This window comes from Rhinolophus ferrumequinum, chromosome 6 (assembly GCF_004115265.2).
Source record: "Rhinolophus ferrumequinum isolate MPI-CBG mRhiFer1 chromosome 6, mRhiFer1_v1.p, whole genome shotgun sequence".
Taxonomy (NCBI): Eukaryota; Metazoa; Chordata; class Mammalia; order Chiroptera; family Rhinolophidae; genus Rhinolophus; species Rhinolophus ferrumequinum.
Window position 1 is genome coordinate 18,544,512 of NC_046289.1, and position 63,902 is coordinate 18,608,413.

Genomic DNA, 63,902 nt, shown 5'->3' on the forward strand with positions numbered 1-63,902 from the left:
TGACAGCATATAATTATTATATTTACATACAAAAGTGGTGTACTCAGCCCTAGAGGTATCCAATCTTGTGGATAATCACAGATCATTGGCCTCATTATTAAAATCTAATGGTATTGTTTTACAAAGTGAGTTTAAAAGAGCTTTCCCCTGTTTTGATGTTGTTGATGTAGCTATTATATGTTTACCATAAATAATAAAAACATCCACCAAATACTTATTAAAGCACTTTCCATCTACTTATCAAAGTACCTTTGATCTTCCCAACAATCATATGTGGTTTTTACTTCATCTTATTAACACAGAGAGGTTTAGTTACCGCAGAAGGTCACAAAGTAAAGTAATGGCAGAGTCAAGCCTGATTCCACTAAGACTGCACTCTATATATGAGTACACTAACTTATTTTTTGTAAGCCACCAGAAACTGGTTTATATTTTGGTATACAGAAAATAATTGCAAGTGAGCTGATGTTTTAAGACACGTAGTAACAATTTCAAATTACAAGTTAGAAGGGAGAAAGAGAACATTAAAAAAGGATTTTAAAAACTCTCATATGTATAGAAGTAATTTCTGTGGTCAGCAAATTCTTCTTATACACTGCATCAAAAATTACTGTATGTGGAAATCAACAGTTTTTCTTTTTTTGGTAAAGACCCAAAATTAGGTGAAATGTGAATATAGCACTTTTTTTGTAGAATTAAAATACATCAGTGCTTTTAGTATCTTGAATGAATGCTGTAAGTATGTACTACACTTTACAAGGGACTTTCCTTAGGATTAGTAAGTTTGATATATAAGATCTTTCCTCTTTACTTTTGTATCTTCCAAAAGTAACCACTATTTCTTAGCATACAAAGGCTGCATGATGCCTAAATATGCTAATTAGCTTTGTTTATTCATTCATTCATTTATTAAGAATATGGAGGCTGAAGGGAAGTCATATAATGAGATTTTAGTTTAAGTCACTTTCCTTGAGCAGTCCTTTTAGATTTTCTTCTTTCTTAGCATTGTTGCTTAAATAGTCACTTGGACAGTAAAATATTTAAATGTTTGGACATACAAGGTTTGATGTTTGTTTATGGTATATTAAAATTTATGCATTGATTTTTTTTCCTCCCTTTTCTTCTTTTGTCTGCAGTTCAGTGTTTAGGTGGAATATTAATATTAAAAGAAAGAAGTAACTTTTTATCCTCCAATATGAAACATTTTGAAGTAAAAAAAAAGAATTCATCACAGAGAGTACTATTATGTATCAATCTCTCTAAGTAAATGGTTGTCACAAAATATGAGTTCACAAATTGAAAACCTAGTATAAATATTTCACATAGTACAAAGAATTGCTAAAATTAGAAGTTATTCAAGCTTTAGGGCAGAAAGAAAAAAAAGCTCAGATAAAAACAATTTAAGTATAATGCTAAATCCAGTCTTACATGGGAGTTTTCTCACAATTCTCAGTTTTGTGAATTAAAGAGCTGTAGCCTCCAAATTATTCAGACCCACTATTTTGGTGCAAAATCAGAAAATTTCTCCTTTTGAAACGAAACTGGCTGGCACATATTTATTATGATTGAAGGCGTATTATAGCTAAATGTGATTGGAAAACGGTAAATTGGAATGGAATCCATCATAGTTACTTAGTTGCCAGGCACACAAAGGGGACAAGGGAAGAGATCTAGGTAAAAATATTAATCAAGTGCTTAAGCAATGTTGCAATTTAGAGTGTGTAAAGAGAAAGGCGGACTCAGAGCCTCCAGAGTCAGAAGGTCTTCAGACCAGGCTTGGGTTTTCTGCTTTTTAAATCCCTTACTTACATTCCATTATTTCTGAGGTCAGACCCAATCAGGGCATTCCTGTCATCAATCCCTTTATGAATAATTCGGCGGAGAGTAAATCTCATAGATTCTTCCCATGTCCTGTCTACAGTGGTCTTAACCTTAACTAATGGCAAAACACTAGGTAATTTAGCTAAGAGTACCACGTGGTAGGGGAGAAAACAAGGTGGAAGGTGAAGAATTCCATGTGCAAACAGTTGGTAGTACGGTATATAACGAAGTAACACGAAATCCTCTTAAAATAATGCAGTGAAATTTACCAGGAAAGGTACTGTTTAGTGTAACTTTCCAGGCTGATGGTCACCTACATATTAAATGAATTACAAATGTTGACAGAATCATTTTATGTATCAAGAACACTATGATACACCGTTAATTCTTTAAAAGTGCCCCCAAACAGCCAGCTGTGCAGGGAACAGAGGCAACTGAGGGTAAAGAGTTGAATGGGGGATCAGATGGAGTTAAAAGAAATCTGAAGGTTAATACATATTCTCTATACCTATTCACAAATCATCCACAACTTCGCATTTTCTGAGCATTAATGGCCTGTTTTCTCTAATCTCTTTCTTCACATCCTGGCAGGTTGCATCTGTTCCACTCTCTAGGAGGATGTCAAGTATTCTTCAAATCTGGTTTCAGCGGCATAGAACTTTTGGCATTTTGTTTTGCTTCGTCTTTTGAGGATAAACTCCCTCGTTCGTTCAGACTACAGTCTGTGTCTCGAAATTCCTAGGGACAAGAAAATTAGGTACTGTGAGTTCTGCCTTCTAAACAGAGCATTCTCTGTTCTGCGTGAAGTGTTGATATAAAGGCGGGATTTGCTTGGGCAAAGTAGGTCAAACACACTCCAACTCATGGATATTTACTGCCAGCTCTCGCAGCGAGAGTCCAGGTGAGTTGGTCGGTCAAGAGCAAGTATTTCAGACATTACAACACGTTGGCCATGTGGAGTCACAGAATGTTGGCAATATTTAAAGAAAACCGAAAAACAGGGAAAGTTACCCTGCTGTCACAATCCGGGGGTCGGTGTTTTGGTTTGTTTTCTTGGCATTCCCACCACGGCGACAAGTCATTTAAAAGGAGAGGTCGGACCTTTGAGGAATTTAAACCCAGAGACATTTAAGTTGTTTTGGTAGGGACAAAACAACTCAGCAGATTTCAGGAGTTATTAATTCTGGAATGTTAACCGTGGGCCCAAATCAGCTTTCGTCCCTTTTAGGAACATGACAATTTCGCGAGTGAAAGGCCCACCCTGGGCGACAGCCGCAGACGCCTTGAAGCGCTAAATCCCAAACAAACTCGAACCCCTGGGCGATGACTCCGCATTTAAAACTCTGCCCTCAGTCCGCGCGCGCCTGGGGCCGGAAGTGAGCCACGTGACCGGTCATACTCCGCGGCCACTCTTAATGAGGCAGCTGTCGCCGCCCCTTCCACATTTCCCAACTCTTCCAGCGGGACGGCGCAGAAACGCCTGACAGGAGGCGGTCCCAGCTAGCATTGGACTCGAGTATCACCAGAATTCACGCCTTTTCCAGGGATTTGCAGGCTCTTCATTCCAAAGGCGCTGCGGGAGACTTCCGCCTGGGTACCAACCACGTGATCACAGGAGATTGGGGGAGGCTGCGATCTGACTTCACTACTCCAGTCCCGGGACTCCGCCCGCCAACCTCCAGAGCGCGTGACGACGCGGCTCTCGCGGTGTCTCGCGCTCAGCCCCGCCCACCTCTGCCCCCGCCCTTTCCGTCCCTCCCTCCCCCTCCGCCCTGTCTCTCGGCGGCGGCGGCGGCGGTGGCGGCTCGCGCAGCTCGTTGGCTCGCTATATAAAGGGGAGAAGCGGGCGGACCGGACGGCTGGAGCTGCAGCCGGTGGCGGCAGCGGCGGCGCGGGGAGCGGAGACGTGGTGGTTTCCCTGCTTGGCACGGGGTGGGGAGCGGGCAACGCCCCCCGGACCCCCTAAGGGTCGTGGCTTTTTTTTTTTTTTTTAAGGGCGATTCTCGAGGTTTTTTAGCTCCGGGAGGACTGCCCCCCTCCTCCTCTCACCGCTCCCCTCTACTTCAGGATCCGATTTTGTTTCAAAAATTTTCCCCCAATCTTGCGGTGGCTTGGGTCACCCTCCGGTGTTTTTTTTTTCTGTTTTTTTTTGTTTTTCGTTTTTTGGTTTCGATTTCATCTTGTTTTCTCGGGGTTGCCCCCCTCTTATTTGTGTTGTGTGTGGAAATGGCGAACTCGGCAAATTCAAACACCGTGGTAAGGACGTGGTTCGGTGGCCGGCGGGGGCTTCGTTCAGGCGGCAGCAACGGCCGGACCGGGCGGGGGCGGGGACGGCGGCGACTCCCGGCCTCGACTCTTCTTAGCCGCCCGCGCGGCCGCCGCCGCCGCTTCCCGCCTCGGGCGGAGCGGGCCGGGGCGCCGGGCGCGGGGGGGGCGGGCATCGAGGGCTCAAGGCGGCGGGGAGGGCGGGGGCGCCGGCGGGGCCTGGGGCCGCCGCGGGGCGGTCGGGGCCGCGGAGGCCGTTGGGCCGTGGCGAACGCGCGGCCCCGGTTCCAGACCCCGGCCGCCGGGACGGAGGGAGGGGAGCCGCCGCTTGCTCCCGAAGTGGGTCCGGCCGCCCTGGCTGGAGGGCTCCCCGAGCAGCCTCAAAACAAAAACCGCCTGGGGAATTGGGCGAATCCCCAAAACCACCGTGATCCACTTTAATGCAGTGGAAGGCTCATGGCTACTTGGGGGTTACTTGGGGTGTTTCTGGCGATTGTGCTTAGGGAGCCTTCCCTGGGGCCATTTTATGTTTAAAAAAAGAGGACGAAGGTTGAAAAGCACTTATCTCGGTTCCTTCCGAATTGGTAAAATGGCGAAGGGGAAGCAAAACCCCCATCGTATCTTCAACTAGCAAAAGCACCAAAGCAAACAAAAAAAGCCTACAGTGGCCAAAGTGTCACCGCTTTGCCTTGAAATTTGCCTACTTCTTCCCGTTTGTCCCTTTTTGGTTACTTGCGATCACGTAGGTTTGCAAAAAGCAGTCACATAAATAACCTTTTCAGTCACCAACGCAATGTGATCACTAGTCCACCCCACTCTTATTTTTATTGTGACAATAAAACACGTTTTTGCCCGGTCCCAAATGCCGCAGACCAGCCCGCGGCCGCCCGACTCCGTACCGTTGGCGACTCGGGTCGATCCATCATGGCTGCGGCCGCTTACCCTGCTTTTCAGTCCCTGAGCCTTGTGGTCCTCCTCCCTTTGGCTGCCCTGTTTATATAGAGCCATTGCCGCTCTCTAATATAGACTCTGCCAGGATGGGAAGGTGCTTTTCAGGCCTACGTCACCGCCTCTCCATTTAAACACCAGATCCGGCTTTAAATAGTGAGAGCTGCTGAGAGCGGGGCTGGGAGGTGCGTGCTCCCTAGGCGAGAGGCAGGCGCGTGCAGAGCTCAGTTTATTTCTAGATCTTATACTGGAATTTCGCATCCAACCGAGGCTGCTTTCAGAGCCCCAAGTTTTTGTTTTGGTGCAGCATTTGGGATTTGCCGTCCTTGCTAGGGGGAAGTAGAATTGCTGTCCCTTTTTTTATACTTTATATTTATTTTTGTTTTTAAAGAGAATTTTAGTTCAAATGTGTGTTCTTGTATTAGAAAATGTGTGCATTATTGTCGGGAATTTAAAAAAATGCCTTCTATATTAACTGTTAGTCGCAGAGGACTTTTGATAGTATTTGTTCAAGTATTCAGGAAATAATGTTAGAAATATAGCTCCTAGTATTTCATTATGCTTTCCTATAATAAATATCAATGACACGAAGCTTTTCAAAGAAATTAATGCTTAAGTTTCAAGGTACGACCTTATGTCCACAGTACATTTATGTATAGAATTGTGAGGAATGAGAGGGCTTAGTGGATTTAAACAAAAATTAAAATTCTAAGTAGTGTTTTTATTGCATTGGGTATTAATATATGCAATATAGAAATTCAACTTTCAAATATTGCACCAATATAACATTTTTGAAAGGAATCTTCTAATTAAACATTAGATAATGCCACTGTGGTCCTTTAATTTACCAGTTTTTAAGTTTGGAAATACGTCCTCTTTTTTGAAAACCAGGGCAAACTTCCTGGTTTGTATTTCATAAAAGGCAAAAACTTCAGCTCAAATAAAGTTTAGCATTTTAAATAATAATTTGGAAATCGGTTATTTCAAAAAGTGTCTGTACCCACATACTTTTAAAAACATCAGCATTTTGAGGGCTTTTCAACTTAATTCCGCTAAATTATTCTTTAGGCGTATGGTTCACGAAGAAGACACATTTTCCTTCAATTATACTGCTTATGAATTCATTAAGTGGTCAAGTTGTGGATTAATTAAGGCACAGAAGCAAGATCTTAAAGCAAAGTTGATTCATCAAATTGGGAGTGTCAAAAGAAAGCCACATTTGTACCAGTAAATGTCTGGATCTCCAAGCAGGAGATTATTAGGAGTGACTGACTTCAGAAACATCAAAACATTTAGTTAGATGAAAAAACTGTATCATCAATTTAAGACTGATACTACCAGTTTAAAATTATGCTGCCTCTTTATAATGCCATTTATAAATACATTTTTGTAATTAAGTAGTTAAATCATTATGGATAAGATAATACCCATAGATACAGTTGCCTTATATATGGTAATAGAATATTAAAATAAGGAGACACTAAAAAAATAAATAAAAATAAGGAGCGCTGTAGAGATGCACATTTTATACTTGAAGTTCGCAGAGGCAGATGCGGCAATATAAAAAAGCAAGTTAATGGAGCAGCAAAGGGAGAATCCAGATGTGTGAATTGTTTTTCTGGTTATAATGAAAAGGAACAAGTAGTTATTAATGGCTGAGGTAAGTTGTACAAAGGAACTCATTTGTATTTTTGGCGAGGCGGGACACATTTCCTTAGAGGGTTCCCCTGTGATAGCAGTGTTGCTGATAGTGATGCTAATGAAACATTTGCTTCTATATTGGATTTGCTTATGAGAGCAAACCCTTGATTTTATTGGATAACCAGCAACTTGAACCTTAAGCAAGATACAGAACACAAATAATGACAAAGCCTTAAAAGAAGACTTGACTTTAACTCTGTATGGTAATGGATAGGATTTATACTGAGCAGCTCTAGTCTTATCACTCTGACATGCAAACTGCTTTTTGTCTAACATGTTAACAATAGGATGTGGGTTGGGCAAATTGTTTTCCAACTTTAGGTTTTTAAAAAATGCAGTAGTCCCCCCCCCAGTCTTTCCCCCCTCCCCGATCTGTGGTTTTGGTTACCCATGGTCAACCAAGGTCTGAAAATATTACATGGAAAATTCTAGAAATAAACAATTCATAAATTTGAAATCTGTTATTCTGCACTGCGGAGACATGAATCATTCCTTTGTCCAGTATCCATGCTGTATATGCTTCCCTCTCATTACGGACTGTGGCAGTATTGCAGTGCTTGTGTTCAAGTAGCACTCATTTTACTTAATAAGGGCCCCAAAGTGAAACAGTGCTACTGCCAATTGGATATGCCCAAACAGAAGCTAAAGGTACTTCCATTAAGTGAAAAGATGAGGGTATGACTTAATAAGGAACGAAAAAAAAATTGTAAAAATCAAATGCTGAGGTTGCTAAGATCTGTGGTAAGAACAAATCTATCCCGGAAATTGTGGAGAAGGGCAAAGAAATGTGTGCTAGTTTTGCTGTCACACTTCACACTGCAAAAGTTATGGTCACAGTGCATGAAAATTCTTAGTGAAGATGGAAAAGGTACTAAATTTGTCGGAATCTCCTTGGAAATTTTTCAAAAAATTTTGAGAGAAACCACATTTACTTATTACAGTATATTGTAGTTGTATTCTATTGTTAGTTATTAACCTCTTACTATGCCTAATTTATAAATTAAACTTTATCATGGGTATGTATGTATAGAAGAAAAACTAGTATATATAATGTTCAGTGCAATCCAGTTTCAGGCATCCACTGGGGGTCTTGGAACATACCCTCGCGGATAAGGGGGGGACTCCTGTACATTATACTTTTCAAAGTGTTTTCACATCTATTCTCATTTTATCCTTCTGGCAACCTTCAAGATGCCAGTTTCCCCCTCCACCTCCAAGTAATACCAATAATGATAGTAATGTCGAGGTTGTTCATAATTCTGTTCCATTGCATCAGCTGAGCAGTAGTAGTAGGAGAGAAATCCTGGGAAAGAGATCAGTGCCTTGTTCCTCTGGGATTCTGAGGCCTGTTGTTATGGGTATATGAACAGTTTAATGGGATAACTTAAAGGTACGGACTGGGTAACAAAAACAGAAATTAGGTGATTTTTAAAATTTGAATAGTTATTGGGTTCAGATTATATCCAGGCAAATAACAGTAGTACATAAAGTTCTCTAAAATCTAAGACTTAGTGACAAGGTGATGAGATATAATAGGGGTCAAACCAAGTAAGGAATAATGGGAACCAGACATAGCAACCAAGAAAGCTATTTTTGGATCACGTTAGGTGTTTTGACTACAACACCACAGGAAATGATAACTGGCAATTGTGTGAACTCTGTATCACAAGGCTCTTGTGTATATGAACTGCGTGAGATAGTGTTAAAACTTCTATTAAAATATGCAGTTATCAGGTAATTCACTCTAAAACAAAGGCAAATGATGTTCACTAGGATAGCCATATCTTTAAAATGATATCTTCTAAAATAAGTTTTAGATTGGTGGAAAAATTACTATTGTATAACATTGAATTTGTGAAAATGTGTTACACATTTTAATATGTGCAAAATATTTTTCAACGGTCTTTTTTTTTTTTCATTTAAAGCCTAAATTGTATCGATCTGTGATTGAAGATGTTATTAATGACGTGAGAGACATCTTTCTGGATGATGGAGTCGATGAACAAGTTCTGATGGAACTGAAAACTGTGAGTTTGTACCCCCCTCCCCCCCTTTAACATTATCTTCAGCCAGAGACTAATCCACAATTTTTCCGTAGGATGAACATTTGACTATTGCAGGAAGCAGTATAGTTAAGTGACGGGTGCTCGCATTAAATCCCAACTCTCATCCACTCTTCCTCTAACCTTAGGCAAACCACTTATATTTCAGATTCCTTATATGTGAGATGGGAATTAGGAGTAATTATGTTACAGGTTTGTTTTGAGGATTGAATGTAATAACCATATAAAGTGCTTAGCACGGTGCCTAGCAATAGCATTAGCTATTGTAACGGACAGTTAACATTCTACTTTTATGTTCTAATTGCTTGACATACTTATAAGGTGTTTTTTGTTTGTTTGTTTTTGTTTTTTTACTTTCTTATAGTCTTAATGTACCTGTATTCTAAAATGTGTTTGTGTTGTGGAGATTGAGTAAGTGCTTGATGAAAGAAGTTCATGTTCTTGACTCTGATACTTTAAATGGGCCAAATGTGGGTCTTATCATGTGTTTTACTTTGGGGACTGGTTTTTTGTCTCTTTAAGCAGAAATATTTAGATAGTTTTATATAACATTTGTGTTTTCCTGAAGTTTATGGTGACTCAGGAAATTGTGGAATATTTTTGCCTTATTGTTCAGGACAGTGTTTCTTAAAGTATGGTCCGTGGACACCTTGGGTTTCCCCACAGGACACCTTGGGTTTCCCCACAGGCTCTTTCAGGGGGTCCATGACCAACATGCCCAAGTTGACCACATGCCCAAGTTGAATAATCATAGTTTGTCACATTTTTAGTAGAAGTTGTGTTCGTGAAAAAAAGTGATTCAGTTGTCACCTCAAAGGCACAAGTGCTTTTCCTTGAGATAATTATTCCATATGCAGTAGAAGTGCTTTATGAATTCTTCCCATTTTGATGCACTGATTATTAGAAAGGTGTTTATTTAAGGGTCAAGGTGAGATCAGTGGTGATATTAAGAAATGCAATTGTTTGATATTCTATGAAAAAATGTGTTAACATTTGGATTACCTGCATTATGCACTGAACTCATATTTTCCAAGTGACTAATGCAGGATGTTGCAGAATCCCTTCAAAGTGAAAGATAAATTAATGGATTTTAATATAAGAGTATCTCAAGTTCATTGGTGTATGGTTTCAGATTCTGTATTTCAGCTAACTTTTAAGAAACCATCACTTAAAATGCTTTGTCCTTTTCTAACTACTTAGCTGTGGGAAGGCAGATTTTCTTCATATACTTAGACCAAAATGACAAATTGAGTGCAGAAGCAGATATGAGACATCAGCTCTTTTCCTTTAAGCCACTTTTTCACTAAATTTTATTAGGCACGTATGGTTATTTTCATTAAAAATGTTATTTATGTTAACATGTAATGGATGTATTATTTTTAAATAACTTAGCAAACATTAAAAAAAATCTTACAGTTTCATAAAAGCTCTTTGAGGTCCTCAGTAATTTTTGAAACTGATAAAGGATCAAGAGACCAAAGAGTTTTAAAACTGCTGGCTTAGAAATTGGGTATTGAGATGCTTTAGAGCTGTGTCCAAATAAGTTATCACAGTTAATAAATGCTAAGAAACATCTTGTGGTCTTATTTATCCATTCAGTAGAAGTGTGGAGGCCGTAATTTAGTAACTTACTATTTATAAGCAAATTTGTTGTGGTGATGAAATATGTCTTAGCGTGTTTTGGCGTTGTGGGTAACTTCTGTTGCGTTTTCAGTAAAAATCTACCCATATGAGAAAGGAAAACTATATATTTAAGTGAGATGAGATATTTATTTACCTTGCGAAAAATGTAATGGTTACTAAAACTGAAAAGTAGGGATCTAAAAATACGAGTGAAAGAGTGCCAACTCTGAGACATAAGTTGTAAGAAGAGCCACATAAACTGTTCAAACAGCATAAAGTATCTTGGGGAAATGGATAAGAAGAGAATAAGCTTCTTTTTCTTTTTCTTTTTTTTTGTGTTACGCGGAGTGAATATTTTACAATTTATATTATAATCTTATAATTGTCCTTGTTCTGCGACCTTATGTAGAAGCTACAACATTCGTAGGTGTAGAAAATCAGTCCCAAAGACTTTAGTTTACCATAGGTCAAACTGGTGGTTAGTCCAGGTTGCTTGTTACCTACTCTTGCTTTAGGGAATCGATTTTTAGTCTAGGGAATTGATTTTTTCCTACTGGTCCCATTAGAATCAAGGCATTCTCTCCAAAGAGAATGGAATAGCTGTCTTTGAGACCAAATAGCTCCACCTGTATTTTATTACATTTAAGTTTTTAAATATATATATATATAATATATAATATAAATAATACATTTATATGTTTTATAGGTGATAGGCTGATTTTTTTGTTTAATAGTTTTTAATGACAAAAATGGTGACTTTTCAACTTCGAATCCCTAGGTTCTACCACAGTGCTTGGCATATGTGGTTGGCATTCACTAAATATTTAATTTAACTGGTTAATAACAGATTTGACTGTAGAATCTCACTGAGCAAAGAAGTTTAATATTTTTGTTATTTTTAAATGGGGCATACTTTTTTATTCTGGGTTGTAACTGGATTAAAAATAAAACTGTTAAAACTAAAATGAGTTCATTATTTTAATTCTTTGCACTCAATTTCTTCAGGATCTCATTAGAATTTCCAGAACGTGCCCTAGTTTTAACATTTTGACAGCCAGCACTATAATAGAACTTTCTGTGGTGATGGAAATGTTCTATATTTGTGCTCTTTAGTATGGTAGCCATGTGTGGCTTGTAAGCACTTGAAATGTGGTTAGTGGAACTGAAGTGAATTTTCATTTAATTATAATTAATTTCAATTTCAATTGCCATGTGTGGCTAGTGGCTGTTACACTGGATCCCTCAGGTTTAGACGTTCTTGCTAATTAGAAATTAACATTAATTTCGTATTTTATACGAAATTTATAGAGGACTTTGTCATTAGCTCTAGCCCCTTCTTCCCCCCTTTTTGGCCATTTCACACTTATCTAAAGTTTCCATATGGCTGTGAAGGGTACAATGGTGAATTAGACTATGAATTAAGATGAGTAATGAGAGTAGATGTAGTTCGCGGTTTATCTGGATAATGCAGGAAGGGAGGTTATTAAAAAAAAAATTCAACCCAATTTTTGAGGTTATCTCTTGAAACACTAGGAGCCTACTTTAATGTGTGAATGAACTATGGGAGATAGGAAAGACATAAAACATAGTCTTGATTTTCAGAAAACCTATACTTCAATGTAAACTGTAATTTGGATTTGTGAGTGACGTGGGTGAGAATGACAGTCTACAAAATCCTCTTTAAAGTGAGTGATAAAATCATCCTGATTTCTAGAATGTCAGACCTACCCATATCCAAGCAGCAAGTACTATGGGAGCATAAAACATAGCCTTTCTTCTCAATGAAACAAAGTGAGAAGAATTTCTTCAATTGAAGACTAATCTGATACTCATTTTATCTGCCTCTAGGTCAGGTTTCTCACCCTTGGCACTAACTGACATTTTGGACCTGTTAATTTTTTGTTGTGCATGGGTGTCCTATTCATTGTAAGATGCTAGCAGCATAATTGGCCTGTGCCCACTAGATGCCAGTAACACCCCTCAGTTCTGGCCACCAAAAATATCTCTAGACATTGCCAATAGCCCTGGGGGGCAAAACCAACCAGGTTGAGAACCGCTATTCTAAATATACTCTAGTTATAAATACTTGGTCCATAAGTTAAATAATAATATATTATTCTACTTCATTTGCCCTTGGGGAAAGCTCTGTTCCCAGACATCATTTCTAGGGAGCCCAGAAATGCAGTTCTCTTACGTTTTATCCAGAAGCTAGATGTTTTATGAAATTAGAAGAATCCTTCAGAATTTTTAGCCCAGCATACTTCCAGGAAGCAATAAATCTTATCTCTAGGTCAAAAAACACTCAGAAGGAATGTGCTTTGCCAAGGTCATTTAGCAAGTAGTAGACATGAACCTAGGCCTTTTGTCACCAAATGACATATACAATACTTATCAGTAAAAAAAGAAGGTACCAGAGTTGTGACTAGACGTTTTCTGATACTAGCAACAGTAGAATTTAGAGAACAGAGACTTAGACTAGAGCTGGGATTAGGGTGAGGCAAGTGAGCTGCCTAAGGTACAAAATTTAAAGGACATTCACTCTTCACTCTTATGGTCTGTCCTGGACTGCAGATACTGGAGTTAGACTGCCTGGATGATACCCCAGTTTGGCATGTTATTAACGGATGATGGTGGTGGATAAGTTGCCTAACTTCTTGTTCCTTGGGTTCTTTTTCTGTAAAAAGGAGATAATAATAATGCCGATCTTATAGATGATTTTGTGTGTGTGTGTGTGAAAAATGAGTGTGTGCACGTAAAGTATTTATAGAGTGCACAGTAAGAATTCACTGTTGATCTAGTTACCATGATATACAACAGATGTACATCTGAATCATTTGGTGAATAGAAAATGAGTTTCTCCATGTCTAATTTTAGAGACCTGGCAGAGATTGCTGAAGTAGGGCTGCCAGAAACAATAGCTACTGTGTTGGGGAAAAGAGTACTATAAATGAAGAGGAAAAACGGTTTTTCCTATTTTCTGAGCAAAATAAATAAATAACAATTCAGTATTCTTGGTTGTCTTCAGTAGTGTAAAGGATGACTGCTGCCTAAACAGTATTACATTGTTTATTTTAAACAGTTAATATGTTAAAATTAGAACATTTTGATAGATAAAATTATGTAAAAAGTGAAATTGAAGAGAAACAAAACATCAACTAATTTGAACTTGAAATTATAAGCTTACTGCTAAATATTTGTATGGTACTATTTTGGTATTTTCCACATTACCTAGAGCAGTATTTGGTACTTATTAAATATAGATTCTCAGTGGACTACTCCAACATCCCTTTCCCTTGCCTCCCCGTTAAAGCAGTTGAAAATGTATGGGGCCATATTTGCTTATCATAATGACTAGCGGGCACCTTTGGCATTTAACTAGGCTAGAGCCAGGTATGTTACATTTTCTGTACACTTCCCTGCAATACTACCCCGTACAATAAAGAATTGTCCTGCCCAAAATATCAGTAGCATCTTATAGAGAATAACTATTTTAGAAAACAGCAGTTTGTTTTCCCTTCTCTTCTTTGAATTAATATTGAATGTCTGGTAAATTCTTAGTCATTTTGTTAGCTCTTGAATAAGATATAGTCTCTACCCTGAAGGAGTTCATTAATAGTGTGAAAAGTATAACAATATTTCTAACAATAAGAAATATCTCTTAAGATGTGACCTTGGCAAGTGAGCGATTTCTTTGAGACTATGTAACTTTGACATTTGCATTGTTTTGGGAATTATGAGGGGAGCCTGTCAATCATAAAGAGTAGTTTACTAAGCTTCAGACAGGAGGTATGTATTCTATATTCAGGCAACTAGACTAATCGGGGGGATCACTGCTTAAATTATATAAATGTCTAACCATTGTACTATACACCTGAAACTAATATAAAATATTATTGAACATCAACTGTAACTGAAAAAAAATTTTTTTAAAGCCGAAACACAAAAATAGAGAGAGATTTAGGTGTGTGTGACTCATGGATCCCCTTAGCCATCTCAGCAGAAGCCAGGATAGAGATGGGATTATCCAGGAAATATCCAGGAGGACCATCTGTCTAATGGAGTGAATCCCGTGACATGCACAGGAGACCCACAAGATTTTTGAGAATGCTATTTTAGCAGAAACACTACCAAGTTGAATTGAAAGGGGTAGAGAGAGATGGGACAAAATGAAAGAGGGACATTGGATTCCCCTCAACCCCCCCAAAAGGAAATAGAATACAATATATGGTAACAATTGAGTAGGTAACATATATGGTATTGAGGAGCTTGGTCTTTAGAGTGAGGAGGAGTGCTAGTTATGCAGATTTTTAAACTTCTGTTCCAGAAAGTCTAACTTGATTTGATTGCATTTGCCCTCCGCCCCCCCCAAAAAAACCCCACCAAATTGACTGACTTTCTTTCTTCCTTTCTCCCTTTCTCTTTCTCCCTTCCTCCCTTCCTTCCTCCCTTCCTTCCTTTATAAATCAAAATTTATTGGGGTGATAATGGTTAGTACATACTGACTTTCAACAACCCATTAAAAGGTTGCAATCTGCAGCTTGAAAGCATTGGTTTGGACTTTTAAAGCTGTGGTTCTCACTTGAGCGCACATCAGAATAACCTGGACAGGTTATTAAAACATATTCCTGGTTTCACCCCCAGAGCTGCTGATTCCGTGATTCCGTAGGTCTGGGGTGGCGCCTGAGAATTAGTATGCCTACTAAGTTCTCAGGTGATGCTGGCGCTGTCTGGGCCCCTGACTGCATTTTGAGGATCACTGATTTATAGAGGGTAGATCGGAAGGACAAATTTCCACTAGAATGTAGGCTCTGTGAGGACAAGGATTTTTGTCAGACTTGCTCACTCTATTCTCAATGCCACTAATGGTGTCTGGCATATAGGAGATACTCAACAATTATTCATAGAATGTATGACTTGATGTGGAGAGTTCAGTGAGCTCAGTCATTACACTTTGCAGTAGTGCTGGTGGGAGGAAAGGACTTGAACCAGGGTCATAATAATAGGGATAGATTGGAACAATGCTTCGGAAATTGACAAAAATAATGGTATTTTGGAGTGTATTCTAACTCATAGGTCATTGACTTGGGAGATTAGGTGAGTAGTGGTAACTAGCTCTTAGCAGCACATAATATGAATTCATTAATATTTGCCATTACTATGGCAGCTTCATTGAAGTGATGGGTCATATTGCAGTGGGTAGACCAATTGGAGGTGATAAAACTGAAGTGTTAAATTTAGAAAATTATGATTTAAAAACTTTCTTAAAGCATTGATTAATTGTACAATTTTTTAACCTTGATTTTTGGCTTACAAGAAGCTAGATTTCGTTTTGTTTTGGAATGGGGAAAAGAATTATGGAAGGTTAGGGTGACAGCCGACCGCTGGGGAGTGATACTATATAATATTAGGGTGGTACAAAAGTAATCGCAGTTTTTGGGGAGGTCGATGGCTCAGTTCGTTAGAGTGCGAGCTCTTAACAGCAAGGTTGCTGGTTCAATTCCCGCATGGGATGCTGGGCTGTGACCCTGCAACTAAAGATTGAAAACGGCGACTGGACTTGGAGCTGAGCTGTGCCCTCCACAGCTACATTGAAGGACAATGACTTGGAGCTGATTGGCTCTGGAGAAACACACTGTTCCCCAATAAAATTTATATTAAAAAAAAGTAATTGCAGTTTTTGCAGATATTTTAAATTTTTAAACTGCAGTTACTTTTGCACCAACCTAATATATTAGTCAGAATGTGTTTTATTGAATGCGTAGGTTCCTATTTGGTACTGTGCTATGCTAGGTACCCTACCCACTTTACGTAGATGAACGTGGCACAACTTGGGCTCTCAAGAAGTAGTGCTTTGTTACCCTAGGAAGAATCCTAGCTGTTTTAGTTTGGGATTTGCAGAGACTTAGAGTTACTAGCTGGAAGTGAGTTTAGAAGTATGATTTAATTCAACTTGTTCCCTTTTTATATGAGAAAAATGACCAAGAAAGATAAATGATTTGTCCACAAAGCTGATTAGTGGCCAAACCAGAACTAACTGGGTTCCTGATCTGGTGTGATGTTATATTACGCAATTAATATCACTATCACCATAATTATAAGAACTGACATTTATGGATCACTGATTTTATGCTAGACTGATAAATGTTTTATATAGGTGTCTTATTTAGTCCTCATAGCAGCCCATGAGATAGATATTGTTATTGTCTCTGTAAGAATAGTCTTCAGGCAAGGCTAAATACTGAGCCTGCTAGGGAAGTGGTTGTTCTGGGAAATTGATTGACTTTTAGTTTACTTTTTCATTATTTTTCATTAAGTTGTTAGAGATGTGCTGAAACTGTTACTAGTACGTAAATACAAACCTAGAGTTTCTAGATTTTTATAATCTCCTTGGAAGTGTCAGAAGATTACAAAAATCCCTGGAATATGGCAGTGGGAGCTTCTTAAAGGATTTAATAGAAGCCTCGGGTGATTTAGGCAATATTCCAATATTTGTCTAGGGGACAAAAGAGAGTAGGTGTAGTTCCTTGTGTACAAAATGACTGAATTAAATTTCATTTATATATTTAAGAACTGTTTGTGACTTTCTTGGGCAATTTCTTATAAGGATCAAGGCTCTCTAGATTGAACACTACCTGGATGAGAAGAAATGTGGTAGGGAAAAGGATGAATAGTTGTGAATATTTTCTTTTCCTTCCTTTTACCCACTTTTTTTTTTTTCCATGTCATAGAAACTGTCTTAGGGTGAGATGAGAAAATAAAAGTGGATAAGCAGAACAAGATTGTCAGTCCTGTCATAATGGAAGAGGGACAGGAATTTCAAGAAGTGTGGACTGTTGGGAATACCTCTAAAAGCATTAGGCAGTTTTGTTTCTTTTTCCTTATATAGGATTGGACGGATGGAAAGTTGGGTTTTTCTGACTTGAGGATTGCCTCTGTAATGTTTCTCATTGGTCAGATCAAAAAAAGATGAATTTGTGTTTTGTGTGTGTTATTTAAAAGTTAGAAAACATTGTATTGAGAGATTTTCATAAAAATAGTTAATAATAGATTTGATATGAAAAAGAATTATCTTTGATTACTAAAATTTTGCTTATATGAAACTGCCTGGTAACTAAGGAATTACCATGGAAAGTTTGTTGAAGATAAATAGAAAAGAAACAGATTCGTCAGTACTCGCAGCAAAAATGAGCTTTGATGCTTTAAAAATTAGTTTTTATTATTGCATATACTTGGGTATGAATTAGAGATTGGTTGATTTTTGTGGTTGTATCAGTTTTGAAAGTGGAAGGATTTTATAAACAGACTAATAAATATGTTTTGTCCATATGTTTAGAGTTATATTCCCTGACTTTCACTTCGAAATTTTTAATGTTCTTTCCCTTAGTTATGGGAGAATAAGCTGATGCAGTCTAGGGCAGTAGATGGATTTCATTCAGAAGAGCAGCAGCTGTTACTGCAAGTTCAACAGCAGCATCAAACCCAGCAGCAGCAGCATCACCACCACCACCATCAGCAAGCCCAGCCGCAGCAGTCAGTACCTCAGCAAGCACAGGCCCAGCAGGTCCTGATTCCTGCATCACAGCAAGGTGAGACTGGATATGTGTTCCTGCTTACAGCTGGGAAATGAAATCCGTCATTTTCAAAGAAGAGAAATACTTTGGGTTTCTCCTGTCCATTGAGGGGAGGGTACTGGCATATCGATGTGTGTATCTGTATATAAACTTGTATAAAATGTGGATCCTATTTGTATAGTAATGATAAACAGGAAATTTACTAATCGAAAGCCTAAGATGATAGGCAGATAAGTGTATTGATACTTTCTTTTGAGAAAGCTACATAATGGTAGATTTCCTCAAATAAGATCTCTAAAGGTTTATTTACTAAGGGTTTCGTTGTTTTATGTGGTAAAATCATTAGCTACTTCCTTTATGAAATTTTTTGTTCCTTCAAAGACATATTTGAATTTAGTTTTTATAAATATATTTTAAACACTGGAGGATTTTTGTAACTATACTTTGGCAGTCTGAAATTTCAGTTCCCTAGTAATTTGTATAAATCTGAGTTGAATTAGATTTCTTTTAAGTGAAGAGTGAATGTATAACATGTTCATTTATATTACTTGGTTTAAAGGTAAGAAAAAACAAGTGTTTAAAGTGCTTAAAAAAGTGTTTAAAAAACAAGTGCTATGTCCTTTCTACTTTGTACTATGCAAGTCATTTTATTGATTTTGTTTCATTGAAGCCTTATAAAGGCTTTGTGAAGTAGCTCTTAAAACATGTCACAGCTGAGTAATATCTGGGCCCTGTAAAGGCTAAGAAGTTTGATTTATTCCATATAGTAAATATTTCGTTTTGACAAACATCTGCTAGTCCTCTCTTATAAGTGGTCTTGCTTGCCTCAGTTTCAGTTACCTGTGGTCAACTGTGGTTTGAAAATATTAAATGGAAAATTCCAGAAGTAAACAGTTCACAAGTTTTAAATTTCGTGGCGATCTCAATAGCATGATGAAATCTTGAGCTGTCCCACTCCTTCCAGCCTGGACATGAATCATCCCTTTGTCCAGTGATCCATTCTGTATATGCTGCCTGCCCATTAGTCACTTAGTAGCCCTCTCAGTTAACAGATTGACTGTCGTGGGATCACAGTGCTTGTGTTCAGGTGATCCTTATTTTACTTACTAATGGCCCCAAAGGGCAAGAGTAGTGATGTTGGCTATGCCAAAGAGAAGCTGTAGAGTGCTTTCTTTAAGTGAAAAGGTGAAAGTTCTGGACTTAATAAGGAAAGAAAAAAAAAATTGTATGCTGAGGTTGCTAAGATTTGTGCTAAGAACAGATCCTCTGTCCGTGAAGTTGTAAAAAAGGAGAAAGAAATTCATGCTTGTTTGCTAAGAGACTACATTCACAAAGCTTTCATTACAGTATATTGTAATTCTATTATTGTTGCCAATCTTTTACTATTCCTAATTTATAAATTAAACTTTATATAGGTATGTATGTACGGGAAGAAACATAGTATATATATGTGTGTGTAGGGTTCTGTACTCTCCATGGTTTTAGGTATCCACTGGGGGTCCTGGCATGTATCTTTTGCAAATAAGGGTACATTACTGTATTCACTTATAAAAAACTTCCTGGGTACTTGTGTTTTGTACATCTTGTTATTGGAGAGGAAAAGGAAGATAAATAAAAGTTTATTTTAATGTAACTGTTTAGTTACCCATTTGCCTTATTTGAGGGTATATGTAAGACTTGAAATTGATGGTAATGCGCAGTAGAAATGTCTGTTTGGGTTATTTTACTATTTGTATCAAATAAGACTTAATATTTGCTTTTATTCTATACCTTGCATCAAATAATTTTATCCTTTTAATCTGTTTTGATGACTGTTCCTCCTATTGCCTTCAGGCCTGGCACTGGGATTTTAGGTCATCATAAATTAAAATTTGATTTTCTTCACTCAGAGAATGTTAGGATAATGGGATTATCTGTTTATTCTCTGAAATTTGCGGAATCAAACATGTAGTCCTTTTACACTTAAGTAAGGTCGCCTTTATTTTTGATGTGTATTTTTTTAAAGTTAGTGAAAGTAGCAAGATTTTGGCAAATGTCAATTTGAGAGAAAAGGGCTATGTAGATTAAAAAAAAAACTAGTTTTAACTTTTTGAGCTCACTCGTAATGCGTTAATATCTCATTCCAATAGCAATTTATGTCAATAAAACCGTTAATGCTGAGTTAGCAAGACAGGGTTAAATCATGTTTGAAAATTTCTAGTTTAAGAATGCACAGAGATGTATATATGTTTAGGTGATAGGTATCTCACTACTTTGTGTTCTCAGGCTTCCTTGAGTCCTTAGGTATTATTATTCAAATCCTTTTTGTAATTGATGTTTTCCAGTGTAAGGTGGGTATTACAGCTGTTATTTACCATAGAAATTTATAACATTCTGAGATATCAAATGGTTGAATGCAGAAAATGTGGAAAGCATGAAAAAAGTTTTCAGCATTGTCCAGCATTCTTACGATTATGAAATAGACTCATGGTTCCTTGTTTGCATGTGTGCTTGTATTTTTAATAGCTGCAGCACCACAAGTTATTGTTCCTGATTCTAAGCTGATACAACATATGAATGCATCAAACATGGTAAGATTCAGAACATAGCATTTTGTGTGGCTCTACTTATTCTAACCCATATTGTGATTATGCCTAGGTATGTTGTATATTAACAAAGTTTAGTCAGGGCTTGAACAAAACAACTGTTTTATTTGGTTTCCTAAATACTGGATTTAGCAGCAAATCTGAAGCTTAACTTGATACTTAGACATTGAGCTTCATAAAATTATGTAATTTTCTGTTGAAAATACCAAAAACAATGATGCTTTGTGAGAGCTATTTCATCCGTTGCTGTTTCTAGAAAATAAGTTTAGGGGACCTACCAAACATAGTATGCCAAATATATTTCTGTTTCAGGAGATTCATTAATTACAAGAGGTCAGGAATGCTAAGAATTATAAACTTTTAAAAATTTTTTCAATAGTTCAAGATAACTTTTAAGATCAGACATTAAAAATTTTTTTTGCTGATTTAATCATAGCATAGCCTAATAAGTTTTATTGCAATATATTAATTGCTACTTTAAAATGCATTTTTAACAAGATGCGTTTATTGTACATTAGACTTGAAATTTCTAAGGGATGTCACTGAAGTTCATAGTTCATCAAGTTTTCAAATTTCACTTAGGGCATACAATATTTCCCATCGAATGTAGTACAGTGTAATAGTAAAATTGAAAGACCCTTCAGATCCTTAGAAAGTTTTTACCTGTGTGCATAAATTGTTTTTTAAATAAAACATTAGAATAGTTGTTCTACCACTTTCTCATAAATGGCTTTTCTATGTTCTGTCTGTTTAAAATATATAGTAGACTGTTAGTGGTGTGCTAGCTCTGACACTTCATTCTTAAAACGGCCAAGTCTTACTTAACGGTAAGAATCATTATTTTTAAAAAGAGCTATTAGCTTAGTTCTAGTACTGAGATTTTTTTTTTTGATCCAGTTTCTTATTTTTTTAAATGAAAAAGAAATATTCTAAAGAATCACTTCTATTAGTTGAGTGCTGATAAGTAGTGAACCTCAAAGCTCATTTGTGATTTATAAACCAGATAGGAAGTCGGCCTCGCCTACTAAACAAATGACTTTAAATATACACCAGCCTTAGAAATGTATAACTTGGCAGAATTGCAAATTTTACATGACAGTAGAAATTGTAATTTTTAAATTCACAAAAAAATCAAGGATCTCTATTTGTACTTTCAGTACAAGTTGCTGGAATCAGTTCTTTTGCATAAAAATCAGAAAATTCCATGCATAGTGTTTCTCACAAGAATTTTTATTACTCAAAAAATTCCATTTCGTGTGTAAGGCCCCAGATTTCTGTTTAATATTCACCCTTAAAAATAAAAGTCACCCTGTAAGATCCATATTACAGTTGGTACTATTGAGACTGTTTTCCTAGCAAATCATTTATGTCATTTTTAAAACAGAAAGTTTGGTAAAATCACTTGTAATAGGCCCATTTAATTTCAAAGAATTTTAAGTGTTGTGGGAGATAATTTTGAATTAAAATTGTGTTTAAAGAGACTGGGGCAAGGCGGCTGAATGGCTCAGTTGGTTAGAGTGCGAGCTCTGAACAACAGGGTTGCTTGTTCTATTCCCACATGGGCCAGTGAGCTGCACCCTCCACAACTAGATTGAAGGACAACAACTTGGAGCTGATGGGCCCTGGAGAAACACACTGTTTCCCAATATTCCCCAATAAAAAAATTGAAAAAAAAAAAAGAGAGACACTGGGGCAAAAATCAATGGCCCATTTCTTACTGATTTGTTGTATCTCCTTGATTCTAAAATGTATGCTTATTTAACAAACCATACATCAGAAGCATCAATCAATAAATGTATTAGCATTCGTGTGTATTTCAACATTTTATTTGATGTTTTCATGTATTTTCGCAAGTTCTGTAACGTAATCAGTATAGGCTTTTTACAAAAAGTTTGTTTTTGTGTTATTCCTGATTTAACGATATCTGTTAAAGACAGTTTTGATTTTTTAATAGCTCTGTGTGCTTTGGAAATGAACATACGTACAAATTATGAAATTTTATAAGGATGTGGGATAGTGATAATAGGTTGAAGGCTATTTCAGGGAACTTAGAAAACAGAACCTTACAACAAACCAGTTTTGCAAGTTCTTTTCATGAAATGATTGCTCTAATGCATTATTTATGTAAGGGCTATATTGTAAAATACAAGAAGAAATTTTCAGTAAACTATAAAACATGGATTGTGTATGATACATCACTCAACAAATATTTATTAATAGCTACTTGAATGTGCAGAGGTATGCAGGTAGTCATTCTGTCATGTGCAAACTACTTTGTCAGTTTGTGTGTAAAGGAAGATACAGTAATCTCAGGAATTATAGGCATTTAATATTTCTAAGTGATATTTCTCAATAGTAAGTGGTTGTTATGTTCCTTAAACATAGATTACCTCTCATCTGCCTATACAGACTAGATTTGTTTGAAATTGGGTAGTTGGGTGGTTGGGTATCCAAACGAAATACAGAACCTGTATTTCATAAAGAGTGCCTGGAGGGTTGTTGCCCAATTCTGGGGATGTAGTGGGAATTTCAGGCTTAAGATGTCAAAATTACTTAGGCCTGTCAAGTGGCAACAACAAGCATATTTTCTTGGAAAACTCTACCTAGAGTCTGCACTAGATAGTAATTGTATCATTAACCTAGTTTAGTTTTCCAAGTTTTGTTGAGTTCTCCTGCATCAGCATCTCCTAAGCGCAGTTACATTTATTTCTTGAAGCTTATTCAGATAGAGGTGTTTCTAAAAGTATAGGTTTGATTGAATTATATGAAGGGGGAGGGGAGGGAGGGGGGAAAACTTCCTATACATAATTATAATGAGACACATAGAAATGCTTCGATCACAGAATAAAACTACAGTACGAATGTGGTGTAATTCTTTTGGAGGAAGGGGAGAAGAGCAGTCTCCAGAAGCAGTAAAGCAAGAATTTATCCTAGATTTAAAGAATTCAGAGTATAATCCCACGTGTATTTTTGTAACTTAAATGACAGATACTAACTCCATTTTAAAATGTAGTAGTTAATATTAGTGACTTTTCTTAAGCTTTTAAGGTATTTTTTATTCATAGAACTATTACTAAGATGTTTCATCTAGATATAATGCCTGTATTGTCATTTTATGGCATCTTAGAAGAATTGCCAGGTGTACGCCAAGTGCAGTCTTATGATACAAGGTTTTCTATAGAGAACCTGTTGATTCTAGTATAAGTTAAAATATTAAAATTTTTAAAATGAAGATACACTTTGGCCTCAAGTATGTTAATTGACAATAAGGATTTGGGAGTAAGGAAACAGAAGGAAAGGAAATAATGTAATGGATATTTCATGTATTGTACAGCATTATTGGTATGGATGAGGTTTCCTTAGAGCACGTTCTCCAGGGATGGGGGGAACGCAGTTATATTATTCTACTTAACTGCTTGAAAAAATCAGGGCATTTACACTAGGTGGTTTTATTGTACCATTTTATAAATGGGATTTAGTCTGATTGTTAGAACTTTTATTTTAGTATATACTAAATGATAAATTTGAAATATTGTTAAAATACGCCAGAGATAAATTGAGGTGTTGTTATGCACATACGTAGTTTTGATTTTTTTTTTCCTTTGTTTTTGCAGAGTGCTGCTGCTACAGCTGCTACCTTGGCACTCCCTGCAGGTGTGACTCCTGTTCAACAGATATTAACAAATTCAGGTAATTAGAAATAATGGAACCATTATATGTATAACTCAGAAAACTCTACCATCTAGCCTTTGTTTTGTCTTTATTGTCTTAATATTTCTTTTGGCTTAGGTGATTAAAATAAGATTATTTGAGAGCTATACCACATTAAATTGTAATCCTTGCTGAGGATGCAGTAGAGAAGATAAGAATTGCACTTGAGCTTTTGATCCATGAATGAGAATTCTGTTACTGAATGAAGTACAATTACATAGAATTACTTATTATTTGGTTTTTTTCTAAACACTAACCTGCCAAATAAGTTAAACTTGAGTCATTTGAAGTAGTTCATGATATTCAACTAAACACTAATCCTTCTAGTATTTTAAGAGCGAGTTTATTGCCTTCTATTTCACATAGTATCTCTATATAGAATGGCAAAATTTACTGGGATTTTTGGCATACTAACATTTGAAGAATTTATTTACATGGATTTTAAATATTCTCTAATCTTAATTACATAATTTCTTGTTATTTTGTTAATTTCTAAATTTGTCTTGTTACATGTTTTAATAAGATATAGTTGTTCACTTTTCAATTAATTCAAGATTCTGGGTCATCTAAAACAACTATTGGAAGGATTCAGTTCTGTGTATAAGCGAGTCATATAATTAATATTACTGTGTTTTCCCAAAAATAAGACCTAGCTGGACTATCCCCTCTAATGCGTCTTTTGGAGCAAAAATTAATATAAGACCGGGTATTATATAATACTTGGTCTTATACTATTATATTAAAATAAGACTGGGTCTTATATTAATTTTTGCTCCAAAAGACGCATTAGAGCTGATGGTCCGCCTAAGTCTTATTTTTGGGGAAACATGGTATGTGGCAATGATAATTGGTTCAGCAAACTTTTATTGTTTTTAAACAATTTTGAAGCTAAATGTTATGGTACTTTGGTTCAAGATTTTAATGAACTATTATACTTTCATTTCCGTAAAGCTTTAAAAATGAACAGGACCTAGAATATATAATCCTGATGTATTGCTCTCTCATAATTCCTAACATGTTAGCAAAAATAATTAAAGCTTTTAGTCAACTCTTGTAATCTATTGTTAAAACTTTGTTGGAAAACAGCTTTATAAGGATGATAAAGAAAATAAAAATTTTAAGCAATGTATTTGAACATGGATAGAAGTCAGAGAAGTTAAGGATTATGTTTACTGTGTATGGATGAGAGTCCTTAGTAAAATTCTTAGATTTCTTATTTGATAATTTCTAGGGCCTTTAGTGGTTTGACATTCACTATGAATTCATTTATTTTGATGTGGCAACTGCTAAAATAGTAACTTAAAATACATACTTTTTGCTTTAGGCCAGCTTCTTCAAGTGGTCAGAGCAGCCAATGGTGCTCAGTATATCTTTCAACCTCAGCAGTCAGTGGTTCTACAACAACAGGTTATACCACAAATGCAGCCTGGTGGAGTACAGGCTCCTGTTATACAACAGGTAAAAGAGTCTTAAGTTCTGATCACCATCGTGTTTTTTCCTCTTCTGTATGAACTCTCTGAGTGGTTACCTTCTCTATTCTTATGACTTTATCTACACAAATTCTTAAAGACTATTCTCCAGCATTACACACCATGTCATTCTAAATTCCTCCTGTATAGCTCACAGTTTAATTTACATTCAATATGTTTAAAGCTAAATTGTTATTCCTACTCTTCCTTTATTATCCCCCCCGATCATGCTTTTCTATCAGTGGCACTGTTCTCCATCCAGCCTCCTAAACTAGTTATTCAGCATTCATTCAACAAACATTTACTGTGTGGCTACATATAAGGATTTTTGCAAGGGACTGGAAATTTAGGAGTGAACAGGCAGGAATGAATCTAATTGCATGATGCTTATTATTCTCTGCAAGGGGTGTGTGGGATCCTCCTTTTCCCTTACCTTCACTATCCAAAGTATCATGAAATCCTACCAATTCTTTTATAGTTCCTCTTTTTATACTGCAGTTTTTACATATTTACAGTCTATTAATATGTTTGAAACTTGTTTTCACATACTCTTGTCATTTCCTTAGTTCATGCTCTCATAATTTCGTATTTAAAATACTTATTATCCTCTTAATCAATTTCCCTGCCTCCAGTGTTGTGCCCTCCTAACATGACTGCCACTTTATATTTGTAGTCATTGTTCTTAAAATCGTGTAATGACTTCCCATTGCCTATTGGATAAAGTTCAAACTCCTCAGCATGGTTTATAAGATTTCAATTTTTTTTAATCTCTTTAGGTTTAGTTTTTGCTATACTTCCGGTTGTTGTGTGCTTCGGCTGCTGTTTAGATCAAGTTAAATCACCTACTTGTGTGCCTCATATTACTGTGAGGAGAAAGGTGAAATGGTTATTTTCTTGAGGAATTTTGGTACTTTAAAAAAGATACAGATATATAAACACATAATGTCAATATAATAGTATGATGATAGAGGAAAGATCAGAGAAGGAGCATTAATCCAGCCTATTTTTCAGATTTTTGTCATCTTACTTCTGGGTTTCACTTGGTGTTTTTCTTTTATTTAGAATGCCACTGTTTGCCTTCCTTCTAGCACTCCAGCCCCTCGCCCCTGCAACAAATAAACCAAACAGAAAAGCTTGTCTAATCTCCTAAAGCACAAATAGACACTCAGGTGTTACCTACTAGGAAGGTTTCGCTGATAATGCCTTGTTCCCCAAGCTGACTTGAGTACTGTTTTGTGTTCTCATAACATCACATCATACTTCTGTTACATCTTCTGTCTTTCTGAGATGTTACTGCTTTGTCTGTTGCACTACCAGTCTGTAAACCTCTTAAGGGAAACACTGTCTTATTATTTTTGCACTCCTTGAACCTAATGGTAATTAATTGCTATTCAGTGCTTTTTATTCATCACTAGGCATTATCTGCTTTTTATTTATTAATAACTATAGTTGTATGTTCATTAATATGTTCTTTTTGAGTTGTGGTTTGCCTTAGAATCCTAGAATGCAGAAGCTGGAAGAAACTTTAGAAATCATCTGATCTGGTGGTTCTCAGCTGGAGTCGCATAATTAGAATCATCTGGGGAGCAAAGATTTCATCTCCAATTAAATCAGAATATTAGGAGTGGAGCCGAGGTGTCAGTATTTTTAAGCTACCAGGTGGTTATAATTTGCAGCCAGGGTTGAGAACCATTGATCCTAGTCGAATAGTGAAGTGACTAAAGCTAAGAGGTTATACACCTTGCATCTGCCACATCTATACGTGTGGTCTTAGACACAACTAGAATCCAGAACCTCAGGTGCTCAACACACTGTTTTTTGTAGGGAGACAGTGTAGCATCATAATAAGAGCAGAAATAGAAAGCCTAGGTTAAAATTTTGGCTTTTAGTGACAAGCTTAGCAAGTTCCTAAACCTCTCCATACATCAAGAAAATAAACTAATAACTTGTATAACTCTTGGTCTGAAATCTGGTACATATATAGCAAATGCTTGACAAGTAAAGTTTAACAATTTATCTTCAGAAAATCTTTTTTCCTTCAAAAATTTGAACAGTGAAGTGGAAATTTACTGGGTCAGTACACTAGTTAAATACTCCTTTTGTGCTTGGTAATTTTAACTATGTATGAGATATGGCCATTTTTGGTATTTTTTCAGCATTTGGACCTATTTGTGTGTATCAAGTAATGAAATTGAGCTACTCGATCCTTTAACTACTTCCTAATATTTGGTTTTCTTTTGCCTTAGGTACTGGCCCCTCTTCCTGGAGGGATTTCACCGCAGGCAGGTGTCATTATCCAGCCTCAACAAATCTTATTTACAGGAAATAAGACCCAAGTTATACCTACAACGGTGGCGGCACCCACACCAGCACAGGCACAGATAACTGCGGCTGGCCAGCAGCAGCCACAGGCCCAGCCTGCTCAGCAGCAGGCTCCACTGGTGTTACAAGTTGATGGAACCGGGGATACATCATCTGAAGAAGATGAAGATGAGGAAGAGGACTACGATGATGATGAAGAGGAAGACAAAGAGAAAGATGGAGCTGAAGACGGGCAGGTAGAAGAGGTAAGTCTCTAGTAAAAGGCTTGAAATGAGAAGCTGCTCAAGGTGCCAAACTTGAATTATATCCAGTATTTGTAGAAGCTGTTAGGGTGCTATACAACATAAGATATTAAATGTAAAGTTAGACTGTTCTAACTTCATAAGGTTTCTAGTTGTTCTGGTAACATCTTTATAAAATATTGTTTCATGTAGCTGTTAATAAAAGAATGAATGTATACCAAATTAGGTTGAATTTATAAAGGCGATGGAGACAGTGAAAGTAATTCTAATTCTTTAACTTATGCATTCATGATATGGCTTAAACATAAGACATTGATAGAATATATAGATGTGATTAATCTTTAGCTTCAGCAATTAAAAAGGGATGGCAACCTTTGGGAAGAGAGGAAACTCGAGATGAAAGTTAAATGTGACACACTTTTTTTCAGAACCTCCTTTTGGTCCATATTCCATGCCATTTCCTTGATAACCTTATCTACTGTTGGTGTCTATCCTCAGTTTAACAAACCATCCTTTGTTACTCATCTTAGTTATATACTGGAAGCATATAAATGCATTCTTGTTTCCTTCTGTGTTCCAACTTACTTGTGTTCAAGGTGCTATTTGTCTTACTACAATTTTCATTGTTAGTTGCCTTCTGCAACCTAAGATGTAATCTTCTTGCTTATCTTAGTACAAAGTTCTTGTAAATTATCTAAATAAGGTTTTTTAAAAATACTGGTTTTGTCAAATATTGAATAGATACAAATGAATAAAAAATACTCTTAAGATATAAACACCCCCGTGTATATCTAGTTTAAAAAAAATTTTAGTTAAAAAAAAATCCCCTTAAAGTTCTTGAGTGCCTCTGTCCAATCCCTGTCCTCTTCCTTTTGCCGTCAGAGTAACCATGCTCATGAATTTTGTGTTTTATCATTAATTTGCCTTATATTTTGCCATATGTATTGATATTCCTAAAGAGCATATTGTTTAGTTTTGCAAACCCACTTATAACATTAACGGAATAATTACATATTATTCTACAAGTTGTTTTTTTTCCCTCTGAGGTTCATCTAAGTTGTTGCATGTTACCAATAATTATTTTCACTATTGAGTATACCATAATTTATCTGTTTTTCTGGTGTGATGGACATTAGGGTTGTGTCTACTTGTTTACTGTTACAGTTGTAAAATTCTGGTGGATGTCACCTGGGAATTCATATGCAAGAGTTTCTGTAGGTGTGATACTTAAACTTTAAATTGCTGGACCTTAAAGCATGTGCATCTTCAACTATACAATAAAATATCAAATTGTTGTACTAATAACACTCCTGCCATTCAGTGTATAGTAGTGCAGATGTCTACATGTCTTTACCATACTTGATATTGTCAGGCTTCTTCAATTTTGACAGTCTGGTAGGTAGAAAATGGTGTTTCATTTGGCTTTAAATTGCGTTTCCTTGATAACTGATGAGGTTTAGCCTCTGAGTCTTTTCATGTGTTCTCTGTAGGTAATCAAATCAAATATGAAAAATGACAGTTCTTCCCTTGTTAGCTAAGCCCTTCAGAACAGTATTTATTAGAAATGGTGAGAGCTGGCACCTTTATCTTAATCTTAAAAGGAATCCTTTCTGTGGTTCACTATTAAGTATAATGTTTACTGTAGGCTTTTTGTGGATATCCTTTATCAGGTTATGGAAGTTCCCTTCTATTCAAATTAACTAAGAGCTTTGCTTTGTTTTTAAACTGTGAATGTTGAATTTTATTAAACACGTCTTCTGCAACTATTAGTAATCGTGATTTCTTATTCATAACTTGTTATTTATGATGAATTGCATTTATTGTTTTTTTTGTTTGTAAACCAATTTCGTATTCCTGGGATAGCACAACATGATTATATCTTACCTTGTTTATGAATTGCTGAATTCACTTTATTCAGGACTTCTGCATGTATATTCATAAATGACACTATCTGTAATTTTCTGTTCTTACACTCTTACAAGGTTTTCAGGTTTATGATAGCCTTATATAGTGAATTTTGGAGAGTATTCCCACTACCTTGGTCCTTTTTAAAAGATTGTACTTAATTCTTCTGTGAGTATTTGTTAAAATATGCTGCTGAAAATATCTGGTCATAGTAATCTTGACTCTGTTCAAGTATTCTTTTTCTTTTTGGGACAGTTTGGGTAAGTTATACAGGCATACCTTGGAGATACTGTGGGTTCAGTTCAAGACCACTGCAGTAAAGCGAGTATCTCATAAATAAAGTGAGTCCTAATGTTTTTGCTGGTGGAGGGACTTGCCTTCAGTTTGTTAAAAAAAAAGGCAACACAACATCTGTGGAATCACTTTAAGTGAAGCGCAATAAAACAAGGTATGCCTGTATTTTTATAACTATATATTTATCTAAAATGTTTAATTGATTAGCCTAAAGTTAATGATAATGTTATATTTTGATGGCAGAATCATTTGTAGTCATTCCTTCTTTATTTTCTCATGCCTAATAGTATTGTTTGTATCTTCTTGCTTTTTTTCCTTGTTCAATTTTATCAGAGGTATCTTGATTTCATTAATGTTTTCAAAGAATCAGCTTTTAGTTTTGCTTATTCTCTGGTATGTTTTTTCCTGTTTTATTAATTTGTGTTCTAACTTCACTTTTATTTGTAGAGAATATAATCTGTGTGATGTGTACATCCTTTGAAATTGGTTGAGACCTGCTTTATGTGGTCAGTTCTTACATATGCTTCCTGTGTATTGGAAAAGAATGTGTTTTCTGCGGTTGTTTTGTCTTCTCTGTATGTCTGTTAGATTTAGATTGTCAATAGTTTTCTTTAGATGTTCTGTATATCCTTACTGATACTTTTTCTGCGTTTGCTCCATCGTTGATTACTCAGTGAAAGATGCTTAAATCTCCTTCTACTGTGTTTCCCCGAAAATAAGACCTAGCCAGACAGTCAGCTCTAATGCGTCTTTTGGAGCAAAAATTAATATAAGACCCAGTCTTATGTTATTATAAGACCGGGTATAATATGATATATATAGTATATAATATAATACCGGGTCTTACATTAATTTTACTCCAAAAGACGCATTAGAGCTGATTGTCCGGCTTGGTTTTATTTTCGGGGAAACACAGTATGATGGTGGATTTATTTCTTGTTTATTTTTTTAAGCCTAAAAATGGGTGTACATAAGCTTAAAATGGTATTTTCCTAGTGATTCTGTTTTGTATGATACTAATAAAGCAATACCAGCTTTGTTTCAGTTAGAATTTTCCTGATAGAATTCTTGCATTCTTTCATTTTCAAAATTTCTGTATCCTTAAGCTTTCAGTATGTCTTTTTTATGTGGAATACTGCTATGTATGCTATCATGTTACAACATTTTTATATGGGCCAAGGCTATTCAATAAGGAAAGAATAGTCTTTTCAACAAATGGTGCTTAGACAACTGAATATACATACATATGCAGAAGAATGAAGTTGGACCCCTACCTTACACCATATACCAAAATTAACTAATAATGGATCAAGCACTTAAATGTAACATCTAAAACTATAAAACTGTTAGAAGAAACATAGGGCAAAACCTTCACGACATTGGATTTGGCATTAGTTTCTTAGATACAACACCAAAAGCACAAGCAATCAAAGCAAACATAAAGTGGGCTTAATAGATTAAAACTCTGCATCAAAGGACAATACAAAAAAGTGAAAAGACAACTTACAAAATAGAAAGTGTTTGCAAATCATATATCTGATAAAGGATTAGCATCCAGGATATATATTGAGAACTCTTAAAACTCAACAGAACACAAACAACCCTATTTGAAAGTTAGCAAAGAACTTTAATAGACGTTTTTCCAAAGAAGATATACAAATATCCAACAGGTCTGTGAAAAGATGCTCAGTATCATCATTTAGAGAAATGCAAGACAACACTACAAAGAGATACTTTACATCTGTTAGGATACTATATACTAAAAATGTTGGTGAGAGTAGGGAAAAATTGAAACTCTCGTGTATTGCTGGTGGGAATGCAAAATGATGTAGCTGCTGGAGAAAATAGTTTGCTCATTCCTGAAAATGTTAAGCATAGAATTACCATATGATCTAGCAAGTTCACTTCTGAGTGTAAGAGAATTGAAACAGGTGTCAAACAAAAAAGCTTGTAAGTGAATGTTGATGACAGCACTCTTTACAAAATCCAAAAGATGTAAATAACTCAAATGGCCATCAATTGATGGATGGACAAATAAAATTTGGTATATCCATATAATGGAATATTCTTTAGCCATGAAAAGGGACAGAGTACTGGTATATGGTACAACATGGATGAACCTCAAACATTATGCTAAGTTAAAGAAGCCAGACCACATATATTATATATATGTTATCTGATTCCATTTATATGAAATGTCTAGAATAGGTAAATCTATAAAGACAGAAAGATTAGTGGTTGCCAGAAATGGGGAGAGGTGGGAATGGGAAATGTCTGCTTAATGGTAAAGGTGATAAAATTGTTCTGGAATTAGTGGTGGTGGTTGCACACATCATGAAGTGTGACTGAATTGTACACTTTAAAATGGTTAAAATGGTGAAATTTCTGTTACGTGTATTTTATCTCAATCTTTTATTTGCATTTGCATTGGTGATAATCTATTTTAAATTAAGAATATGTATACATACACGTGTGAGTAGGTACAGACCTAGCCTTAATATCTTGATTTTTTTTCCTTTCCACTTTTATTTTGTTGTATTTTCTTTCTCCAGTGATTAGAAATAATAAGTTGTATCTTTTTATCTTCTGCCACCACTAAAGTCAAATTTAACATTGTTGGTCATTTTATGCTCTAGTTAGATCTTGATCTTTAATTCTTTTTGGTACTGAGACTAAGTCCCACTCCAACACACACACTCTTTTAATCTGAATGGCTTAGTTGATTATACTGTAAGCATCCATGGTCACCATCTTGGTGTAGACATGTTAATTTGTATTCAGTCATAGTCCCTAATGTAAAGACAAGCCAGGCTGCTAGCCTATTTTATAGCCACTTTTCCCTCCAATTTCACCATTGTTTCCCCTTTCACGCTACAGCTTCTGGTGGTAGATAGGGCCATTATCTCATTAAACTGTCATATTTTCAGACCGAAGAAAGAAGGAAAACCCATATCTAGACATCTTAAACAGTTATTGCAGAAAATTATCTTCTTGTGCTATTCTGAAAAAAATGAAGGAAATAAATATCATTTCAGACTTATAGCTTAACTATTTTAATTGTCGTCTTTAATTTCTTTTTCTTTTTCTTTTTTTTTTTTTTTAAAGATTTTTATTGGGGAAGGGGAACAGTGTGTACTTCCAAGCCTTTTTTCCAAGTCAAGTTGTTGTCCTTTCAATCTTAGTTGTGGAGGGTGCCGTTCAGCTTCAAGTTCTTCCAGTCTTAGTTGTGGAGGGTGCAGCTCAGCTCCAGGTCCAGTTGCCGTTGCTAGTTGCAGGGGGCGCTACCCACCATCCCTTGTGGGACTCGAGGAATTGAACTGGCAACCTTGTGGTTGAGAGCCCACTGGCCCATGTGGGAATCTAACCGGCAGCCTTCGGAGTTAGGAGCATTAGAACCACCTGAGCCACCGGGCCGGCCCCGTCTTTAATTTCTTGATGGAATTCCAGTAACATTGACTCATTGTAGCCAATTAATAATATGTCCGTGGTATTTGTATGTGCGTGCGTGCGTGCGTGCGTGTGTGTGTGTGTGTGTGTATGTATCTCTCTGACCCTTAGTTCTCAAAGAACATCAAGGTCATTGTGTTTCCTTTTGTTAAATATTAGAAGGGCCTTTTTCTAGTAATACATAAAGTATAAGTAAATAAACTCTCCTTTTTTTGGTAGGAGCCCCTCAATAGTGAAGATGATGTGAGTGATGAGGAAGGACAGGAACTCTTTGATACAGAAAATGTTGTTGTGTGCCAATATGATAAGGTAAGGATTTTATCAGATTACTGACATTTTCTCTATTGTAATTGCTTCTCTAAACCATTCTTTCTGTCTTGTTCAAACATTTGGGAAGCTGATGGATGCCTTTTATATTCAGGATAAACAGTGTGAATGAAAACATTTTATAGTTTAATAGATTATTTTAATAGGAAGAGAAATTAACTTGTGTAGCTTTACATTTGAAAAATAAGGTACGAATGAAGGCTAAGGAGAGTTATTTAAGTCTCAACTTGTTAACAAAGTAAACAAAGCACTTTGAGTTGTTCTTTAACATCGGTAATAGCTCAGTGGGAAGATCCTGTCTTTTTTTTAGCCTCAACTACCTCAGAACTAAAGGCTTTAATTGAATCCCAACAACTTTTTTTATTTCTAAGGAGAGAACTATGGCAACAAACAGGACTGATAACTGTCACACAGATAGGTTTTTACTGACAATTATTTTAAAAATTGTGTAGCTTTGCTGTATATTTGGTAGAATCAAGGAATTTTTAAACTGGATTCTTTGAGAATTAGCTCTTGACTCCTCATTTTCTTAATTCCTAAAAAGGATGCTCCTTTCCAAGTATTTTTGTTATAGTTATTGGCATTGGTGAGATTTTTATTATTTATTAAGACATTTAATTTGGAATAAAATTTTTCTGACTACAATCCTTAAATTTATAATAAATCCACAAATTACATTGCATTTAAATTTAATTTCAGCAGAAGTCTTTGCCAAATGCTGTAAACTCTAAAAGAAGCAGTTGAGTTTTGTGTGTAGACGCTACTCATTCAGTAAATGAATATTTATTAAGTGCCTCAATGATCTAGGTACTGGAGCAGTAGTCATGATCATACAGAATTTGTGCCCTGCATGAATTTCCTTCGCAAATAATGGAAATCTTAGATTTGTGTTGCTTTTATAGAAATAAATGTTATAAATAACCATGCTTATTGCAAACAGTTCTATAGGGAAAATGTCAAGACAACGGATCTTATCATTTTCTAATGAAAAGGAAAAATCAAGCCAGTTATATACCAGTGAAGTGATATAATAAACTCAGGTCAGTGATTCTGAGTTATGAGAGTATCCAGTTCTGTACATTGTGACTTCAGGGTGAGTCTTGCTACCCTATACTAGGCACATTATAATCAATGTAATTCCTTGTTACGTTCATGTAGAAGAGAACTGAGGTTAAAACGAGATACTAATAAACTTTTTCAGGAAGTCTCAAGGGAACCTCTTGCAACCAAATTATCCAGAACACAATTTAATCATAACAAGATGTCAGATGTATCAGTCAAGGGAGGACTTTTACCTTAGCTTGACTGAAGGATGTGCTTCTAAGTATCTTCAGAAGAGAATGGTTGTATTTTCCTTTGGTACAAATTGTACACATAATGTTTTAAATGTTAAAATTGGTTTGGTTTGCTCCCAGAGACGTTTAATGTTTTAAACTAAGAAATTGCAAATAGCTTTAAATAGTGTGCTGAGTGATGAACAGTTTTAAAGTTTGCAGAAATTTAATTTTTAGACTTAAGTTCTGGAGATTGGGGAGGTTGGGGACTTGATGTTCTAGTCAACAATAAAGAATGGTGGTATTCTATGGTTAAAATGGGGTTGGAAATGGTTTGAGCCAGCTTGAATTTTGGGAGTTTATTTTTGAAGCCTAAACTTTAGAATTTCAATAATGAGTCAGTATTAAAAGTGATCATGGACAGAATAATGGTTTCTGTTGCCAGTTAAATCAGAATTTTAGTTCAACCTAATAATGAGGCAGAATTCTCCCTTAAGTATGGATAGGTAAGTACTGATGGCATCAGGTATTGAGGCTTCAGCCTTATTTATAGGTAATTTTACTTAATCTGTTTGTCATTAGGAAATGTAAGAGGCCTTTCTCTTGGCATTCAGGACACTCCTTTATGAAAGGCTTAGGGCCAATAATTGTTTTTCAAGTTATATTTTGTGATTTTCTTCAAATAAAAGTATTTACCCTTCATTTGTAATACTTCAGTGCTGAGTATATGGACTATTACTTGACCCGTGAAACTTGACTAGGTTTGCTTTTTGCAAGTTGTCTTGCAGCAGAACGCCATCACTTTTTTTCCTTGTCTGGAATTACTTTTTCCTGCCTACTCATCCCTTTCCTTTTTTCTGTTTATATAATGCCATTGTCTTTCAGGTTGCACCAAACAGTTCATGCTGGAAATAAATTTATATACTTCTTTTTAGGATAGTTAATACTTTCTCTCTAGGGTGTCCAAGAAGAGAAAGAGGTCTTTCCATACAACAGTTTCACACAACAAATACTTATTGAGTGTCTATGATATCCCAGGGCACTATTTTAGGAGCTTGAGACACACTAGTGAACACAACCCCTGCCATTGGGAAGCTTACTGTAGTCGAGGGAGACAGATGTTAAAACATAAATTAATTAATTAACATGACCTGTTAGAAGGTCATAATTGGTATGGAAAAATACAGAGTGGGAAAGGGGACAGGTTGTAGTTTTAAATGGGGTAGTCATACTAGATCTTTTGAGAAGATGACAGTTGAAAAAAGAGTTAAAAGGGTTAGCCCTGTCATCATCTGGTGGCAGAGCTTGCCTGTTATGTGTGAGGAGCAGCAAGGAGCATTGCGGAGGAGTGGGGTGGGGGTGGGGAGATGGGCGAGGAGCAGTGTAGTAGTAGATTAAGTTAGAGGCAAGTGGAGACAGGATGTGGGACTTTGTGAGGACATAGGCTCTTATTCTGAGTGGATTGGGAAGCTACTGAAGGTCTCAGACAGAAAACTGTGGTATCACTTACATTTTAATTTTAAATGGATTACTTTTCCTTCTTTGTTGAGATCAGAGTGGTGGAGGAAGCAAAGGCTGAAACAACGTGACTATTAGAAGGATATTGTAGTAATCCAAATGAGAGATCATTGTGACTCAGGCTAGTGTGATAGTATTGCACATTGTGAAAAGCAGTTGGATCTTGGATATATTTTGAAGGAAGAGTCAATAAGAATTCCTGGCTTTTCTGAATGTGTGATAGAAAAGTAAAAGATGAATCAAGAATGACTCCAAGATTTTTGAGGAGAAAGCAGAAGGAAGAATTGGAGATGCCATCAAGTCAGATGGCAAAAGCTGTAGATAGAGCAGGTTTGGGAGATCAGAGTGATCAGTTTTGGACATGTTAAGTTTGGAATACATGTTAGACATTCAAACCATCCGTCTTTAGATGTTAGGTTTAATGTCTGCATGATAATGTATTTAGACCAGAGCTATAAGACCAATTAATATAAGACTCTGTCCTGACTACTGTTTTAACATTTTTTGTGCTCCCTTTTGTTTTAATTAATAAGAAAAATTTAATAAATGCTAAATGTGTACATAGTTTAAATCAATGATCTAGAGGAAGAGCATGAGAATGGTTTTCAAATATATGAAGAGTTGTTTGATTTTTTTTTTGTTTTTTGTTTTTAATGCCCCACATGCAGAGCTAGGATCAATAAATAGAAGTTTAGAGGAAGCAGAATTCAGTAACGGGCGAAGTGTGAAGACTTGTAAGAGCTATACCAGAAAGGAATAACTTAATTTGTAATTTTTTGCAAACACCCCACCCCCACCCCCGCACGCACACACACGCGCACACACACACTTCTAATCATATTCAAGCAGACACTGAACAATGATTTACCAAGAATATACCATGGAGAATGTTTGCACTGGGTGGTTAGACCATGGAATTTTAGGAATGGGACCTAGAAAATGCCTGTACATCGTGAGCACTTATGTGTTATATGAAGCAGCCTGATTTTGTAAAAAGTGTATTGGACCGGGACTCAGGAATCATCTTTGTCACTTAATAGCAATATGCCCTTGATCAAGTCGTTGAATTTCCCCGGGCTATAATTTTCTTTCTTGAAAATAAAATTCTGAACTGCTTGATTTTGAGGTCATTTAAATAAGAGAAGAGGAAGAACCAAACATCCAAAAACTATAAATGAAGGCAAAAATGGGAATGGCCAGGGCCGGGGCCAATTTGAACTCTGTTTTTGGCTTAACTGTAGATGTTCATAGGTTTTGAAATCTGTAGCAAGTGATTGGAAGATAGAGTGCCTTCAGATGTGTTTGTTAAGTAGTGTTATGTATTTAAATCTTGAGAAAACTAAACTTTAAGGAGTTTTATTTTGGTAGAAGGAATCAATCTATGTTTGCATATACTTAGAAATGATACCAGAAAGGTCTTTGGCAGTGCCATTGGGAATTGATCAATAGGAAAGAGTACTTTTAGCTGAGGAGATGAGGGAAAGCTTTGTGGAGGACACAGTGTTTTTGAGGTGTGTCTTGAAATAAGAATTGAATTTGTAAAAATGGGAGTAAGGGGTGATACTTATTTTGATTGGAATATATTCTTTTGAGTAATGTGAAGATAGGAAATATGCTTGGGAAGGTGAGTTTTTACCAGGTCATTTAGAAATGGAAATAGTCAGGAAGAGGTGATTGGTTAGAATTGTGTTCCTGGCAGCGATGTTTTTAGGATGATTGGAAGGAAGGGGAGAATGAAGAATGGAAATCAGTTAGAAGGCTATTGTAATAAATCAGGTGAGAAGAGGCTATTGATGCGGTAACTAGAAGATTATTGGTGGCCTTTGAGAAAACAGTTGCCAGGTGTCTTGAAGACAATTAAAGTAGAATTAGAAAAAAAGTAATTAGAGATTAAAAATACTAATATTAGTATGAACAATAATACTATGAGGCTGCAGTATTAAAAGGGTCAGCAGTATGGAAGTTGTTGCTGCATGTGAGAACGAAGAAGAGAATGGCTGTACCTGATACCAGTATTGAGGAGAGAGAGTGTCCTGGTGGTCAGTAGGTAAGAGTAATGAAGAAAAGCCTAAGGTTAAGCAAATGGTATAGACATAAAAGGAATTAGAGAGAAAAGGCAAACTGTGATCTAGAAACATCAGGGAGAATAAGGGGTATTCCTGTTTTAAATGTTTGCCAGTATAAAACTTCCTGTGGAAAAAGACATATGTATAAGCAAACCTGATAGAGATAAGACATTTTACAAAGAAATATTAACTGCTTTAATAAACACAAATACTAAGAGCTTTAAAAAAATAATTATAAATTTATTTTTTAAAAACCCCACCTAGTGAGTGAAAATTTTTTTTTTTGGTCTGATTAAACTTTATTAAAAAACCAATTTGTCCAGCCATAACGATATGAAACTAGAAGTCAATTACGAGAAAAAAACTGGTAAATTCACAAATATTTGGAGACTAAACAGTATGCTACTGAACAAGCAGTGGGTCAGTGAAGAAATCTAAAGAGAAATTAAAAAAATACCTCGAGACAAATGAAAATGGGAAAACAACATACCAAAACTTATGGGATGCAGCAGAAGCAGTTTTAAGAGAGAAGTTCACAGAGATAAATGCCTACATGAAGAAAAAGAGATCTCAAAACAACCTAAGTGTACATCTCCAGAAACTAGAAAAGGAAGAACAAGTGAAGCCCAAAGTTAGTAGAAAGAAAGAAATAAAGACTATAAAGATAGAAAACTATATTCAGCAGCACACTAAAAGGATCATACACCATGACCAAGTGGAATTTATTCTAGGGTTAAAAAGGATGGTTCGGTATCCTCAAATAGATCAATGTAATACAGTACATCAACATGAAAGATAAAAGTCATATGAACATCTCAATAGATGCAGAAAAACCACTTGGCAAAATTCAATGTAATTTATGATAAAAACTCTCAACAAAGTGGGTATAGAGAGAACATACCTCAACATAATAAAGGAGTTATATATATGCCCACAGCTATAATATCATATTCAGTGGTGAAAAGCTGAAAACTTTTCTGGTAAGATCAGGAACAAGACAAGAATGCCTGTCTGCTCTTAACACTTTTATTTAACATAGTATTGGAAGTTCTAGCCGAGAGCAATTAGGCAAGAAATAAAAGTTATCCAAATTAGAAAGGAAGAAATAAAACTGTCACTATTTGCAGATGACATGATATTATATATAAAAAACCCTAAAGACTCCACCAAGAAACTGTTAGAACTAAAAAACAAATTCAGTAAAGTTGTGGGATACAAAATCAATATACAAAAATCTGTTGTATTTCTATACATTGGTATCATACTATCAAAATGAGGAATTATGAAGAACAATCCCATTTCCCATTGCATCAAAAAGAATAAAATACCCAGGAATAAATTTAACCAAGGAGGTGAAAGACCCTGTACACTGAAAACTTTTATAAAGTCTTTGATGAAGGAAAGAAGACACAAATAATAAGTGGAAAGACATTTTGTGCTCATGGATTGGAAGAATTAATATTGTTAAAATGTCCATATGACCAATCCACAGATTCAGTGCAGTCCCTATCAAAACTCCAGTGACATTTTTCATAGATATACTAGAACAGTAGATACACTAAAATTTGTATGAAACCACAAAAGATCTGAATATCCAAAGCAATCTTTTTTTCTTCTACATTTAAAATTTTTTTAAATTAAATTTATTGTCACATGGTATGATAAAATTATATAGGTTTCAAGTATAGAATTCTATAATATATCATCTGTATATTGCGTTGTGTGTTCACTACCCAAAGTCAAATTTACTTCCGTCACCATATACGTGACCCCCTTTACCCTTTGCTACCTACCCCATCGCCCTTTCCCTTTGGTAACCACCATACTGTTGTCTGTGACTATGAGTTTTTGTTGCTCAGTTTTATATCCCACATATGAATGAAATCGTAGTGGTTCTTGACTTTTTACATGTGATTTACTTCACTTAGCATGATAATCTCAAGATCCATCCATGTTGTAGCAAAAGGCAGTATTTCATCTTTTCTTATGGCTGAATAATTTTCCATTGCATTGTGCATCTTTATCCAATTATCTATCGAAGGGCACTTCAGTTTCCATGTCTTGGCACTGTGAATAATTCTGCAGTGAACTTGGGGGTACGTATATCTTTACAGAAAAAAGGTTTCAGATTTTTGGTTCTATACCCAGAAGAGGGATTGCTGGGTCATATGGTAATTCTATTATTATTAACTTGTTGAGGAATCTCCATACTGTTGTCTGTAGTGACTATACCAGTTTACATTCCCACCAGCAGTGTATGAGGATTCCTGTTTCTCCACAGCCTCTCCAACACTTGTTATTGCTTGTCTTGATGCTAGGCATTCTAACAGGTGTGAGGTGGTATCATTGTGGTTTTGATTTGCAGTTTCCTAATAGCCAGTGAAGTTGAGCATTTTTTTCATATATCTGTTGGCCGTTTGTATATCTTCTTGGGAGAAGTGTCTGTTCAGGTCCTCTGCCTATTTTTTTAATTGGATTGTCTTTTTGTTGTTGAATTGTATGAGTTCTTTATATATTTTGGATATTAGTGCCTTATCGGAGGCATTGTTTGTGAATATCTTCTGCCATTCAATTGGTTGCCTCTTTGTTTTGTTGATGGTTTCTTTTACTGTGCAGAAGTGTTTTAGTTTGATAGAATCCCTTTCATTTATTTTTGCTTTTACTTCCCTTGCCTTTGAGGTCAAATGCATAAAATCCTAAGACCAAAGTCCATAACTTTAGTGCCTTGTTTTCTTCCATGTATTTTATCGTTTTAGGTCTTATATTTAGGTCTTTGTTTTATTTTGAGTTAATTTTCATGTATGGTGACAAATAGGAATTCAGTTTTCTTCCTTTGCACTTGGCTTTCCAATTATCCCAGCACCATTTATTGAAGAGGCTTTCTTTTCTCCATTGTGAGTTTTTGGTTCCTTGTCCAGCATTATTTGCTCATATTCCGTGAGTTTATTTCTGGACTTTAAATTCTGTTCCATTGGTCTGTGTAGTCTGTTTTTCTGCAAATACCATGCTGTTTTGATTGTTGTTGCTTTGTAGTATAATTTGAAGTCAGGGAGTGTGATAGCTCCGGCTTGTTCTTTTCCTCTCAGGATTGCTTTGGCTCCTTGGGGTCTTTTGTGGTCTGTGCAAATTGGATGAGGTTTTTTTTTTTTTTTTCTTTTTAAAATGCCGTTGGGATTTTGATGAAGATTGCATTAAATCTGTATATTGCTTTGGGTAACATGGCCATTTTAACTATGTTGATTCTTCCTATCATGAACATGGAATATCTTTCCATTTCTTTGTGTCTTTTTCAATTTTTTTCAATAATGTCTGTAGTTTTCAGTGTATAGGTTCTTCACAACCTTCTTTAAGTTTATTCCTAGGTATTTTATTCTTTTTGTTGCAATTGCCAAAGGAATTGTTTTTCCATTTTTCTGAAATTTCATTGTTAGTGTACAGGGATGCATTGGATTTTTTGTACATTGATTTTGTATCCTGTAACTTGACTGTTATTTGTTTATTCTTTCTCATAGATTTTGGTGGGGTCTTTAGGGTTTTCTTTTATAAAGAATCATGTCGTCTGAAAAAAGGGACAGTTTGACTTCTTCATTCCCAATTTGGATGCCTTTTATTTCTTTCTCTTGCCTGGTTGCTCTAAGACTTCCAGTACTGTGTTGAGTAACAGTGGTGAGAGTAGGCATCCTTGTCTTAGAATAAGAGCTTTCAATTTTTCACTATTGAATATATCTGAGGATTTGTCATAAGGCTTTTATTGTGTTGAGGTACTTTCCTTTTATACCCATTTTATTGAGTGTTTTAATCATAAATGGATGATGTTTTTCTCAGATTTTTTCCCTGTATCTATTGATATCATCTGATTTTTATCCTTTATTTTGTTATTATTGTTTTGCACATGTTGAACCATCCTTGCACTCCCGAAATTAACCCTGCTTGATTGTGATATATTATCTTTTTAATGTATTGTTGTATTAGATTTGCTAGTATTTTGTGTAGGATTTTTGCATTTGTATTCTTCAGAGATATTGGTCTGTAGTTTTGTGTGCATGTGTGTGTGTGTGTTATATTTGCCAAAAGACAAAAGAGAAAAATGGCTATAGGAGATCTAAATTCATCAGTAATCACCCTAAATGTAAATGGACTGAACTCACCAATAAAATGGTACAGAGTAGCAGACTGGATCAAAAAGCAAAACCCAACCATATGCTGCCTTCAAGAGATACATCTCAGCTGCAAGAACAAATACAAACTCAAAGTGGAAGGGTGGAAAATGATACTACAAGCAAATGCAGGGGTAGTTGTACTTATATCTGTCAAAATAGATTTCAAGATAAAAATGGTAACAAGAGACAAAGATTGGCACTTCATAACGATAAAGGGGACAGATAATACATCAAGAAGACATAACATTTATCAATATATCGTGTTTCCCTGAAAATGAGACCTAGCCAGACAATCAGCTCTAATGTGTCTTTTGGAGCAAAAGTTAATGTAAGACCGGGTGTTATATTAGACCGATCGTATATTAAAATAAGACCGGGTATTATATTATATTATACCCGGTCTTATTTTAATATAAGACCAGGTCTTATATTAATTTTTGCTCCAAAAGACTCATTAGAGCTGATTGTCTGGCTAGGTCTTATTTTCGGGGAAACACGGTAGTATATGCACCCAATCAGGGAGTGCCAAAATATATAAAGTAACTACTGACAGAATTAAAGGGAGAAACTGACAAAAACAGAATTATAGCAGGGGACACCACTGACAGCTATGGGTAGATCAAGCAAAATTAACAAGGAAATGTTGGCCCTAAATGACACATTAGACCAAATGGACATAATTGACATTTACAGAACATTTCATCCCAGAACACCAGATTACACATTCTTGTCTAGTGCACATGGAACATTCTCAAGGATAGACCATATGTTGGGGCATAAAACTAGCCTCAAGAAATTTAAGAACATTGAAATCACACCAAGCATATTCTCCGACCACAGTGCTGTGAAATTGGAAATCAAGTGCAAAACAAAATTGGGTAAAACCACAAATATGTGACAATTAAACAAAATGCTACTAAAGTACAACTAGGTCAAAGAAGAACTAAAAGGAGAGATCGAAAGATGCACAGACAAATGAGAATTCTTGGGAGGCAACAAAAGCATTTATTAAGAGGGAAGTTTATATCATTACAACTCTATTTTAAGAAACGAGAAAGAACTAGAAAAGGAAGAACAAATGAAGGCCAGCGCAGTCTTGAGAAAGAAGGGCAAAAAGCTGGAGTCATCATGTCCCCTGATATCAAGCTATATTATGCAGCTATAGTAATCAAAACAGTATGGTATTGGCGTGAAAACAGGCACATAGGTAAATGGAACAGAAAAGAGAACCGAGAACTAAACCCATGCATGTGTATTATGACAGAAGAGCCAAGAATACACATTGGGGAAAGGACAGTCTCTTCAATAAATGGTGTTAGGAAAACCAGACCATTGTCTTAACACCACTCACAAAAATCAGCACAAAATAGATGAAAAATTCGTAGAACAATACGTAGGTGGTAAGCTCTTTGACATCAGTCTTCGTGATGTTCTTTTTGGATTTGACACCAAAAGCAAAGGCAACAAAAGCAAAAATAATCAAGTGGGACTAAATCAAACAAAAAAGCTTCTGCACAGCAAAGGAAATCAACAGAATAAAAGGCAACCTACTAAATGGGAGAAATTTGCAAATCATATATATATATGATAAGGGGATAATATCCAAAATATATAAAGAACTCATATAACTCAATAGAAAAAAATACAATGTTCAAAAAAACGGGCAAAAGATCTAAATGGACAGTTTTCCAAAGAAGACATACAGATGGCCAATAGGTACACAAAACGGTACTCAACATCATTAATCAGGGAAGTACAAATCAAATCCACAGTGAGATATTAACAAGTGTTGGTGAGCATGTGGAGAAAAAGAAATCCTTGTGCACTGTCGTTGGGAATGTAAATTGGTATAGCCACTACGGTATACAGTATGAAGGTTCCTCAAAAAAATTAAAAATAGAAATACTGTATAATCTTGCAATTTCACTTCTGGGTATTTATTCGAAGGAAACAAAAACACTAACTTGAAAAGATGCATGATCCCATGTTCATTGCAGCATTATTTACAATAGCCAAGACATGGAAACAACCTAAGTGTCTGCGTGTGTGTGTGTGTGTGTGTGTATATGGAATATTAGCCATAGAGACGAGTGAAATCTTGCCATTTGTTACAACATCGATGTACCTTAGGGCTCATGGTAAGTGAAGTGAGAGAAAGACACATACCATACCATCTCATTTGTATGTGGAGTCTAAAACGAATAAACTGAACTCATAGTTACAGAAAGTAAATTGATGATGGCCAGAAACGAGGGGTAGAGGGTTGGTGAAATGGGTGAAGGTGGTTAAAAGGTACAAAATTCCAGTTATAAATAAGTCATGGGATATATACAGCATGGTGAATAGTTAATACTGTGTTATATATTTGAAAGTTGCTGAGAGAGTAGATCTTAAAACTTCTCATCTTGACAAAAAAAAAGCTTACAACTGTGTGGTGATGAATGTTAACTAGACTTATTGTGGTGATCATTTTTCAGTATATAAAAACAGTGAATCATTATGTTATACACCTGAAACTAATATAATGTTACATGTCAATTATAGCTCAATAAAAAAAAAAGAAACCAATTTGCAAATGCAGTATAATATATAAGACAAAGTTTTTTTTTGGTGTGTGAATGGGTTTTTTGTTTCCTCTGTCTTTTGATTGTATCTCTTACATTCTTTTTATTTGTTTATTTAGATACACAGAAGTAAAAACAAATGGAAATTTCATCTCAAGGATGGTATTATGAATCTTAATGGAAGAGATTATATATTTTCCAAAGCCATTGGCGATGCAGAATGGTGAAGAGTTGGTTCTTTTCTTTTATAAATAAAACAAAAAGAAACTTAAAAAAAATTTAAAGTGGACAGTTTGAAACTTGGGACATACAACAACCAAAACTTATCTTCTGCATGTCAGAAAAGTGCAGTAGAAGCAAAGCTACTGGAACAAAGAGACCTTGACAACATAGACACTACTTCTAACTAGCAAGCCATGGAACTGTAGCACCTGGGGTTGTTGGGGCGGGGAGGGGGGTTGGGGTTTTGTGTAGGAAAACCGTAAGTGTCGATTTTAAATACAGGTACCTGCCACGGTAATTAGCATGTAAAGCTTTGTCTATATCCCTTCCTCCAACTTGGGTTCAATCAGAAAATACTAGTTGGAATGAACTGAAGAAACTTCCCTTTTGATAGATTGAAATGAAACTGCTTATTGTATGTGGTTATATTTGGTAAAAATTGCGTGTGGGCTTTTTACAAAAGGGCAAGAATTATGGTGTTGAATTTTAATTTCCTTGTATAAGGAAACAATTTAGAACTCTCATAATAGGTCTTAAATATTTTTATTTGCTGTTCTCCCTCAGTAATATATACCTCTTTCCCTGCTTTATGAAACATCTATTGAAGAGTTAAAGGAAGTAATTAATGATCACAGTGTGGAGACAATATTTGACCCAGGAATTAATATGTATTTTAATTAGGTTGTCATTTTCATTAAACTTGGGTCTCATCTGAGCTGAGCAGAATTAAAATGGCAACTTCAATTTCCTTACAGAAAAATTGTAATTGTTTCTTTTGGTCCGACACCTTAAAAAGAAACTCCAAAGTGGCTCCTCAGGACTATGGTTTTATTTCACAAAAGTACCATATAACTGAAATTCTATACACATGAAAAGTACAGATTTTTTCTTGTTGGGCTGAAGTGTATGCTTATATATGTGTTTACTCTTTAAGCTAAACAAACATTCAGATACCATTCTGTGCATTGACTGAAGCATTGGGTAGGTGGTGAAGACCTGGATTTTTATTAAACCGTTTAGTAATTATAAAAGTTTCTTGTGTTTACTAGTAAAGAATTTTAAAACTATTATTTTAATTGAACTAATTTTTTTAAATGCAACTTTGTAATTTGAGGGGCAATTTGGGGGTTGGGGGGCATTAAGTACATATTTTACCTCTCTTTCATTTGGTGGCCCATCCAGGCCATTGATAATATAGACGTGGGCTCCAGTTTGCACATGGGAAAGAAAGCATATAAATTTGACTTATATTAAAAATAATAGAAATTTAGTATGTATATTAAGAATGCATAGCTCTGTGTTCTATAAGGGGCTCTAAAATGCAATATGGCGTTGCTGTGTTCAGTGTGAACTAGTTGCCTGGGAGAACTGTAGGAACACTTGTCTTCACCTTTGTGTTCTTACAGCTAATTCTTTTGATGATTTATCTTGACAAAATTCACATGTGTTTAAGTTACTTTTGTATATTGATTTTTTTAAGTCTTCCATTTTTGTCTTCCTTTTATTTGCCTTTGTGTTTCCAGAAGTAACATAGAAACACTTTTAAAGTACATTGCAAAGAAAAACTGTGAGCTATTATATATTGCTTTATTTTCCTTTTATTTTTAACACAAATTTTTAAACTTCTTCAAAAAGGCTAATTTTTTTCCTATTTCCCACCTCACGTACCACCTTTTGATTCCTTTAACTTATGTTCTGAACTTTGGTGTAAATGGTGGTTTCTAGCATGCAAGTTAGGTTTCGTTTAGATGCCATAACTGGTAATACGGTTTTTATTTTTACTATATTAATTTAGTTTTTTGGAGGGGAGATTTATTTGTTTACCCCACTACTCTGAAAGCACACAGGTTTTTTTGTTTTTAGTTTTTTATTAATGAAACTGAGGGAAGAAAAAGGAGGGATGACATCACAGAAGTCCGGTGGTTCAGTTTCCCTTCAGTGTAGTTGATAGTAGGTTTATATTTTACCCGATGAAGAGTCAACGACCTGAACTACCTATAAAAGTTTAGCAGCGCTGCAGTGTTGATTGCAACCCCTTGACTAGTAGTTCTTGTGCTACTGAACCTTGTATTAGTATATGATATTCAGCTCATGTTTTGGCCCCTCTTCGTAGACATTCATATTCATAGTAGAATTGTATACTGGCCTGTCTTTATAACATTGTTTTCAAACATGAACAACCACTGCTTCAGAGTGATTCACTAGGGTTATTTTGAAGCAGGAAGTAACTATTTGTATTTGCACCTGTGTACACATATTGCCTGTTAATTACAGCACACTTGGCAAATGCTTTTACCTGTGAAAGTTCTGAAAGCCAGTCCAAACAACATTGCATACCAAACAGTGCTCTTATATATTACTGCGTTGTGTTCCTCTTTAATCAACTAGCATGTTTTAGTTTTATTATGGTCGCTTGCTCTAAGAATGCCACTTGCTTAATCTTTTATTGTACTTGAATTCTTAATCATGTTTTTAACATTGTATTTTACAAATCATTTCAATAGGTTCCATAAAAATGTCATTCCTTTGAAAAGGCAAGGATTCCCACTTCAGAATTTTAAAATGAAAATAATACGTTTGTTCAAAGAGGGAAAATAGTTCAGACTTGGTATTATGAAAATAGATAAAGGTTTCAGAAGAGGATTTGTTTAGATTTGCACCGATGGTGATGGCACCTTTTACTTATAAAAAAGAGTTATGTTAATCAACAGTGCTAAGGAAAATTTATACAAATGACTTGATAAAGTGTGGAAATGTGCCTTTCAGTATATGTACTCCTTTTGGTGGTCATTTGGATAATCAGACCATACGAATGCTTGAGAATGCATTTAATTTCTGTAAAGAGCCCATTTGGCTAAAACAACTCTTCAGTGTGCAATTAGATTCTAGAGTAAAATGTCTGTTATGTGAGGGGGATCTTCATATTGGGCTTTTATATTTTTTTAAATGTTCACATTTCTTTCTGTTAATTAAATGTCATCATAATATCACATTTGTTGCCGCTCTTAAAATCAAAGCCACCTTGATGTTATTCTAGGAATACATCAAGATTTGAGCAGTGTGTATAGTGATTATAATGTGTTCTTGAAGAGCATATTCTAATAGATTCTTGTTTTAGACATCAAGAACATAAAAATATAACAGCTTTTGTATAAAGATTTTCTTTTGCTATAGTGAAAATCAAGGATTTGGTTTTCTTATTTTTTTCTGGCTTTTACGGAGGAATGAAAAGGGTTATCTCCTAAGAGCAATTTTTGATTATCTTATAGCAATAATATCACCATTGTTTTCAGAAGGTAAATACACCTTGTGCAGGAAAGCAGACATAATTTCCTCTTGGGAGTTCCCTTTTTAACTTAGCATTTTCTTCCACTCGAGAAAATTCCTATATTTTCAGATTATTTCATCTTGAAATTTTTTGAGGTTTTGTGCAATGTAATATTTAACTGATCCGTCTTTGTACATTTTCATTTTCATGTCTGTCTCTCACCTATCTGTCTGAATCAAGCTATTTCAGATTTTGAATTCATTGGTTACAAAATAGTTGCTTTATATTTCCTCATGAGTTTATGTTAAATAGTTTTGCATTTTAATCTATTATGCTATGGAAATTATTCTGAAGTTTATATTCCCCTTTTAAGCCCGCCTTAGTCTATCTTTTGTCATTTTTTATGATTTAAGGAACACACCAAACTTAATATTTTTGTTTAAGGAACAAAAGAAACTTTTTTCCTTCTCTTTTAAGAGAACTACATTGAGTTAGTAACTACGATTAGTAACTATTAAGTTACTATTTAACTAGTTAGTAAATATTTCAGTCAAGGTTCCTTAAATCGGTCCAGGATGCATCAGGGCTAAAATTTGGGGGAGGGACTAATCCTTTTTGCTGTTCTGAGCTACTATTGTCAACTGCTGTTGTACATACTGTTATGTGTAAGGGCGTAAATATATTTATTAAGTTTGTATAATTCTGTACAATTGCAGATCAAGGTTGCTCTTCTGCGATATATGGGATATTATGTTTTAAAGACCATCTTGGAATACAATTAGAGAACTTAGTATTTTGATGTACTAAGACCTATTTTAAGTTTAATATTTTACCTTTGCAAAAACTTTAATTAAAGATGTTATTTAAAAAAAGGAATGTTGCTTGCTTTGCTTACTAGTGTATAAAATTTTTAACATAGATGACTGAATAAAATTACACAGTTTAGAAAGGAAATGTTTTACATTGTTAGAATAAGTTCCATTTATCAAAAAGGTATCATTAAATTCTTTATCTTTAAAATGAGTAAGGTAGGATGTCAGCCTGAATTATTAAACTGTTACAAATTCTCAATAGCTTTTAAAAAGAATAGTTGTATTTTCCAGGTACACAGGAATTTAAATTGGTCTAAATTTACACCAACAAAGTGTAACTAAAAATTGATATAATTAACATTGTATTAAATGAGTATTTCTACCCCAAAGAATAGATTACTTAGGATAAAATTAAGAACGTGTTTTTTAATTTTTCTGTTTAGCTAAATCTTTTCCTCTTAGTTCAGAGTTTGTAAATAATTGCATAATAGAGTTAGATTTTTGAGGTTTGTATTACTTATTGAATATAGTTTGTGTTATTTTAGTATTAAGTAAGTAGCAGGTATTTTAATTTTATAGTTAATTCAAATGAAACATTAAGCTTGTATTTTTGTAATTTTTTTATTCTGTTACAGTCTATCTAGGAAACATGGAAGTTTTAACCATTAAAATAATTATAATAAAGGTATTTTATTTATTGCCGGAAAATATTGTACTTTTACAATTAAATACAAGCTCCAACATTGATCGTCTTACCCTTTTTGGCCTCAGTTTATCTGTAATGTATGCGATTTTGAGGATGAAGTATAGTATAATATGTGTAAAGTTCTTAACAACAGTGCTTGGTACGCTTCAGTACTCAGATGTCACAGTTAAATTATTTACTTAATTTCATAATTTGCATAATTTAAAATGACTAACGGAGCTGAAAAAATTCTTCGGTAATTTAAAACTTACCATTTAAAACTTTTTAAAAGTAGCAAAAGAATGTGGTCTGATTAAGAAAAAGCAGTGAAAGATTTGGTTGCGACCAAACAAATGAAGCCTGGGAAGTTGAGTGAAAGTGAAATTAATAAAAGTAGTTCATCTGACTGTAGCAGAAAGTGCCTGAGGGAAGAAAAGGGAGTGATGGGTATAGGAGAGGGATAATGAAACAGGAGGCTGTAAGCTTTTTTCCCGCTAAAGTAAACATTTCCTGAATAAAGTCTAAAATAGGTTGAATATTCCCAAGTTAAAACTCGTAGAATTAGAGTATATTAATAATTAGATGATTTCCCCCAAATATCAGTGGATTCTGCCTAGTTCGTTTATGAAGAAAAACATTGACACAGAAATGGTTATTCAAAGACACTGAAGCTATATGGTTACTTCACTCTGAGTCTGACATAAATCCTTCTAGTGATTGTCGGCAGTCCTATTTCTGGAGGCAAAGGGCCTTTGTGTCAACCTTCTTACTCCCTAGCCATGGAGGGAGAGGCAGATACAAGTATGAGGTCTGTTGACAATTAAGTTCACAAACTTGTTGCAACGATGTTACTAACCTCTTTGATACCAGAGGGATTGTTCATTATGAATTTGTACCACTGGACAAACAGCTAACCAAGTTTACTGTTTGGAAGTGCCGAAAAGGCTGCATGAAAAAGTTAAAAGACGACCTGAACTTTTCTCCAACAATTCATGGCTCTTGCTTCACTTCACAACAATGCAGCAGCTCACACGGCACTGTCTGTGAGGGAGTTTTTAGCCAGTAAACAAATACCTGTTTGGAACACCCTCCCTACTCACCTGATCTGGCCCCCAATGACTTCTTTACCCGAAGATAAAGGAAATATTGAAAGGAAGACATTTTGATGACATTCAGGACATCAAGGGTAATACGACGGCAACGCTGATGGCCATTCCAGAAAAAGTTCGAATATTTCTTTGAAGGGTGGACTAGGCACTGGTGTCAGTGCACAGCTTCCCAAAGGGAGTACTTCGAAGGTGACCGGAGTGATATTCAGCAATGAGGGATGCAGCAATTTTTGTAGGATGAGTTCGCAAACTTAATTGACCTCTTAGTTACTTACCTTTCTCTTTTGAAATACAGTTTTTGTTAGTTTGAGAGTAAATTGAGCAGAGTATAAATTAACTCACTTATTCAACTCCATTTCGTGATCCATCTCCCATGGGCCAGGAATTGTGATCAGTACTACTGGAATGAGAGTTTCATCTTTAAAAAGCAGTGAAGTTGGATTGTCTGAATTCTAATTCCAGTAGGGATTGGATTCATAGTGTGAGTTTGGACATGTTAGCTAGCAAAGCTGACTACTTCACAGGGTGGTTGGGAAGATGATAAAAGATAATGTGTATGTTGCATTTAGCACGGTCCTTGGTATATAGTAACTTCAACAAATGTATTTTCGTAAGGAACAATGGTCACAGAAAAGATCCTAGATCGGCTAGGTTCCTTAATATGAATTTTCCTTCTTCCTGTCTTAATAGAAGTTAAGTTCACAGCCTATGATGATGCCTCTGCAGATTGAAGTGAGGGATTAGAGGATTTAATACGACCAATTATAGAGCACTGAGTTTGTTAATGGAAATAGACAACTCTAGAATCTTAATTGTAGTTGTCTTCACATTGGAAATGAATTTTGTGTTTTTAAATCAATGTCCTAAATTTTTACTTACCTTCAAATGTCACCTTCTGGAGGTTGTTGAGTTGAAATGATAGTTACCGCCTGAGCACTTCTGGAACACCCCACTTTCTCAAACACAATGTGACACAAATGGAATTCATCCCTATTCCTATTTCCCATTTCCAAACTTCATATATCAGTGACAACTGTTCTCCTAGTCACTGGGATTTGAAGCTTAGTGTCACCTAAACTTGTTTCTTCCCTTAGTGTTCCCCAATGCTAGTCAAACTCTCCACTTCTACCAGGTGCTCAACGTAAAACCCAGGAGTCATCATCCCTGGTTCCCTTCTTTCCGTCATTTCACTACATCCAATCTACCAGCAACTTTGACTGGGTCTGCTAATACACACATCGACAACTTCTTTCTAGTTGCACTAGTACACTGAGCCCCAAACCAGACTGGCATCAACCAGTCTCACAAAGCTGCTTTGTTACACTTGACCTTTCATATGAAGGGAGAACCAGTGGGCCAGGCTCCCTCAACTGGGTCTCACCTGTGTCCATGGCCCGCTTGACTGGGGGGGTGGGGGGGGCTACCAGTTCTTTACTTTCTTATCCTGACTATAGGTTTGTCTCAACTAAAGCCCATTTTTTAACCCATGTCCATGTGGAATTCATTCAAAGTCATGGTGCATACAAGTGGCAACCACATAGGGAGCCATCTGGCAACACAAACATTTGAAGTTCATTTCCTAAGCAAAATATTTGCACCTGATTTTTCCCTTTGCCTGCGATACTCCCCCTTTAGATCATTATATTCCCAGAGTCCAGGACATTCCTATTGCTTCTACCATGCTTTACCTTGCATTGAGAACTCTTAACAATTTGTCCTTCGTTCCAGCTTTGTTCTAACTCACTTTTATTAAGACAAACGATTAATTTTTTTTAACTTTTATTTAAGTGTGTTTCCAGGACGCATCAGCTCCAAGTCAAATAGTTGTTTCAATCTAGTTGTGGAGGGTGCAGCTCACAGTGGCCCCATGTGGGGATCGAACTGGCAACCTTGTTGTTAAGAGCATAGCACTCTAACCAACTAAGCTAACCAGTCGCCCGTGATATTTTTAATATATCGTGGACTCTTACAAATTAATAAGGTATTACACTGGGGAAAATGGACACGGAGAACAAGGAAGTCAGTTCATCAAAGAAAAATGTCAATTAATTGACCCTTTTAACAGTTGAAGGAATACGAAGTACGATACGAAACCATTTTCTCACCTATATAATAACTAGAAAAACAATAAATACCTTGTTATGGTCAGGGTGTGGGCACATGGGTCTTAGATGGCTTGTGGGAGTGTAAATGGAGACAAACTTTCTGGTGGACAGATGGAACCAGAAGCACAAATGGTTCCGGACAGGAAAGGCGGATGGATGGTGCGTATAAGGTACAAAATGTACCCAAGAGGCTTGAGTGTAGTGAGCATGGCCGAGGGCATATATTTTGAGGAGGGAGGAAATAAAAAGGTCCATAGTTGATATACTGAGTTTGTGGTGCCCATTCAACATCCAAGTTGAGATATTGAGGTAGCGAGATGGATATGAGTGGCTGGAGATCAGTGGGGATGTCTGAGCCGAATAGCATCGCCAGGATTTATCATCCCAGGGAGAACATTTATAGCCTCGCTTAGCAATGATTCACCTAAGTGAGGACATGAAGAGAGGTCAGAGACAAAGGAAGAGTCCAGAACCAATCCTACAGGCTCTCCCAAGACACACTGGGACGAGGAGTAGTTAGCAGGACTGGCTACATAGTTTGCAGAACCTAGTGCAAAATGAAAACGTGGAGCCCAGTGTTCAAAACTTATTAGGAATTTCAAGATGGTGACAGCAGAGCATTAAGCAAAGAGTGGTTCCCTTGTTACTGCACCTGCCACACACCCTTGAAACTGGCCTTGGGAGTCAACAAGGGAGAATGAGGAAGCAAGGCCAGTGAAATAGGAAGAAGGGAGAAGCTGTCAAAGAGGGCAGCATTTTTAATAAAGATCTGGGCCCTGGTTGGCTTAAGCCATTTTACTTTCCTGGCTGTTGTCATTGATTCAGGACGGGAGTGTGACCCAAGAAGTTTTAGTTGGTGAATTTTCGGGACTCTTGCTTGAAATGCTCAGACGAAATACTTCTTTCTCTTGTCAGATTCGAATGAGGAAGCGTGTAGATCCTATCGCTTTGGCAGCTATTCTCTGACCTTGAGGAGAACCAGGCTTGAGGTAAAGAAGACACAGGAGGCAGAGAAGAAGATGGAAAGAAACAGTGTCCTTAATGACATCACTGCCTTTTGATAGGAAATTGATTCCATTTACATTTCTCATAGATACTGATTTTATATTTTCTGTTTATCATTTCTTTTATTTTTTCCCTCCTCTCTGCCTCCTTTTAGTTGTGTACACTTTTCTGCATTTTCCCCTGATGATTTGGTGGCTTGGTTTAGGCGTAGGTTGTGCGACTGTGTCTTTAAGCTTTTGCTTCCCTAGAGCTGCAGGGGCCCATAAGCATAGTTCCTAGACACATAGTGGAAAATACTGTCATGTGAAATAGCACCGGCTTTGAAACCAGGCTGATCTGGGGTCGACTGCCTGGCATACCTACACTTTCTGAACCTCAAAGCCCTCATCTATAAAATGGGTATAATAATGGTTACCTTGCACCCTTCTTGTAAGATATAGGATGTGTAAAGTGTATGGCACATATTAGATTCTGAAAATATTTTATCTTGTTAGCAAAATACGCCTTAGGGTTCTTCTGGTTTGATCTTCATATTCTATAGTTGAGGATTTTACAACCCAAAGAAGTGATGCAAGTTGGCCAACACTGTGCACCTAATGAAAGGTATAGCCAGAAGGTCTCCTGGTACCGAGGCGAATTTCCATTCCATTTCTGGAGGCTGGCAGCCTACACGCAGTGATGTTCTGTGGCCATGTTTTGTTGAACTTGTTTTAACGGTGTACAATGGTGGTTTTTAATGCTTAGTTGCAGCACAAGAATGGCACGTCTTCTTTTTCTACACTCAGCCTACGTAGTTATGCTAACTGTATGTGTTTGCTGGCACTGAGTCTGTGGTCCCATGTGACAGCCTGTCAACCCCTCTTTTGGTTTTAAGAACAAATGCAAAATGATTTATTAAACTATTCCATTCAATTTGAAGTCGAGTAGTTACCCTCCTAGACCTTTCTGTTTTCCCAGGGGCTTATCAGTGAGAAGCTGCTGAAAGCCTGTTGCCTTTTCAAAATAAAAGTAAACTGTATTTTGCAGGGAGGCAGTCTATGGAGGTGGGAGGGTTACCCAAGGACCACCAGAGTGTCTATGTGTGCTTATTCCTGTACCTCCTTGTGTGAAATACTCCTAATTATAACGAGAGAAACAGGGCACAACGGGCTGCTTTGCTGTTTTAACTCTCAGGGAGCTCAGTTGAAAGGAGTAATTTCCATTCCTTAATAATCTACTGTTTATGAGAGTGCTAAAATATGAGAAAGCTCAAAATCCAAAACCTTTACACATCCCATAGGATGAGGGAAATCTGAGGGTCATCTGGGTCATTTTGGGATTTTTAGAAATAGCTGTTGGGAGGCCATCAAATTGATCAGAATTTAGGCGATTGTTCAAAGCCTCAAGAAAAGAATACTCTGTAGTGTTCTGGGGTGAAGATTGGGTCATTGGAGTAATAAATTCCATTAGGGTTGTGACCGTCTTTCAAATTCACAGCTATATTTCCAGGACTGAACTTTGTGCCAGGCATATGGAAGCACACGTTTGCTGAATGAATGTGTGAGTGAATAAAAGGGATGTGCTGGTGAATTTGAAGAAAGTCGGAGAGATCTGTCTCCTTCATTGTTCAAAAGAGTCCACTGACTTTTCTGCCGCTGACAGAACTTTCTTATTAAGGATGCCATAGGTCAGGGAGGCAATGCAGGACAGGGCAAGTAGGGCCACGAAAGCCAAGAATTCCACCCAGCTTAATTTCAAGAGATGGTAAAAACAAAGGCTTTTCACGGCTGTTTGATTTCAACCGGATGAATGGGGACATTTGTTGTTTAGGCTTCCCGATACACCCTTCCTACTTTGCTTTGTGCCAAGCAGGGTACAGGGCAGGGCTATACCTCTTTTTCTGGATGTGGAATGGGGTAGGTGATCCAGAAGCAGGGGCTAAAATGTCAAGGTACCCAGTCTGATGCTTGCACTCAGGACTTTGAATCTTTGTTCCCTCTAATTTTTAATTGTGGTAAAATTTACCATCTTAGCCATTTTTTCAGGTGTACAGTTTATGGTGTTAAATACATCCATCCATCTTTGGAACTCTTTTCATCTCGTAAAATTGAAACTCGATATCCATTAAACAATAACTCCCAATTCGCTCTTTCACCCAGCCCTGACAATCATCATTCTATTTTCTGTCTCTATGATTTTGACTAAATGGAATCATGCAATATTTGTCATTTTGAAACTGGTTTATTTCACTTAGCATGATGTCCTCAGGTTCATCAAGTTGTAACACGTGTCAGAATTTTCATCCTTTTAAAGGCTGAATAATATTTCACTGTATGTATGTACCACAATTTGCTTATCCATTCATCCATTGGTAGACACTTGGATTGCTTCCATGTTTTAGCTATTGTGAATAATGCTGCTATGAACATGAGTGTACCAATATCTCTTTGAGACCCTGCTTCCAATTCTTTTGGGTATATACCCAGAAGTAGAGTTGCTATATCATATGATAATTATATATTTAATTTTTTGAGAAACTGCCATACCGTTTTCCAAAGCAACTGTACCATTTTATATTCCTACCAACAATGCACAAGAGTTCCGATTTCTCCACAACCTTGCCAACACTTGGTGTTTTCTGGGATTTTTTTTATAGTTGCCATCCTAGTGGGTGTGAAGTGGTTTCTCAGGGTAGTTTGGGTTTGCATTTCCCTAATAATTAGTAACCTTGAATATCTTTACATGTGCTTATTGGTTATCTGTATATCTTCTTTGGAGAAATATCGGTTCAAGTCCTTTGTTTATTTCAGAGTCAGATTGTTTGGTTTTTGTTGTTGAGTTGTAGGAGTTCTTTATATATTCTGGATATTAATCCCTTATCATACATATTATTTACAAATATTTTCTCCCATTCTGTAGGTTGCCTTTTTACTCTGTTGATATTGTCTTTTGATGTGTAAATTTAAAATTTCTTAGTGATGTCCAGTTTGTCTATTTTTTCTTTTGTGGCCTGTGCCTTTAGTGTCATATCCAAGAAATCATTGCCAAATCTAATGTTGTGAAGCTTTTGCCCTGTGTTATCTTCTAAGAGTTTCAGGTATTGCATTTACATATTTGATTGATTATGAGTTAATTTTTATGCATGGTGTTAGGTATGGGTCCAATTGAATTCTTTTGCATATTGATATCAAGTTTTCTTAGCACCATTTGTTGAAAAGACTGTCCTTTCCCCCACGGAGTAGTTTTGGCACCTTTGTCAAAAATGGTTTGACCATATATGTGAGGGTTTATTTCTTGTCTATATTTTCTCTCTATCCCCGTGCCACACTGTTTTAATTACTGTAGCTTTGTAGTAAGTTTTAAAATCAGAGGACGTTGAATCTTGAGGGCATGAAATGAAGTTGCAGTATCATTCAGAGGTTTATATAAATATATATATAATATATAATTATACATTCCAGTGATATGTCATGTCCAGCGGTGTGACAGTGACTGCCTGAGCCAGTATGCTAGTGCCAGCCTCCTAAGCAGACTTTTGCTGGGGTAGGGCTGTGGTTTTGCCTCCCCTTGCTTGACTCTTGCCTGAGCCTGGTTTTCTAGGCTTCCCGCTGATTGACAGATTACCCTATTCTTCCCATCAGTTCCATTTCTGCTTAAATTAACCAGAGTCTGTTTTTGTTTTTTGCAAGCAAGGATCCTGATGGTATAGCTCAGTGCACTCTGATAGTAATACTCAGAGCCACTTAGAGCATTGAGCAATAAAGATGAAACTCTTTATTAGTTATGCAAGTCAATGCCTGTTGCATGGCTCAATAGCAAGTTCATGCTCAGTTGCACATCTATACAGTATTCAAATCCTTCCACATTTATCTGTTGCTAAGCTAGGGTAAAACAGGTTTGATTCAGCAAAACTGTGGAAACAAAGAGGTATGTATGTCTTCAGAATCACCTTTTTTCCTTTGCAGGGAGTCTTCTACCTTCATATTAAATACCTTCTTCCCATTAGGCATTCAATATCCTACAATCTTCACTGGATACATAAAATAGCAGTGTATGTACATAATTATTATTAATATTATTGTTTATCAGTATCAGTTACAACTGTGCTTGACTGACTAATTATCCTTGAGTGTAAGAGTTTCAGTTAATTTTAGTCTTTGATTTATTGTTGTTCATGTATAGAGTACCTGCTAAGAGTACCATGACAGCTAGAACCCAAATCCAACCCGATACAGTCTTGATGGAATGACTGGTTGGGAAGGTTGGCAGAGGCAAGAACAGCTGCTTCATCCCTAGAATAACTGCTCTCTGGAGGCCAAGCTGGGGCTTGCCTGGATAAGACCACTGGAGGCCCATTTGTAGGAGATGAAGGAGCGTGGAGGTTCCACAGTTTGTTGATATCTCCCTAAACCTGTTCTAGCATAAGTCTGCCTGCATTGGGCCCCTCAACTCCAAAACTTCTCTTTTCTTGGTGTAAACATATATCAGGACCCTGAGCCCTATCCTGAGATGACACTTAGTTTAAATGTCCTACATTATAAAGACGGTGTGTATGCTGTGTACTTAAGTTATTTTCATGCTCTCAAAACCCTCTTTTTGACATGTTCTATATATTCTGAAGCCTCCCCATAGAATTCTACATTCCACAATCAAAAGACTTTATGTAGGGAGTTTTTTTCTCAAACAAGGAGGGCATTAAAGATGGAAGGAGAAGGTGACTGGCAAATTTTCATAGTTATAGCTCTTAGTGGAGCAGAAAGAAAACTTTGGAAACACAGGGTTTGATGAAGGGAAAGGCACTAGGCGTGAATGTTTCCTGAGTGCCAAATGCTTTGCCTGGTCTTTTCTCACAATAGCCTTGAGGGTGTTTATTTTTATCTTCATTTTACACGTGGTTGACTGAGCTTTATGGAGGTCAAGTAATTTGCCTAAAATTATATATCGAAATGATAGTGATGCTTCGGCGGCTTGACAGATAGAGTGAGTTAGGATGAGAGAGGTCTCTATCTCCTCAGTTTCAGGAGCAATAGTTTTGACCTTAGCTATCCCTGTCGACAGAGGCTGCAGCACTCGCAGAAGCCGGGTCTCCTGTTTCTGTTTAGAGGAGGCATTCTAGAAACACTCCTTGACTCTTCACTCTCTGTACTCACCACTGTGAAAAGACAGGGAGATGAATAAATGCACCACCTGGGTCGTGATGGTGAAGTCACTCAGGAGAGTGGTTCTGTGCTGACTTAGGGATCAGCAAAGTGGCCAGTTAGGGCTTTTCCCCTCCACTAATAGTGCCAGGTTAAATGAGTTAAAGGAAATGAGTGGGTTTTAAGGAAAAAAAAAAATCAATATTTTTGTTCGCTTGAGGGAGGGAGGGTTGTCTACATTTAACTCACACAATTTTTCTCCAGGAAGTTTATTCCCAAGAGAACTTTCTAATGCGTTCAGAGTGGCCAGGGCTTTTGAGGGTTTCACAGCAGAGTGCAGCAGCAGGCATATAGAAACCCAGAGGCGGATGCCTGTGGTCATTGAAAAGCCCCACTTTCATTTTCTTTAATGATTTGAACACAGACACTTCATTAAATACAGAAATAGTGGCATGGTGGAAAGAATATGGGCTTCAGAGTTATAAATTCAGATTGCAGAGATAGATCTGAATTTGATTTCAGGCTCCGCCTATCTTCAGCATACTTTGGGCAAAACATTTAAACCCTTAGTCTGTTTTAGGGTGTAAACCATCTCCTTTGTAAGGCTGTTTTGCCATGACTAAAGGATGACATGAATGCAAAGGCTAGGACAGCTATAGACACAGAGTAGGCCTGACAGGAGCGAGTGCATTAGTTTCCTAGGGTTGCCATAGCAATTTACCACCAACCCGGTGGCACAAAAATAACAGAAACTTCTTCTCATAGTGCTGGAAGTCAGAAGTTTAAAGTCAAGATTTCATCAGGGCTGTGTTCCGTCTTAAGGCTCTAGGAGGAGGATTCTTCCTGGCCTCTTCCAGCTTCTGCTGGCCCAGGCGTTTTTCTTGACTTACAGCTGTCTAACTCCAAACTCTGCCTTATTTTCTCCTGATCTTTTCCTCTGTGTGTGTAATCTCTGTCTGCCTCACTCTTCTAAAAACACTTGTCGCTGAATTTAGAGCCCACTTGGGTAACCCAGGGTAATTTCATCTCAAGATCCTTAATTATATTAGCAAAGACACTTTTTGAAAATAAGGTCAGATTTACAGGATCCAAGACATGGGCGTATTTTTTTTTGGGGGGGGTCACCATTCAACCTACAGCTAGTCATTAGTGTTAAATACTGTACATATATTAGGCTCTGTGCGGGTATATCCAAGAAACAGCACAGGCCTCCCTTCTCTAGTCACATGCCAGGGCACATTTCGTTCTTTGTCTTTGCTTTTCATTGTGTGGATCAGAGACTTTGGTAGACCTTAGAAGCTCCTTCATTTTAGTATCTTCTTGCCTCTAGATCTTGGCAACTGAAAAGAAAGTTCGGGAGTAGAAATGTGAGGAGGCATTTGTTTCTGATGGACTCTCAAGTGTAGCAGTCTACTTAAGGGAACAGACGGAGGGGAGAGATCAGAGCTCTGTGGAAGCAGATGCTGTTCTCCAGCTAGGAGGTTTCAAGGAAAGGAACGGATCCTTGCCAGGTTATAAATATTTTCAAGAAAAGGGAGAATTCGATTGAAAAGTCAAGAGGGCCAGTGAAGTCCTAAGCGTAGTGAGCAAGATCAGGGCCCGGCATCTCTTGCCTGATGTGTCCTGCCTTTTGCCGTGGGTTTTCTGACGAGCTTTAAAGCACTCAATGTGAATCGCTCAGGCTCCGGTCTTGGCAGGAAAAATGTTTTGCAACCACCCAGGCACAAGCAGCCCAACTGATGTCATTGCTTTTGTCCTTTCATAGTGGAGAATAAGTACGCCAACCACAGCTCTGTGTTTAGGCATACAATGTTGGTTTGCATCTCGTCTCTGCTCTGGCCACTGGCAAAGGGACGTGAGGTTGAGGGAAAATGGAGAGAGGATCATAGCCACTGGCAGTGCTGTTGATGGCCAGACCTGGGTTAAAGGATATTGTGTAGGGAAGGTCTGGGGTGGGGGAAAAGGTCACTCTGCACTGACCATACACCTTTCTCTTTGCTGCTTACTGAGTAGTGAGAGGAAAGGAAAACTGGTGTGACCTCTCAAGCAGTGTGCAGCTTCTCTGAAGTGGGGAAGCAGACTGGTAGCTGCCTCATCCTTAAATAACACTCGAGGATGGCGGGGCCAGATGCCAAGGCTGTTCATTGGTGTTATTGTGCTTTATTGTTTCATTTAGGAAAGAGGAATGGAGGGCTTGAGCGTTACCTGTGTAAGCACCAACTTATATAGGACTCTTAGTTTCGTGGCAAAAAACCCAACTCAAACTGGCTTAAACAAACAGAAATTTAATGACTCACAAAATTGGGATACAGGCTTTAAGCAAGACTGGAGGCAGAGGCTCAACTAAGGTTATTAAGGCATTTCTGTTTAGCTCCATCTCTTGGTCCAGTTTCACCTCCAGTTTTAATCTCCTTCTGGTTTTCCCTCGACAGACTCCCTGTATATCAAAGGCAGATGGTGGCCACCTTGTATAACCTGATCCACATGTGTCATCCTCGCCTCCACTGGAGAACAGGTATTATTCCCTGCAGTGGGAAGGGAAACACTGCTACTTAAAACAACAACAAAAAAATGGACTGTCTTTGGTTCTTGAAGGGAGATAGCAGGAAGAGGTGGCAGAATTCACACAAGGGAAGGATGAGTCTTCATACTGCTCCCTTCTCCTTAAAGTCACTGATGAACGTGGGAACCACTTTCAGGAATGTGGTCCTATAAAGACTGATGTCGCAGCCTCTGCTGTGTTTGGCTGTGGCTAGGAAATAGGGAAAAATCGATGGTCCTTTATTTCTGAAGCCCCTTAAGGAGTTTCAGATGATAGAAAGTGGACTTCAGAAGTTTAAGATCAGAACCAAGTTGCAGGCCCACGCGTGGTTTGGCCGTGGGCTTGTATTCCCTGGTCTGTGAATCAGCAGCAGAGAAATTCGTTATTCTCATAATATGCTGGCTGAGAGAATGACACGTCAGGCTGAGGGGCACAGGAAACCTGCCAGTCACACTTGGGGACATTGGAGGAGAGGTGCCTTCCTTGTGCTTCAGCTGTGCAGTGTTCAGAGGGAGAGACTGCTCTCCAGGTGAGGATCTGGTGTCTGACGCCAGTCAACTGTCAATACTCTAAGGGGCCCCTGCTTCTTCGGCTGAAGAAGAAAAAAAATGACTGAAAAGAAAAAATATTTTCAGGCAGCTCTAGGGAGGAGACGGTGCCTCATGTCTCAGCTGAACCCTAGTTAACTTTCTTCCTCCTCCTCCTCCTCCTTCTCTTTTTGTTCCACTGCTTGACTATGACCCTTCAGCTGGCAAGCTCTCGACCTCATCCATTGACGTGACAGACTAGCTAAGTAAGTGTCTGTAGTAAGCCCACCTGTGACGCAGGGATGTTTCATTAAGGTTCTCTTTATTTCTCACAAAAAAAGGTCATTCATGTCTGGCAAGGAACAGAGGGACTTTGGTTCTAGATCGTGTTAACCTTCCCCACATTTGGAAAAAAGGTCATCCCTTGCCACATTTTTACTCTGAGGCTGGGGCTGCCAGAGCCACTGTGGGCTACCATCCAAGAACTCGTCTGTCCAGCAACTGGACTGGCCACTTGTGGGACCTTAGATGTACACAGATATGGCATGTGACTCGTCCAGAGCCCTTTGATCCCAGTGTGAAAGCATATGTATTTGACCCATGGGAGACCTTCTTATGTTTATTTTCCACAAAA

At 36.7% G+C, this 63,902-nt stretch overlaps 1 protein-coding gene and 1 non-coding gene across 2 annotated transcripts; both read left to right on the forward strand.

Moving 5' to 3' along the window:
- The first annotated feature begins 3,621 nt into the window (after positions 1–3,621).
- On the forward strand, positions 3,622–50,504 carry GTF2A1 (general transcription factor IIA subunit 1). The gene is made up of 9 exons (XM_033109593.1): positions 3,622–4,077; positions 8,661–8,762; positions 17,806–18,007; positions 20,498–20,562; positions 24,192–24,267; positions 25,613–25,746; positions 28,004–28,324; positions 34,187–34,276; positions 45,996–50,504. Exons 1-9 carry the CDS (start codon positions 4,048–4,050, stop codon positions 46,101–46,103), a joined length of 1,128 nt encoding a protein of 375 aa, XP_032965484.1. The 5' UTR covers positions 3,622–4,047; the 3' UTR covers positions 46,104–50,504.
- On the forward strand, positions 19,798–19,941 carry LOC117024328 (small nucleolar RNA SNORA79). Its single transcript, XR_004423407.1, has one exon. It is a non-coding gene; the product is annotated as a small nucleolar RNA SNORA79 (small nucleolar RNA).
- Positions 50,505–63,902: the final 13,398 nt, after the last annotated feature.

Excerpts from the sequence above, each read along its gene's own strand:
- GTF2A1 (XM_033109593.1), top strand. The coding sequence starts at position 4,048 with ATGGCGAACTCGGCAAATTCAAACACCGTG. Across the intron at positions 24,268-25,612 it reads ACAGATATTAACAAATTCAG|GCCAGCTTCTTCAAGTGGTC; the intron begins GTAATTAGAAAT and ends TTTTTGCTTTAG. Across the intron at positions 28,325-34,186 it reads AAGACGGGCAGGTAGAAGAG|GAGCCCCTCAATAGTGAAGA; the intron begins GTAAGTCTCTAG and ends TTTTTTTGGTAG.